This window comes from Mus caroli, chromosome X, assembly GCF_900094665.2.
Source record: "Mus caroli chromosome X, CAROLI_EIJ_v1.1, whole genome shotgun sequence".
NCBI lineage: Eukaryota > Metazoa > Chordata > Mammalia > Rodentia > Muridae > Mus > Mus caroli.
Window position 1 is genome coordinate 84,265,248 of NC_034589.1, and position 72,089 is coordinate 84,337,336.

The following is a 72,089-nucleotide window of genomic DNA, read 5'->3' on the forward strand; positions in this document are numbered from 1 at the left end:
AAATGTGCTTAATCTTTGAGAAACTTGAGACCCCAGGGAAGGGGGAAACCTGCTTGCAGTGAGAGGCAAGGGAGAGGAGGAATGGGATAAGGAATTATGGGGGAAACAGAGAGGGGGGAACAATGACAGGTATGTAATTAAATAAATAATAAAAATTGGAAAATGAGTATAAAATAAAACGATGTATTCAAATATGTAAAATAAATAAAAATACAGGAACCATTTTAAAAATATATCCACTATGAGGGGAAACATTTAATTTTCAAAATGTGTTTTCCCTCTCTTTCCTGTTATCAATAGTTCAGAGTGCTAAATATATTCCCATACAGTCAAGAGATACTTAAATATATGATTGTGAATTGAAAAATAGAGGATAAAAATCAAGTACTGGTAATATTTCCATTTTCATTTGTGTGTGAACTGTTATATAAATACAAGATGTACAGAGGTAATGGAAGCAAAATGTTTCATTGAAAACAATTCACTAATTAAACCTTATAACTATTATGAATAAATCTGTTGAAATTTTCTGATTAATGCATTTTTATCATACTGTAGACTCCATACATCCATTATACATCTAACTGAGTTGTCCTACAGGAAAGTGCATGTTTTTATTCCGCAAGTATACTGTTAAGATACACTAAACTATATATATATATATATATATATATATATATATATATATATATATATATGTGTGTGTGTGTGTGTGTGTGTGTGTGTGTGTGTGTATATATATATATATATATATATATATATATATATACACACACATATACTGGTCTTCTTGTGAACTTGCCCTGTCCATCTTTAAATTTTCGTGATCCAGAAAACATATATTCATATTTACTGAATGTTCTATCAAGATAAAAAAATGAGTCTGAATTTACTCTCATTCACTTTGGAAACAAATTTAGATAATTTAGGATAGTTGGTGTGCAAGGAAGTTAACACAGGACTATGATTTCTCTGTATTATCCTTTTGGCTCATAGTATGCTAGAATAAACATTGTTGTCAATTTGGACTAACAAAACTCTGGAAACATTGACCTGCTCTTTGCAAATATTCTTTATTATATATATTTTTTCAATCTCTATTGAGATTGAAATATGCATTTTTATTATTATATATAATATATATATTTTTTATTTTTATTATATATATATTTATATATATAATAATATTATATATATAATATTATATATATTATATTTCTTTATTATATATATATTATATATCTCTTTATTATATATATTTTTTCACACCTGTTCTTTTAAGGAAATGCTGTCTGCAGATGTCTTTTTTTAAATGTACAGATTGGCATCTGTTACAACTTTATGCAACTAAATTCTGTAAGTAATTAGGAGACTACTGCATGAAAGTCATGGGAATCTCTAAAGAACTCTCCTCTAGATATTTCAAATTGGAATTAAAATAATGTTCCAAAAAATTATAGCAAGAGTTTCATTTGATCATTAAATTGAAGTCATTTTCCCCACTGTCTTACAAGACACAACTTTAGTCTCTATGTCTTTGCTATACACTAACAGGACCAATGTATGCAAAAATAAAACCCGTGTTTGATTTCTAACTACTATACTACCTTTATAATTTATTAAATAATCTATTATCTTGTCATATGTATGATATATACATACATGCACATGTCAGGGAATACCAGGTGTCTTCCTCTACTGCTCTCCACTGTATTTTTTTGATAGCAGTTCTCTCACTGAACCTGAAGCTTACTGCAGCAACCTAATAGGATCCAGGGTCTCTGACTCCCAAGGCTGTGTCCACCTCCTAATCATGTGGTTGCAGTCATGTGTACCCTTACCCAGCTCGATGCTACAGATATGAATTCCAGTTATACTGCTTGCAAATCCAAGAGCTCTTACCAACTGAGCCCTCTCCATAGCCCCATTTTTCTCTCTATAATACCTTTGTAATTTTGTTCTGTTTTGAAACAGGGTCTTGCAATATAACCAGCCATCCCATGATCTCAGTATATAGTCCATACAAGAGAGCACTCAACTGAGGGGTTAAATAACAGGTTTTTGCTTATATTTTTTCTCAGTTTAACTATTACTTTTCCTTCTATAGATGAGAAATGAGAAATATTTCAATAGATAGATAATACACATTATATCTATCATATATATATATATATATATATATATATATATATAATTTTGGGGTATTAGTTGGTGATAAGGGAAGAAATTTAAATATATATATACATTTATTCCTTTATCACCAACTAATACCCCAAAATGGTAAATATTAGAAATCCCACCAACTTAGAAATTTATCTTACTTGCTTGTAGGACAGGGGAGGGTGCACAGCTCAAGTTCTATCATAATAATAGAAACATTGTGGGTGAGACATGTTTAACAAGTATTTAAAATAATATTTAAACATTACTTGGCTGTATGAATTAAATGTTTTAATTAATTAATTAACTAATTAATTGCATATGCATTGTTTTACCTGCGTGTATGTATATGATGTGTGTATACATGTGCCTGGTGCCCACAGAGGCTAGAATAAAGCATCAGATTCTCTGGAACTAGAATTTTGGATAGGTGTGAACTACCATGTGGGTAGTCGAATTGAACTCAGGTACTCTGTAAGGGCAAGGGCTCTTAAGCTCCAAGCAATCCCTCCAAGCCCTAGCAAAAATGCCCTAATACATTTGTCTCCTTGTTTGTTTGCTTGCTCCAGATATTAGAAAATGAAGTAAAAAACAACATTATGTAAAAAGCAATGGGTGTGAAAATTTGAGAGCAAATGTATGTGGGGATATCTCTGAACACTAGGGAAGGACTGGAACAGGTGCTGATTTCTCATCTCCTCCACAACCCAGATCCATATGGTACGGTCTGAGTGTCCTACAGAAGAAGGCACATCTTTTCACAAAGCTAAAGAATATAAGAGAAAATGTGCAGAAGATCTGAAATATTTGTGGACTGAGAAAATACCCAACTCAAACAAGGGTAAGCCCATATGTGAGGGTTGCAAATCTCTTTACAGTGTGCATGAACATACCCTGGCATACCTACCCTTACTGCCCAAAAAGCAATGTAATCTACTACTTTATCTTTCAAATCTTTTTGCTAAATACCTATCATGACAAAATAATCTGAGATCAATTCAGGAAACCCTGAAATATCTATATGGAGGGTCAAATTAGTCAGTTTTTATTGTTTTGGCAGTCACTAGAAATCACCAATGTTGTGTTAATATTGGTAGCATACATACTACCCATTTTTTAAAATATTTTTTTATTACGTATTTTCCTCAATTACATTTCCAATGCTATCCCAAAAGTCCCCCATACCCTCCCTCCCCACTCCCCTCCCCACCCATTCCCACTTTTTGGCCCTGGCGTTCCCCTGTACTGGGGTATATAAAGTTTGAGTGTCCAATGGGCCTCTCTTTCCAGTGATGGCCTACTAGGCCATCTTTTGATACATATGCAGTAGAGTCAAGAGCTCCGGGTTACTGGTTAGTTCATAATGTTGTTGCACCTACAGGGTTGCAAATCTCTTTAGCTCCTTGGATACTTTCTCTAGCTCCTCATACTACCCATTTTTAAAGGATGCTACAAACTCAGGATCTTAGTTATTAACTCTTATCTCTTTATGTTCTCTCATTTTTACATATAAATTGTACATGGCATAAATACATCTGCAGGCTTTTGTATGTGAAGAACCAGAGTTTGTATCAGGCAACTTCAATAGCTCTCTACTTTCTATGGAGACACAGGGTCTCTTGCTGAACTCAGGAATCAGTGTTTGCACTAGTTTGGCTAGCTAGCTTGCTTCAGAGATTTTGTACCACTTCTCTTCTCAGGATTACACAGGCAACCTGTCAAATCCACCCATCTTTTATATAGGTTCTAGGTATGTGAACTCCAGTACTTTTGCTTGCATAACCAGTCCTTTACCCACTGAGCCACTGCCTGAGACTCTAAGCCTTATTTTAAACCACAGTGCAGACTTAAGTTCAGACTTACTGGTTTCTGCAAGCAAGTTTCTTTCGGATCCCTTGCTGACCCTTTCTTAAAAACCAGCATGCAGGGGCATCTTCAGGCTTTGAGGTTCCCAGGAATTTATCCCTAACTCTGAATCTCAGTGAACAGTGAGAAAGATAATTCCCACTCCAAAGTTCGTCTTATTATGAAAATGTCTCTACATGTTTCCATGGGAGGAAACATAATACCGATTTCAGGAAGAATTCTTGAAGTACAGCCACTGTTGGGATGTTCAATTACATCCTTCATTTGAACAATAATCTGGAAATAAGGCTATGTTATAATTCATGGAAGTTTAGGGGAAGCTGATTTTTTTTTTCATTTCCTTACCATAAGCAAATATCTATCAAATAGAATTTGGTCACTCACTACCCAAAATTTACATTAAATAAGACAAAACATAAAACAACTTAAACTCTTCTAAACTATATTATAGTTTTAAACACTGTTTAGATTGCAAAAATCATTTTTGATTTCTTTTAAAATTATTATATTTTGCCAACAGATGTGTCTGTGCACTAAGTGCATGCCTAATATCCTTGGGGGCCAGAAGAGAGTTTTGGATGGATATGGAGTTACAGCCAGTTGTAAACTGTCATGTTCATGGTGGGACTGAGCCTGCATTCTTTGCAAGAGCCACCCAGCTCATATCTGAAGAACCACTAACTCATATCTCCAGCCATCAAAAGCATTTTGGTATAATAGTTTCATATCAAATGGTTTTATAAAAAATACAAACCATCTGTTATTGTAGTTATTATTGTTTCAACATAAAGAAATTATTCAAATTTAGTGAGAAACTCATAGAAAACCCTTAACCAAGTAGGATTTTTTTGAAAGGTAAAAAATGCTACTTCTGAACCATGACATTTCAAAAAACTTGCATTGACAAGCTAAACAACAAAGTGATTGAATCTAATTTATTTCTAGCTTTAATGTGCTTACATAATTCCATATTATTAATGTAGATTTAGAAAATGTGAATAAACAAAAGGAATTATAAAATTCCTTATCTGATGAGGAACAAAACTACTTTATCCTTTTGTCTTTTTCTGTGACAAAAGCCAAAGAAGAAAGTGTGTGGTATGTGTGTGTAGGGAACCATGAAAAGTAGCATGGTCTCTGGTTGAGGTAAGGCTAAAAGCCCCAGAGACCCTGAAGGGAAGATAGTCCTGTTCCCAGACATCAGGCCCCTGTCATTAGCCACAGCCCTACTCTCCATAGATTTGTGGCCTCAGTCACATAAGGGTAACACCCCAAGCCCTTCCACATGTAGAGGACATGACCTATAGTCACATAGGCTCAATACAGATCTCCATTTTAGTGAGCCTTCCTCTTAAAGGCCTGGAAGACTTAGCCAATAAGCTTTCCTTCCCAAATATTCCTCCCTGGAAAAGGTATTTAATCTCAGATCCAACTTGAGAATTGGAGTATGGTTTTACACACCCACTTTCTGCCATTACAGTAAATGCTTTAAAACCATGGACTACCTCTTTTCATCTGGATCCGCCGTGGGGAGCCATGGAGAAGTCCTTCACCTAGAGAGCCACTATCTAATCTCCCATAGAAGACTTCTCTGAGTTTCCAGCCACAACCACTACCAAGCTCAAGCCTACTGCTATCAATCCCTGGACTAGCCAGAGCTCCCCTCCCCTTCCTACCCACCCCAACACACCTCAACCCTGGGCCAGATCTAACCCACCAGCCCAGATTCCATTCTTAGCTCTTCTGAGACTTCCAGAGGTGCCTGAGTGCCCAAAAGCCTGGGAACCCCATGATCCTGGCCTCTTCACAGGCCCAGGTTTCAGAAACCAGCTCCAAATGTTCTGTACCTCAGACTGCTTTCCCACCCCTGTAGGGGTGTTCTGGGCTTCCCTATGGCCCAAAACCTGCCCAGTAACAGTGTGGGGTAAGCACAGTCAACTTCCCATGTCCTGCCTCCCCATGTGGCTGAGCCCTGTGGTGGAATAGATACAGGGCCCATAACCACATGTGTATAGCCAAGGGTGGCATTAAAAGAAAACACCATGGTTTGTTTTATTTTATTTTACTTTAGAACATAAACATTTCTTAAAATTTTTTAACAACCTCAATATTCAGAATCAAGTTACTGAATATTTTTTAATCCAACAATTTTTGAAGAACAGAAATAAGATCTTATAATATTAATTTTTTCACCAAAATCAGGCAATTCTACAGGCTATCTGTAAGAACACAAAGTATGCCTATTATAGTTCTATAATCATGTAGTATACAAGGTAACAAGATATAACAAAAGCAAGTAATACACAGGTGGGAGAGAAAAGATGGAGAGGAAATAGAAATACTTTAATTACAAATCGCTACAAAAAGAAGGGGAAAAATCCTATTACTCAATCTGATTTTAAAGTACTATGAAGTGGAATTCAGCTTCAGGTGGTATCTCAGGACATCTTTAAGCAGTCTGGCACTATGATTCTTAGTTTGTTTCCTCAGAGCTGCTGGAAGAGTCACTGAAATCTCCACCTCCAGCATGAATTCTAATACCTCTCCAACTGCGTCCATAATTTGACTGTGTCACATGACTCATGAGAAAACAAAGCATGTGGTTGTCAAACAGGGAAGTATGGCGCAAGGTAAAATTATCTCGTTTCAGCTTATTAATTTTAATCACATTCTTTAAGCCAGCAAGCTTCTTGGAAGGTTCAGCTATGGGTGACCAGATCTTGACTTCATGGTCTAGCCCACTGGATGCCAATACAGGTAGGTAAGGATGGGAATCAATACAGTTTATTGTTCCTCCTTTATCTGCCTCTAAAAACTGAACGATCTGGCAGGATGATTTTTCCCAGATGAAGATATGCCCACAATCGCTACCACTCATCACGAATTCACTTCTTGGGCCATAAAAATGTACACCTTTCACTGTAGAATTATTTCTGTGCCCTTTATATCTCTTAGCATATTGAGCTCCATCATTATCAGAAGAGTTGAAGATATAAATATCTTCATCATTGTAGCTAGCCAGGATCTCTGTGCCATCATAACTGTACATCAGAGATGTGATGTGTGCTGGGTAATCAGAGCTAAGAAGGTGATGAGGGCAGAATTTTTTGAGAACTCCATTGTTGACATTCTCATCAATTTTCCTTTGGTCATAAATCCTCATAAACTGATCTTGCCCACCTACAGCAAACTGGTAGACATTGGCAGGATTCACAAAGACTGTATACAGTCCCACTTTCTTATCACCATCTTTGATTACCAGCAACTTTGAAGCTGGGTGGGCTTGTCTGAGGTCAATATTGAAGACAACTGCATCTTCACCTGAAGTTAAGAACCTAAAGGGGGAATCTGGTTCCAAACCCAGTCTATGAGATGCTCCCCCATGCTTCACCAAACGCTTAGTCATGTGGGTGCCTGACACAGCAGATAGCTGTGCGACTCGTACCTGCCCATCACGGCCACACATAGCCAAGAGGGCATCATTACAGTTAGGAAGGAATTTAGCCTGCAAGATATTATTTTTGTGGCCACTGTCAAAGTTCAGTACTGGCCGTTTTTTAAGCCAGTCCCACACAATCACTTTTAAATCATCACTGCCACTAGCCAGCAGGGTGCCACGTTGGTTAAAATGAACAGTGTTGACACATCCAGCATGGCCTTCAAAAACATGCTCTAGTGAGAAACGCTGCACAAATAATCTTGCACCACAGGCTTCATACACAAAGCGACCACTTGAACCCAGCTGCCTATCCCGAAGGGCACTAAGGACATTCCATCGAGGTCTTGGGAGAGGAGATGTCTCTAAAGCTATCCATTCATCTATCAAACTATCATCTTCATCTATTAAACTATCATCTTCAATGTCATATTGATCACTGCTGTCCTCACTGGTCTGTTCATGTGTCTCAGAGCTCTCTTCCTGATCATCCACATCCTCACCTTCCTCCAACTCATGGTGCTGAACACGTCTGCTCACTGCTGGTGCTTCCACAACCTCACCTCCCTCCAATCCATAATGGTGGGAAAGACCTTGTCCTCCCTGTGCTCCCCTAACCTCTCTAGCCTCCAATTCATAACGTTGGAAAAAACCTTGCACTTCCTCTGCTTCCACAACTTCTCCTGCCTCCAACTCATAGTAGGGAAACATGCTTTGTACTGCCTGTGCTTCCAGGACCTCACCTTCTTCCAACTCATAACGATGGAACAGGTTTTGAACATTCTGTGCTTCCACAACTTCTCCAGCCTCCAGCTCATATGGATAGAACAGGCTTCCCCCTCCCTGCCCTTCCACAACCTCACCAGCCTCCAACTCGTATCGATGAAAACGCCTTCTCAGATTCTGCTCTTCTACAACCTCACGTTCCTCTAAATCTTGAGGGCTAGATGAGTTTTCCAAACAGCTGATAAAATTGTCAGAGTCCTCAAAGCTGGGAAGATTGGAATCACCATTGTCGTCATCATCATCATCGTCATCGTCATCATTGTCACCCTCATAACCCCGGTAACCATCACCAGAATTTACATCAGTACTTTGAGAGCTTAAAACACTGCTGTCTTCAGTGCCAGTAACATCACTTCTTGGTGTCAGAATCACTTCTGGATCCATAGTTTTAGTGTCAGAAATTGTCTCTGTGTCCACCAGGGCACCAGAAGTCTCACCCAAGCAGCTGAGTATGCTTATATTCTCAAAGGTCTCTGCAGCATTCGTGTAGTTCTCATGAGATGACATTTTGAAGGAACTTGCTCTAGTGGATATGAACTGCGGAAATCACTAACCACTCCGACTTAAAGCCAGCAGGTTCACCAAACTGGCAGACAACAGATTGAAGAAGTGAGAGTCCAGGAGCTACAAACACTCTGCACTGTTGTCCCACTTAAAAATGAGAGACCTGTAAAATAGGAGACCATTAAATACAAAAGTAAAATTGCTGAAATGAAACAGCATTCTGATGTGATGAGGTTCAGAAAACTTCTTACCCTTACCTCTCCAGGGCAACTTATTGGGGTTTTTTGTTTGTTTGTTTGTTTCTCTTTTTCTTCTCTTCTAGATGGCTGAGTGGAGAATCACAAGGCAAGGGGCAGCAATCACTCTGCACGGTCGTCACATGCAAAATGAAAGACCTGTAAAATGGGAGACCATTAAATACAAAAGCAAAATGGTATCCCTGAAACTGCGTGCTGGGGTGACAAACATAACACTAGCAGTTTCTCACCTCTCCAGGTAACTTACGGCAATGTACTGCCTTTATGTTTTGCTTTTTATGTTCTTTTCCTTTCTCCTTTTCTTGATCTCCTCTCTTCTAAAAGACACACATGAAGAAGCACTAGGCAAGGGGCAGCAAGCACTCCGCTCGGCTGTCACATGCAAAACGACCAAAGAAACAACAAAACCAAACCAAACAAAACAATAACAAAACAGGAAACCGTTAAATACAATGGCAAAATGGTGACCTTGAAACTGTGTGCTGGTGTGACACATAACACTAGCCATTTCTCACCTCTCTGTGTAACTTACAGCAAAGTACTGCCTTTGTTTTGCTTTTTATTTTATTTTTCCTTTCTCTTCTCGATCTCTTCTCTTCTAGAAGACACACGAGAAGAAGCACGCGGCAAGGGGCAGCAAGCACTCGGCCCGGCCGTCACAGGAAAAATGAGAGACCTGAAAAAACGGGAGACCATTAAATACAAAGCAAAATGATATCCCTGAAACTGCGTGCTGGTGTGACAAACATAACACTGGCCGTTTCTCACCTCTCCGGGTAACTTATGGCAATGTACTGCCTTTATGTTTTGCTTTTTATGTTCTTTTCCTTTCTCTTCTTTTCTCGACCCCCTCTCTTCTAGAAGACACATGTGAAGAAGCACTAGGCAAGGGGCAGCAAGCACTCTGCATGGTTGTCACATGCAAAACAAACAAACAAACAAACCCAAAAACAACAAAACAAAACAACAACAACAGCAAAACAACAACAACAACAAAACAGGAAACCTTTAAATACAATGGCAAAATGGTGGCCTTGAAACTGTGTGCTGGTGTGACACATAACACTAGCCATTTCTCACCTCTCTGGGTAACTTACGGCAATATACTACCTTTATGTTTTGCTTTTTATGTTCTTTTCCTTTCTCTTCTTTTCTCGATCTCCTCTCTTCTAGAAGACACAGGAGAAGAAACACGCGGCAAGGGGCAGCAAGCACTTGGCAAGTCCGTCACAGGAAAAATGAGAGACCTGTAAAACGGGAGACCGTTAAATACGAAAGCAAAATGGTATCCCTAAAACTCTGTGCTGGAGCAACAAACATAACACTAGTCGTTTCTCACCTCTCCAGGTAACTTACGGCAATGTACTGCCTTTCTGTTTTGCTTTTTATGTTCTTTTCCTTTCTCTTCTTTTCGCTATCTCGTCTCTTCTAGAAGACACACATGAAGAAGCACGAGGCAAGGGGCAACAAGCACTCAGCACGGCCATCACAAGCAAAACGACCAAAAAAACAAAAAACAAAAAAAAAAACAAAAAAAACAAAACAACAACAGGAAACTATTAAATACAAAGGCAAAATGGTGGCCCTGAAACTGTGTGCTGGTGTGACACACATAACACTAGCCATTTCTCACCTCTCCGGGTAACTTACAGCAATGTACTGCCTTTATGTTTTGCTTTTTATTTTCTTTTCCTTTCTTTTCTTTTCACTATCTCGTCTCTTCTAGAAGACACACATGAAGAAGCAGGAGGCAAGGGGCAGCAAGCACTCAGCACGGCCGTCACAGGAAAAATGAGAGACCTGTAAAATGGGGGACCATTAAATATGAAAGCAAAATGGCACTCGGCAGAAACAGCACACTGACGTAATGTACATCACAGAAGCCGATGAGGTTCAGAAAGCTTCCTTTCTCACCTCTCTGGGTAACTTAGCATGACTTACTGTTTTTGTTTCTCTTTTTCTCCTCTCTAGACAGCTGACTGGAGAAGCACAAGGCAAGGGGCAGCAAGCTTTTGGCAAGGCTGTCACTGGAAAAATGAGAGACCTGTAAAACGGGAGACCATTAAATGCGAAAGCAAAATGGCGGACCAGAAACTGCGTGCTGGGGCAACACATATAACACTAGACATTTCTCACCTCTCCGGGTAACTTACAGCAAAGTACTGCCTTTATGTTTTGCTTTTTATTTTATTTTTCTTTCCTTTCTTTTCTCTATCCCGTCTCTTCTAGAAGACACTAGAGAAGAAGCACCAGGCAAGGGGCAGCAAGCTTTTGGCAAGTCCGTCACAGGAAAAATGAGAGACCTGTAAAATGGGAGACCGTTAAATGCGAAAGCAAAATGGCGGACCAGAAACTGCGTGCTGGGGCAACACATATAACACTAGCCATTTCTCACCTCTCCCGCTAACTTACAGCAAAGTACTGCCTTTATGTTTTGCTTTTTATTTTATTTTCCTTTCCTTTCTTTTCTCTATCCCGTCTCTTCTAGAAGACACTAGAGAAGAAGCACCAGGCAAGCGGCAGCAAGCACTCGGCACGGCCGTCACAGGAAAAATGAGAGACCTGTAAAACGGGAGACCGTTAAATACGAAAGCAAAATGGCAGACAGGAAACAGCACACTGACGTAATATACATCACAGAAGCCGATGAGGTTCAGAAAGCTTCCTTTCTCACATCTCAGGGTAACTTAGTGTGACTTACTGTTTTTGTTTCTCTTTTTCCTTTCTTTTCTTTTCTCTTCTCTTCTCTTCTCTTCTCTTCTCTTCTCTTCTCTTCTCTTCTCTTCTCTTCTCTTCTCTTCTCTTCTCCTCTCTTCATTTATTCTTTTTTATTCTCTTTCCTTCTCCTTTCTTTAATTTCTTTAATTTGTTTCTTTTCCCTTCCCCAACCTCTCTCTCAGCACTTTAAGAATTCTGCTACAACAGAGATAAGGCTGCTATATATACTACTTATTCTCATTTTCTTACATTCTTCTCCTGTTTTCTTTCCTTTTTTTTTTTTAAAGAAATATTTGTTGGGTGTATGAAGGAGTCCAGTCCTTGTGTGAGTTTTGGGGATTGGTCTGGTATTGTCAGGATTGGAAACAAGCACTTTTACAATCTGTACTATCTTTTCAGCCACACAAAGTTTTTGGAATATTGTTAACTTGGTACACTTTTGGAAATGGACTTAGTGGAGACCTATTAGAAAATAAGTGGTTCTCTATTTAATATTATTTCATAACCCTCTTAGAGCTTTGTCTGAAGTAAATGGTTAGTGTGAAATGAAAATAAAAGCAGGTTCCATTGGAAGTCAACTAAGAACTCTGTATCTGATGATTTTGTAATATATAATAAATTAAAACAATTCAAATATATTCATAAGGCTTTGAAAATGAAAACATTTATCTGGCAAAAATTATATAGGGGTGAACCACAAATGACAGTATAGCTAATTGATTTTCTAACAAACAATTTTTGTATGAACAGATGTCAGATTCTATATTAAACTCACTTTTCCACAGAAATATTCATTGTTATCTAAAATTTGAGATTAACTTAAGTCTCCTGTACTTCCTACAGGATCCTATACTGAGCAGAATTTAGTCCCCTCCTTATAATCAAGGTTAATATAAACTCATGAATTCAAAAAGTACATGGACATGAATAACTGATCTACCAATTTAAGACAGAAGTATGTTTGCTGTCTCTTTCCATATACATGTTTTTTGAGTCCATTCAATTTAAGGTGCTTGTGGAGAACCAACCAAATTATATGAAGAAAAAAATGATATTATAGAACTACAAAAATATTTTCTAAAGCCTTCAGAATGTAAAGCAGTCTTTGTGGAGAAGCAGTCTTTGTGGAGTATTTTAGCAAAGTAGAAGAGCTGCACAAAGAATGATCATTGATGTCACTATGTTAGTTACCTCCAGATTTGAATAATTTATATTAGGATGATAAGACTATATTTTCTTTTGTGTGTGGAGGAGTGATTGATGTATATGCATGTGAATATGTCTGTACATGCACACAAACTTGCATGCATATGCATAATAGTGTGCTTACATGTGAGTGCATGCTTTTGGAAACTAGAGAGTGATACTAGGTATCTTACATGATTGTCTTGTTACCCTTATTTCAAGAAGTGAACTGTCAGTGAACCTGAACCTCGCCTTTATGACTATATTGGATGGCCAGTGAGCCCCTAGATTCAACCTGGCTTTGCTCTTCAGCAGTGGGCTTACAAGTGCCTCTACCATTTCCAACTTTTTATCAGTGTTCTAGAGATCTACACTTAGGTCTTCATGCTTCAAAGCAAACACTTTCCTCAATCAACCATCTCTCCAGGTGCTATTTCTAAGTATTATAGTAGCTGCTGGCAGAAATAATGCCTTAATAAGAAAAATAAGGGTCTCTGAAAGTAATTCTAACAATGAAATTTTATACAAGCTGCAATATAAAGTCTTCAAAGTAGAAAAGTTCTAAGGTTAATGATAGTGGAAGAAATACATAAAAGAATACTTATCACAACTTTTTAATAATAGCACAGTTACCTGAACTCCAACAGAAGTACTTCATGATTAATATGATGAATAGGTTAGCATATATTCCTACAATATATAATATGTAAAAATGAGAACAAATGAACTAAAATTGACAGCATCAAGTTTAAATGGTGGCTCATACCTGTTATCTTTGCACTTAGGAATTAGAGGTAGGAATATCAGTATTCCAAGGACAGTGTTGACTACATAGAAAATGCAAGGCCAGCCTGAAATACATCAGACATTTTCTCAAATTTTTTTTCAAATGTATAACCATGGATGAAACTTAAATCACAGTATTGAGTGAAAATAACAGTGGGAGAATGGTAGCTAATAACTTGACTTTTATGCATGTCTATGTAGTTTTTATCCCTAATATAACTGATTTGAAAGACAAGGAAACAGGTATCTCACAAGTCAGAACAAAAGATTATTTTATAGATTTTTGGAAGTTGGATGTCTTAGTCACTGTTCTATTGCTGTGAAATGACACCATGACCAAGGCAATTATTAACAAAGAAAGCATTTAATGAGGAGCTTGCTCACAGAAGCAGAAGTTTAGTACATTATCATCATGGTAGAAAGCATGGTGGCATGCACAGTAGTGCTGGGGCAGTAGATATGAACTACTTATTTATGTTTTTGTCTAAGCTGAATGAATCTGAGCTTGGCATGGACTTTTGAGACATCAAAGCTTACTTTTAGTGACACACTTCCTCCAACAATGCCACATCTCCTGAAATACCTTTAATGCTTTCAAATAATGCCACTCCCTCATAAAAAAAGCATTCAAATATATGAACATATGGAGGCATATTGGAGATGTCAGTACCATAGGATCATCACCAAGAGCAGCAGCAGCAGTGGAGTGAATCATCCTGAGCTTCGAGTGCTACAGAGGGTAGAGCTAGAGAAGTAACACCAGCCCTTTGGTAGAGCCCAGACCATCATGTGTGAATTCCAGACATTGAAACAAGAAACTACAACACTGAAGTTGCCTTGGAGACCCCAAGATGTTCAAGATGCCAGAGCCATGAGATATATGCTAAGGAATGCTTCTAACAGGGAGTTGAATCAGCCCAGGAAAAGATGTTTGTTGTAGTCAACATGGATGGAAAATTAGTTGGAGATCTGAAGACCACTTGGATATCAGTTATGGAGATGCAGAGTTTGGAGTTTGTCCAACTGATTTCCTGTCTTGCTTTGGGGATTACAGTTAAGTGATTGGATGGCTGTCAGAAGAAACCTTGAACTTTGGACTTTTATCATTGTTGAGTCTGCTATAGACTATGGGGACTTTGGAAGTTGAACTAAATGTACTTTTTTTATTATGCTATGGCCGTATCTGACCTTGATAGACTTGTGTTTTTGAACAGGCCTATGGGTGCCAGGGAGTGGAATGTGATGGTTTAAATATGCTTGGCCCAGGGAGTGGCACTTTTTGGAGGTATACCCTTGTTGGAGTAGGTGTGCCTTTGTGGCCATGGGTTTAAGGCCCTCACTCTAGCTGCCTGAAATTTAGTCTTCCTCTAGCAACCTTCTAATGAAGATTTAAAACTCTCAGCTATTCCTGCATCATGCCTGCTTAGATTCTGCCATGTTCTGGCTTCGATCATACTAGACTGATCCTCTGAACCTGTAAGCCAGCCTCAATTTTTATCCTTTATAAGACTTGCCTTGGTCATGGTTTCTGTTCACAACAGTAAATCCCTAACTAAGACAAGGACCAAGGCCAATCTTAACAAAGAAAGCATTTTACTGGGGACTGCTCACTGTTTCAGAGGTCTAGTCTATTATCATCACTTCAGAGAGCATGGCAATATGCAGCCAGGTCCTGGAGTAGTACCTGAGAGCTATATCCTAATTCATAGACTGAGAATGATACTCTGAGCTTGGCATGGGCAATTGAAACCTCAAAGCGCACCACTAGTGACACACTTCCTCCAACAAGGACATATTTCCTAATCCTTTTAATCTCTTACAATAGCACCACTCCTAGGTGACTAGTCATTCAAATATATAGTCTATACATTTTCACAAAAAATGAAGAATGTGTAACAGTGCAGTGGAAAGCTACCTAATCTGGATTTTCTTTTGGGCTGTTTTGTATATTCCTATACTTTCGGATGATCTTCATTTTGTTTGACTTCCTTTTCTGGATAAGATCCAAAAATTGAAAATAGTTAAAGATGAACAGGAGAGCATCAGACAGATTATATAAAAAATAATGTTTTGGATTGAGTGGAGCAAACAGTAAGTAGACACAGCATAGGACAAATCAAATCCATAACTGAATAAAATTTATGTTACAAGTTCTCAAACTTTTACACCTCAAGACTTGTATTCTATATAAGGTTTATCTATTGACATTTGGCATATTGGAAATAAAATCTAAACAGTGATTAGCTATTTATTACTGTATTTACAGAAACGGTTAAACCACTGCATATTACCATAATCTATATATTTTATGAATGATGTTTAATGTTTCCAAAACAAAATACATTTAATGAGATTGGCATTATTTTTTTAACATTTTGTGTGTTATTATCTAGTTTATGAGAAACCATCTGGATTCTCATAATTCTTGATGCAATTTGTTTCTATATAATAAGTGAAGTATTAGCTAGAAAATTTGACTAATATTGTTAGAGGGTAGAAATTTAAAACAAAATAACATTTTAGGGTTATCAGAAAAATAATTTTGGCCCTGAGATCTACAAAACATGTTTTACAGACTTCTACCATAGTGTTCTCAAGCATACTTTGACAATTAAAAAATCAAATAACCCCATTAAAAAATGGGGCTCATAGCTGAACAAAGAATTCTCACCTGAGGAATACCAAATGGCTGAGAAGCACCTGAAAAAATGTTCAACATCCTTAATCATCAGGGAAATGCAAATTAAAACAACCCTGAGATTCCACCTCACACCAGTCAGAATGGCTAAGACCAAAAATTCATGTGACAGCAGATGCTGGCAAGGATGTGGAGAAAGAGGAACACTCCTCCATTGTTGGTGGGATTGCAAGCTTGTACAACCACTCTGGAAATCAGTCTGGTGGTTCCTCAGAAAATTGGATATAGTACTACCAGAGGATCCTGCAATTCCTCTCCTGGGCATATATCCAGAAGATGTTCCAACCGGTAAGAAGGACACATGCTCTACTATGTTCATAGCGGCCTTATTTATAATAGCCAGGAGCTGGAAAGGACCCAGATGCCCCACAACAGAGGAATGGATACAGAAAATGTGGTACATTTACACAATGGAGTTATGAAAGTCCCAGGTAAATGGATGGACCTGGAGGGCATCATCCTGAGTGAGGTAACCCAATCACAAAGGAACTCACAAAATATGTACTCACTGATAAGTGGATATTAGCCCAGAAACTTAGGATACCCAAGATATAAGGTACAATTTGCTAAACGCATGAAACTCAAGAAGAACGAAGACCAAAGTGTGGACACTTTGCCCCTTCGTAGAATTGGGAACAAAACACCCATGGAAGGAGTTACAGAGACAAAATTTGTATCTGTGACAAAAGGATGGACCATCTAGAGACTGCCATATCCAGGGATCCATCCCATAATCAGCTTCCAAATGCTGACACCATTGCATACACTAGCAAGATAGAGCTGTCTCTTGTGAGACTATACTGGGGCCTAGCAAACACAGAAGTGGATGCTCACAGTCAGGTATTGGATGGATCACAGGGTCTCCAATGGAGGAGCTAGAGAAAGTACCCAAGGAGCTAAAGGGATCTGCAATCCTATAGGTGGAACAACAATATTAACTAACCAGTACCCCCCCCCGGAGCTCGTGTCTCTAGCTGCATATGAATCAGAAGATGGCCTAGTTGGCCATCAGTGGAAAGAGAGGCCCATTGGTCCTGCAAACTTTATATGCCTCAGTACAGGGGAATGACAGGGCCAAGAAGTGGGAGTGGTTGGGTGGGGGAGTGCATGGGGGAGTGAGTGGGGGACTTTTGGCATAGCATTGGAAATGTAAATGAAATAAATACCCCCCAATAAATAAATAAATATAGAAGCAGTGGATGCTGCATAAATAATTCACGTAAGGAATTAACTGGTCACATTTGTATTTTAAAAATTGTGCTCCTGAGGTAGGAAATACATTGAAAAAATGCAAGGATAAATGTATGGAAACTAGTTAAATATGAACAAGTTATTATGTGGGAAGACTGCCATATAGATGCATTTACAATCCTGGTGAGGGTTTTTGTTGTGGTTTGTTTATTTGTGGTATGTGTGCATGTACATGTGTATGTTTGTGTGTGTGTGTGTGTGTGTGTGTGTGTGCCTTTCTCCACTCCATTCAAGAGTAAGTTGTTTTAAAGCAAGTACTAATGGGATTTTTCAATGTAGCACTTGAACTCAGGGCCTTATTTTTGTTATGCAAGTATGCTATCATTGGGCTAATATACGTATTTGAGTGTCAATTTTAAAGTGTATATGTGTGTGTTTGTGGTTTTGTGTTATATGTGTATGGCATATATGCCTATAGATGTGTGGGCATGCTCATATGCACACCAAGATCAGAAGAGCACTTACAGTGTCCCTATCACTTTCTCCCTTACCTGGAGCATGGATGGGGATCAGTAAGCTTCTCCTGTCTCTGCCTTCTACTACCCAGGTTTTAAGGAATATGTAGATGTATCTTTTACATAGGTCCTGTAGTCCAAATTCAGGTCAAAATGCTTTCTCAAAAGGAACTCTTACACCCTAAGATATTTCCCTAGTCCTCTCAGGTATCCATTTGATTCATTTCCTTTAACTATATAGCTTTTGGCACCAAGTAAAGATTTTATTAAGAAATGAAAGAAAGAAATAGATAAATACCTATTAGTGTGGTGCATATAAATGATATATTTGAGGCAGTGATAACACAGAGAATTAAATAAAAATTGTAGTCTTGAAATATTTTGGATGAACTGAAAGTAGCATTATCTGCATATTAGAAAAGGATCTTTGAGGAAAGGGGGGACAACACCCTGTTTATTATATATCTGCAGTGTGTGATCTGAATTCATGGAAAGGAGAAAATGTGAATGTTGAAGGAGGAGTTTTCTGTGCTCATTTAGATTATGATGAATTTCTGTTGTTTGTGGAAATTGAAATTTCCTTGGCACTTTAGCTTTAAAGTTATTAAAACTGTCTTATCTAATTAAGCAAAGATCACACTATATTCTAATATTTGTTTTCAATGTTTAATATTTTAGTGTTTGTTTTTAGTACGTTTGATGTCTTGGTGTTTATTTTTAATGTCTTAGTGTTTTAAATATTTAATAAGAATTCTTAGATTGTTCCTGGCCTATATTTCTGGTTCTATTAGTAAGTGCAGCTTTACCCCAACCAATTGGGATTAATTTGGCTGCAGCTTGGTGGATGATATTTTGTATTCACATTTACTTTAATATACTCATAGATTCCACCCAAAATGTAGAAACTGCATTACCTTTAAAGTTGTGTGAAGGAATCTTTTGATCTAATTATTCATATGCACACATAATAGAAAATATAGAGGGTGGGAGGCAGAGTACTGTGAAGCATTGTCTTCTGTTACTTTTGCACTCAAAAATTCATAGAAAATGTGGTTACCTTAATAAGACCTACATATCCAGTGATCCATCCCATAATCAGCCTCTAAACTCTGACACCATTGCGTACACTAGCAAGATTTTGCTGAAAGGACCCAAATATAGCTGTCTCTTGTGAGACTATGCCGGGGCCTAGCAAACACAGAAGTGGATGCTCACAGTCAGCTATTGGATGGATCACAGGGCTCCCAATGGAGGAGCTAGAGAAAGCACCCAAGGAACTAAAGGGATCTGCAACCCTATAGGTGGAACAACATTATGAACTAACCAGTATCCCGGAGCTCTTGACTCTAGCTGCATATGTATCAAAAGTACCCGGGAGCTCTTGTCTCTAGCTGTATATGTATCAAAAGATGGCCTAGTCGGCCATCACTGGAAAAAGAGGCCCATTGGACTTGCAAACTTTTTATGCCCCAGTACAGGGGAACGCCAGGAGCAAAAAGTGGGAATGGGTGGATAGAGGAGTGGGGGGTGGGAGGGTATGAGGGACATTTGGGATAGCATTGGAAATGTAAATGAGGAAAATACCTAATTAAAAAAAAAGACCTGCGTACATTCAAGCCAGCTGGAATTTCAGCAAAGTCGGTATATGTTCTCATTACCCTTCCACATAATAAGAAGCTATTAGCAGCTGATAGTTGTTGAGGGATAGAGAATCATTCTTTATTGAGAATATGGTCACCTATAAGATTCCCATGCTCTAGTTAGTTCCCCCTCACAATGCATATGTAGAAAACACTAACTAGATTTGCCAGATTATTTAAAAGAAAAAGACATGAGCTTTGAGTTATAGAATGTCTTAACACCATCCTCTGACAAGCTGTTGTTAGAGTTAATGAATATCAGCAAACAGGAATCATAATAATTTACAATTCATTACATAGATATCATGTGACTAGAAATGAGGAACCATTATGTGAACTATGTTGTGAACATCTTTAAATGAGTTCAAAAGGTAACAAAACAATCTGCCTTCCTGTTTTCAAGAGAGTTCTCCCAACAGACAGGAAAGAATACTTTAAGCACTAAATATAAATCAGTTTTCATGTCCTTTATTGCTGTAGATTTTTCCATCTGGTTAGAGTTGTTATTTTATCAAGTACTTGTCTATTTAGCATAATGCCTTTATATTTTGTTTTCACAGTACTCAACAGGCTTAATTACTGTCCCCTCCCAAAGGAATGGGAATCATTTTAAAGTTAAAAAGAGAACCATCTGCATAGATAGAAAATAGCAGTCATTTCATTAGGTTTACTCTATTGGTTTTGGTTTTAATTATGCCAAATTTATCAATATATACAAAAAAAAGACTTCCACCTGACATAAAGGATAAAGAGAACCCCTTGATTCTATTTCTTTTTTACTTTAAATTAAAAAGAAAGTTTACTTAAATTTCAGCTTTTGATGCATACTGCATATTTTTCTTTGCTGCACAATTTATTGAGTTATAGATTGTGACACAAATAAAAAGAAAAACGTTTGAAAACTATATTTTTAATAATCGATTATTAATTATTCATTCAATTAATCTTTCAATGAACAGAGATTTTGCATTTTCATGCATTCACTAGAATTTTTATAAATTAAATGAACAATGATATTACTTCTCAGCATGTATATAGTAATAGGCAAAATATGGCTTGCTGGACATCTAGCCTAGTCTAGTCAATGAATTCCAAGAAATTGAGAAAAGCTGCCTTAAAAATAAGATGGACAGCACCAGAAAAACTGTGTGTCCTCTGTGCACACATGTACACACGCACACACACACACACACACACACACACACACACACACACACACACATTAAATCAAAAGAGGTTTAGGGGAAAATGGGGTCATAAATTATGGAAAATTGAGGAAACTATTGAGAAATCCTAAAAGAGATTAAGTAGCTAGTAAACTGAAGAGAAAACATTTACCTGGAAACATCTGAAAATCCAGATAATTTTGTAAGTGCAAATTAGATTCTTTTGGAATAGTCAGAGACACTTTGATTAGACTGTTCATTCAAGTGAAAGAACATATTTAGAAATCATATGAAACTGAAAATACCTGTTAATCACACTTAAAATTTCCATGTACTACTATCCAACATAGAAGTTGAAATGTATAACAATAAAACTCATTTTCACACAGACTTTAAATATTATATACTAAAGAAGCAACACCTCAAACCCTAACATGTCCCTGTTCTAATCTCTGGAAAATAAGAATAGAGAGCTTAATAGAAGAATAGATGTGATAAATGCCATTAAAGTTCTTGACAGAAGAATATCCATAGGTTATTAAGATAGGCCTCGATTTGATCATTACAAGCCAGCAGCAAAGAAAGTAGGAAAGGCAGAGTAAGAGAAATGTGACCATAGAAGGAATAAAAGAAAGATGGAATCTAGAAAAGAAAGGTTGTTTCTTTTTTGTTTTTCTTTCTTTTCACTGAAAATAGATTTTTGTTTGTTTGTTTGTTTGTAAGGCATGCACTTAAACTGGTTTCAAGAGAGAGTGTGCAGGCAAGCCCTTACCATCTCAATACCTCAGCCCACTCACAAAAAGTCCAAAGCCTTCTTACATCAAATTGATAGGGTATGCATACAATCCTGCAACCATTATAAAACAGGCAAGGCTTATAGCAGCTTAGCACCTTCCACACTTTCCACTGTGCTAGAGAAATTGGAGGGTCCAAGCTAAAGATTCCTTGCTTTACATTCGAGTTGGATTCTTTGTGGTCCCTGGTGGTCGGTGAGGACCTTGAGATCTGGGCATAATATGCATCATTTACAAAAAAGCAATCTCCTCCAAGCATGAACTTAGGTTCTGAGGGTGTAGACTACATATCTGGATTCTGGAGAGCTTTGGAGAGGGGTAAGGACTTCCTGCAGCCAAGTATCTCTTAGACACTTGGAATGACTTTTAAAAAATTACAATCAAACTCCCCAATCACATTGTCAAACTTTGGGGGATGTTTGCTCTAAGCAACTGCAGTCACCTTAATCTTTCCATTTTTTAGATCCTGAGTCAGAAGCAACAAAACAAAAAACAAAATCAAAGCAAACAAACAAACAAACAAAAACACATAAAGCCATATCGAGGTTGTCTTAGGTTTTTTATTCTTTATTTTTGATTTTCTTCACAAGTTAGACTTTGTCAATAAAAGGGTGTAAAAACACAGTTCAGTAACTGTCTGTCTAGAAGCATTTGCAATGCACAATGGAGGGGTTAGACTCATACTCCTGATCCACATCTTCTAGAAGGTAGACAGTGACACCAAAATGGAGGCACCAGCCCACACAGAGTACTTACAGTCAGAAAGAGTGATCTCTGTGGTGCTGGGAGCCAGAGTAGTGATGTCCTTCTGCATCCAGTCAGCAATGCCTGGATACATTATGGTGCCAAGAACAGCACTGTGTTTGCATAGTCTTTGCAAATGTCACTGTTCCATTTAGTGATGGTATTCAAAGTAAATTCATGGATGCACAGGATTCTATACATAGAACATAGGGCTGGAAAAGAGTCTTGGGGACAGTGAAACTGCTAATTGCCAATAGGGATGACCTGACCATCAAGCAGCCCATAGCTTTTCTCCAGGGAGGAAGAGAAAGCAGCAGTAGTCATCTCTTTCTCAAAGTCCAGTGTAATATAGGACAGATTCTCTTTGAAGTCACACATGATTTTCTTTTCTGTTGTGATGGTAAAGCTGAAGCCATTTTAATTGTATGCAAGTATTAAGGGTTAGCAGTACAATGAGGAACAAACAAGGCAACAAGCAAAGTCCTGTGATTACTCCCTTGAAAGTTGTTTCCATGGGCTTGTCAGAATGGCCAAAATATCTGAGCCCAATTCCTGTCCAAGCCCAAAATCCAATTCTTGCTGGAAGCCTACTTCTTTTGTTCTACCCTAAGATTAAGATTTCCCCTGAATTTACTTCCCTGTTCTAGCATAAAATTAGATTCCTGCCTGAGATTACATCCTTGTCATGCCCTAATGTCAGATTCCTGCCTGGAGCCCATTCCCTTGTCCTTGGCCAATGTCAGATTTCAGCCAAGTGCCCTCCACAGCCTTTGCTCTGTTTCATCAGAAAACAACAACAACAAAAATTATCTAAAAGAACAAAAATAAACAAATACAAATAAAAACATGACTAAATAGGACAAAACAAATAAATGAACATAAAGGAGAAAGAGAAAGGACAAGAAACATATAAATGCAGAAGCATACATATATGAACACACAGAAATTCCATAAAGAAACAAAATTAGAAACCATAATATATAAGCAAAAACCTGTAGCAGGGAAAAGAAAGGAAGGAATGGAGGCAGGAAGGAAGGAAAGAAAGAAGGAATGAAGAAAAGAAAGAAGGAAGGCAGGTCAAGAAAAAGCATTAGGAGACAATAATTAATAATAATAATAATAATAAAGGAGGAGGAGGAGGAAGAAGAAGAAATGTTGTTTTTTATCTTATGTTGGCCATTTCCTGCTGGACATGCCCTTAAGTATGTTTTGCATATTCACTGAGCCTCCTTTGGGAAAAAAACTGATCCTTTCTCAGAAACAGGTTGGAGATAGCTTCTTGAATAGCCATGAAGGCTTGTGTCCACTTCCTTTCTCAGTGCTGGTACACTGCCTGTCTTATACCTGTTTAGACAGGATGCCTGTTACTATAATCTCTGTGTGTTCATTTATGTGTCATCCCTGTTGTGTCAAGAAAGCATTTTACTTAGGTGTCTTTCATTGCCACCAGCTCTTATACTCTTTTTGCTTCCTCTTTGACAGAGCCCTACAGGGAGGGATTTGATGAAGACATTTCATTTAGTTCTGAGTGTTCCAAGGACTCTCACGCTCTTCACTTTGTCCATTTGTTGGTCTGAACAAGACAATATAGCAAAAATGACATTAAGAGCTATTTTATTGCTATGTTCCTTTAGTGCAGTTGTCCTTAATTTCCCTAATCCTTTAATACTGTTGATGCTCATGTTGTGGTGACAACCCCCGCTCCAGCCATAAAATTATTTTGTAATTACTTCATACTTCAATTTTTCTGCTATTGTGAATTGTAATGTAAACCTTATATGCAAATCTTGGCCCACAGATTGAAAACCACTTCCCTTCCTGAACTAAAGTTTAACAGAACAATAGTATTTGGTTTCCCCTCGGGCCACCGCCTATCTAGACTTTGGTTTTGTAGAACCAGGTAGTGGTGGGCATGAGTTACATCTCAGAGAGTTGACATTAAATCCAATCAGATAGTGGTTGGTTACTTCTACTTTTGTTCCTCTATTGTACCTGCATATCTTGAAGTCAGGTCACCATTGAAGGTCAAAACATTTGTAGCTGGGTTGGTGTTTAGCTTTCTTTTCTTGTATCCTTCAGAATAACTTCCACTACTGTGGATATTAGTCAGTAGGAGTAAAGGCTACAGGTAGGCACTAGCTGAATGGGAGTTATGTCGGTGCTCTTTCAGCAACAGGGTCTTACCATCAGTTTGTGAAGAATAACCTATAGCAGCTACAATAGATTGGGTTGTTTGGGAGTTTCCACATGGCCACTTCAGCCAAAAGCTATGAAATGTATGTAACCTATTCCTGACACAGGAGATTTCATTTCAGAGAGAGAGAGAGAGAGAGAGAGAGAGAGAGAGAGAGAGAGAGAGAGAGAGAGAGAGAGAGAGAGAGATCTTGTTGTCGCTTTATCTCCACAATTATTAGCTGATTCCATTCAAGTTTTTTTCATATATGTATATGTTTTAAAATGTACCTACTGTACTAGATTTCCATATGATCGTTCAAATAGCCCTTAGTTTTAGTTATCTCTCCTCATATTTCTTCTTTCATCCCCTTCTTCCTTCCTCTTTTATACTTAATCCTCCCATTCTAGTTTCTGCCCTCTCATCCCTCCATAATTATCTATATAACTTTAAATTTCCCCTTCCTAAAGGGATCCTTCAGTCTATTACTCTATATCTAACCTCTGTGGTTATATGGATTGTAGCTTGCTTATTAAAGAAATAACAGCTAACATGGAAATATAACCAGATGCATACCATATTTGGGATCTGGGTTACTGTAGCTCAACTTAGTTAGATTGTAAGTTTTCCTTTTTCCACTCTCTATCATCACCCCAGTTTCACTCCTATAATTAGATATGAGAGAAAGGTTATAATGGAGAGAAACAGAGATCCTTGAATCTAATTTCTTTCTTCTTGTTTATTCTTTAAGCATGACTACTAACAAACTTCAACCTCAACAAATGAAGACCAACTACCACCAAATTCTTATTGGTTCCCAGAATTATAAATGCCATACAATTGCAGAAACTATGTGCAGCTGGCAAACCACACCTCTGCTAGAGCACAAGGCAAACCATAGCTGCCCCATATCCACATACCTGAAATTAAAATGAAAACATATTCTTATCTTTCTCTCTTTTTAAAAGAAACCAAAATTCCAGAATTATCACTATAGTTATTTGAGGTTATACAGTTATATAGTTATGAGGTTATCCTATTCACAATAAATCTTACTAGATAACTCCATACTTTAGCTGTGAATGTCATGATGTCTTTTTTTTTTTTTCACCATCTAAGTAATCGTCCATAGTATAAATGTGCATTTTCTTTATAATTTAATCTGTGGATGGGTATTTTGGATGCTTCCAATTTATGGCTACTATGGATAGAACAGCTATAAATATGGGTGAGCACGCATGTGTCTATGTCCCAGTAAGTAGGGTCCCCTGGATATATGCTCAAGAATAATGCAGATTGATCTTCAGGTAGATTTATTCCCAGCTTCCAAATTCTTACCATATTGATTTCTATAGTGGTTGTATAAGTTCCCAGTTCCCTCATCAATGGAAAAATATTCCCTATTCCACATCCTCCCCAGTATGAGCTGTTATTTGCTTTATTTATCTTAGGTCTTCTGACTAGTATACGATGAAATATCAAAGTAATTTTGGATTGCATTTCTTTAATGACTAAGGATATTGAACATTTATTTAAGTTCTTATCAGCCATTTGTTTTTAGCCCTGTAAGTTTAATTGTGAGGTATATTTTTTGTTCAAAGTCACTAAATCCTTTAATAGAGCAGAAATAAGCAAAAACAGGGCTCTTCCTGTATATTAATCTCAGGCATACACTTCATAGCATTTATAAAATATTATGCTAACTCAAGATAATGATCAAAACTTTGTACCACAAGTACAATAATATATGACATTGCCATAGTACAGTACATATACTAAATACTAAGCACCTTACTCTTTGGTTACTGTGGCTTTGCAATATAACTTGAACTCAACCTTATTCAAATTTTGGTTTGGTTTTAGTGTTAAAATTCTTTGTCTATTTGAGTGTCTGTGCTCCCATACATATTTAAGAACAACATTTTTTTCCTTTTTTATTAGATATTTTCTTCATTTACATTTCAAATGCTATCCCAAAAGTCCCCTATACTCTCCCTCCGTCCTGCTCCCCTACCCACTCACTCACACTTCTTGGCCCTGGCATACCCCTGTACTGAAGCATATAAAGTTTGCTAGACCAAGGGGCCTCTCTTCCCAATGACGGCTGACTAGGCCATCTTCTGCTACATAGGCAGCTAGAGACACGAGCTCTGGGGGTACTGATTACTTCATATTGTTGTTCCACCTATAGGGTTGCAGACCCTTCAGTTCTTGGATACTTTCTCTAGCTCCTCCATTGGAGGCCCTGTGTTCCATCTTATAGATGACTGTGAGCAACCACTTCTGTATTTGCCAGACACTGACAAAGCCTCACAGGAGACAGCTATATCAGTGTCCCTTCAGCAAAATCTTGATGGCCTATGCAATAGTGTCTGCGTTTGGTGGCTGATTATGGGATGGACCCCCACATGGGGTAGTCTCAGGTTGTCCATCCTTACGTCTTAGCTCCAAACTTTGTCTCTGCAACTCCTTCCGTGGATATTTTATTCCGTATTCTAGGGAGGAATGAAGTCCAAATGCGTTGCTCTGCCTTCTTGATTTTCTTGTGTTTTGAAAGTTGTATCTTGGATATTCTAGGTTTCTGGGCTAATACCCACTTATCAGTGAGTGCATATCAAGTGACTTCTTTTGTGATTGGTTTACCTCACTCAGGATGATATCCTCCAGATATATCCATTTGCCCAAGAATTTCATATATTGATTGTTTTTAATAGCTGAGTAGTACTCCATTGTGCAAATGTACCACAATTCTGTATCCGTTCCTCTGTTGAGGGACATCTGGGTTCTTTCCAGCTTCTGGCTATTATAAATAGGGCTGCTATGAACATAGTGGAGCATGTGTCCTTTTTACCGGTTGGGACACCTTCTGGATATATGCCCAGGAGAGGTATTGCTAGATCTAGCAGTATTACTATGTCCAGTTTTCTGAGGAACCACCAGACTGATTTCCAGAGTGGTTGTACAAGCTTGCAATCCCACCAACAATGGAGGAGTGTTCCTCTTTCCCCACATCCTCGCCAGCATCTGTTGTCACCTGAATTTTTTATCCTAGCCATTCTGACTGGTGTGAGGGGGAATCTCAGGGTTGTTTGATTTGCATTTCCCTGATGATTAAGGATGCTGAACATTTTTTCAGGTGCTTCTCAGCTATTAGGTATTCCTCCGGTGAGAATTCTTTGTTTAGCTCTGATCCCCATTTTTTAAAAGGGTTATTTGATATTCTGGAGTCCACCTTCTTCAGTTCTTTATATATATTGGATATTAGTCCCCTATCAGATTTAGGATTGGTAAAAATCCTTTCTCAATCTGTTGGTGGCCGTTTTTCTCTTATTGGCAGTATCTTTTGCCTTACAGAAGCTTTGCAATTTTATGAGGTCCCATTTGTCGATTATTGATCTTACAGCACAGGCCATTGCTGTTCTGTTTAGGAATTTTTCCCCTATGCCCATATCTTCCAGGGTTTTCCTCACTTTCTCCTCTATAAATTTCAGTGTCTCTGGTTTTATGTGGAGTTCTTTGATCCACTTAGACTTGAACATTTTCTTTTTGTATACAAAATTCTACAAATATGACAAGTATTTGAAAATGAACTCTGCTGAATGCACACATTGCCATGGATATTTAAATAATATTAATTATTCCAGTCTCTGAACATAAGGATTCTCTCAGTGATTCATGTCCTGTTTGTTTTTATGAAGCTCTTATTGTTTACAGTGTGAAACTCGTTACTGCCCCTGTCATGAACAACATCCCGATGGTTAGTAGTTATATCTAAAATAACCCAATATCACTAACAATTATTATCCACTAAAATAAAAATCTAAACCACCATGAATCATATTGTAAAATCTTTATGCAGCTCCCTTAAAAAGAGCCAGAGGATCAGGAAACCTGATGTGAAATAGTATCTATTTATATGACAAGGAAGTTTTACCATGAAATTTCAACAATATATTCACCTAAACAAGACCTATACATGAGTTCACATTTGTAAATATCCTCCTATGTGCAGAAAACACTGTTTTCTTATAGTCACATGCTACATTTTACATTCTTTCTCTTTACTCTTCAGCAATGATTCCAGAGACTTGAAAGAAGGGTGTGTGACATACATGTCTCATTTAGGGTTAAGAATTCCACAATCTCTTTTTCTATACATCTTGACCAGTTGCAGGTCTTTGTTAACTAACATCTAATACAAATAGTTTTTTAAATGAAGGTTGAGAGATATGTTAATCTATGGGTTAATTATAAATTATTAATAGTCAGTTTAACACTATGTGCATTTAGCAGAATAATAGTGGGTTGTCCCCCAGAATATGTTTATAATATTATTTATATTTTGTTATTAACCAACTTATAATTATAATACAGGAGTTATATGAAATTTTCTTTGAAAAAGCAGTCATTAGTTTTCCTAGTTGTGGAATCATTGAAGAGGATTAAATATAAATGTATTTAAGGGAAGTCTTCTGGAGATTATAAAACTATTCTCTTTCATGATTCAACATAGTTAAATGGCTTAATATGCTTGTTAATAGTAATCAAACTCTGTAAGTGGTTGAATTGCTTTGAATATAAATTATAACCTATAAAGGTACATCATCCATGTCTCTAGTACAAAGTCTTAAAAATCTGTACATTCTTCATTTTCATACTGCTAAAACTGAAGTATATTATAGTTCTCTATCATCACACAGCTTTATATTGTACCTATTTTCTTCTGCCATAGAGTTATGTGTGCTGAGGGATTTTGTGCAGATATCTCATTTAGGACTGAGATATGTTCCAAGGTCTCTCACTCTTTGCACATTGCCCAGTTGTGAAACTCTGTATTTGTTGCGATCTACTGCATGTAGAAAGTTTCTCTGGTGATGGCAGAGCAGAACACTGATTTGTGAATATAGCAGAATGACATTTGGAATATTTAACTAAAATGTGAGTGTGTGTGTATATTTATATGTATGCTTGTTTATATACATATATATATACATATATATGTATATGTATGCATATATATACATATACATGTATACATTGAATACATACATACAAATGAGAGTAGGTCAGAAAGGAGCATTAGATTCCTTGGAATTTGTACATGTGTGTTTGTGTGTGATGTTTGAGGACATAGAAAATAAGAAGAAATTAAAAACCAGCTAATTTTTAATTGTTCAGCATGAGGTATTGATACCTGTTGTCTAAAGGAAAAAATCTAAGTATGCAATATGAATACATGAACTTAATTGTAAGCCACAGAATGAAAATGTTTTAACTCTTAAGTGTAGAAATAAATGAAAATCTAAGCATTTGCTATATACAGATATGTATAACCAGCATACTTTTTAAGTATAATAATTCAAATAAAACTGAAATCTAATTTATTTACAGAAAAACACACACACACATACACATACACACACACACTCACATACACACACACACACTCACATACACACACACACACACACACACACACACACACACACNCACACACACACAAAGTATAAACCTGTGTTTAAGACAAGAAATTTACAGACAAAATGAATTCAACAAAATGAATTCAACTAGGCACTTAAGGTCCTGGAGTAGATAGCCAAAACAATGAATACAGATGTATTTTGGGGGATTTATTGTCAGCTTTGTTTGGGCATTTTTAACCTTACTGATATTGTGCTTGATGTTTTCTGGATTTATGTTTCTATAGTGTGTGTGTGTGTGTGTGTGTGTGTGTGTGTGGGTGTGTGTGTGTGGGTGTGTGTATGTGTGTGTGTACATGTGTGTTTGTGTGTATGTGTATGTGTCTCTGTGTGTGTGTGTCTTTGAGTTTTCTGGGTTATGTATTTCTGAAACTTTTGATCATCATTTTTTATTTTTAATTTTTGTCTGGTTTGTTTGTGTGGTTGCTTATTTTCTATGGAAAGACAGAGAGAAAACATGGAGTTGATTGAGTTAGGAGATAGAAATGATCCTGGAGAAGATGAAGGAGATTAAAATATATTGTATTTAAAAATAATCATTTTCAATTGGAAATTCAATGAGGATAATTGGATTCTATGGGAGAGGAAAAAAGAACTGGACACAAAATAATGATCAATCAATGAGATAATTTGAAAAAAAATGAAAGACAAATTTTATGCAGATCTACAAAAATGAAAATAAATTGATAATTTTCATGAAAAATAAAATATATGGAAATAATTTCAAGAAGGAATATTTGAAGTAACTCTTTTTTTCTACATAATTGGAAGGATTTGCAGATAAATAGTATCTTTCCCCTTGTTAATAACACAATTTTCTTTGTTTGGCATATTTTTCTTTTATTGGGATTTCCTATGTTGTTTATTCTTAAATACAGTACTGATTAGGCACTTATTACTCGGAATTCCTACTCTTAACCATCTACCTAAATGGTTTTTAAGTCCATTGACTTTGCATTAATGAGATTTCTCCATATAGACAAAAGCAATGCATGCACCTATTATGCATGTGAATTGTGTTTGTATTTATATGCACATATAAACTAAACATTAGCTCATGAGATTACTGAGACCAAAAAGTATCAAGATCTGTAAATGGTAAACTGGAGGTATAGAGGAACTATAGTAGTTTCAAATTGAATTTAATGTCTTGAAAATTAGGAAGTCTAATAGTGTAATATTTTTCCTTAGAAAGCCAGAAGTTTGAAAGGCAAGCAGATACTTCAGTACTAGAGTGAATTCCAGAGAAGGCCTGTTTCAAATAGCAAAACAACAGAGTACCCCCACATTCTCAAGAGGCTTTTTGTTCTATGTGGGTCTTTAAATAATTGAATGATAACTGCCTACATTATTCAGAGCAGTATTTCTATTTACCATACCTGTTCAGTTGATAATTTGAACATCATCAGCCATATTGAAGGTAAAGTGGTTGTCCATTATATGGGTACATAATCCATTATTGGAACTTTTTTTTGAATTAACAACAAATATCACATTTATTTAGTTGTTTACAGGTGATACAGAATGTTTATACATAATTTATCTCAATCAAGGTTAGAATTATAATCAGAGGCACTGCTAAGTCCTGCATAATACTTATTTTTTTTTAAAGTTGGAGTTTAAACTTGGATCTCAATATGCTATGTTTGCATGCTACTAACTCAGAAAACACAATACTTTCAGAAAAACATAAGGCAAGATAAAAAATACTATTATAACCAGTTTAAACTTTTTTTAAAGTGGCATTATTTATTTTAAAATAAAAGAAAAAATCCAGCATGTGGTGAGTACAGGAAGAGATTGTCTGACCATATAATTGACCACTGCTCAGTAGTAATTAAAAAGGAATGAACCATTAATAACATACAATAGCATCTGTGAATCTGAAAAAAATATATATGAAGCTAAGGTTAGAGTTGAAGCACAAAATACTGTGATTTCATTCACATAATATTCTGGAGATTATTAATGCCTCATGACAGAAAATGGTTGCCTGTCGTGAAAAATAGGACAACAATACCTAGAGAACATTGGGTTTTATTTAAGACACTTATGCTGATGTGGATTTATACAAATACACATAATTGTTCAAACATACTGCATCATATACTTAATGTTTTTAGAATATGTTAGTATTTCTCAGAAGGTGGAAAACATGATGGTACCACATTAGTTATGATAGTAAATAGATGTTTTCTATCATAGAAGAGAGATAAAATGTGACATTTCAATTGAAAGTCGTTAAATTGAAAATGTGCTTATACACCTGAAAAAATGTTCAACATCCTTAATCATCAGGGAAATGAAAATCAAACAACCCTGAGATTCCCCCTCACACCAGTCAGAATGGCTANGATCAAAAATTCAGGTGACAGCAGATGCTGGCGAGGATGTGATGAAAGAGGAACACTCCTCCATTGTTGGTGGGATTGCAAATTTGTTCAACCACTCTGGAAGTCAGTCTAGCAGTTTCTCAGAAAATTGGACATAGTAATACTGCTAGGTCCAGCAATACCTCTCCTGGGCATATACCCAGAAGATGTTCCAACTGGTAATAAGGACATAAGCTCTACTATGTTCATAGTAGCCTTATTTATAATAGCCAGAAGCTGGAAGGAACCTAGTTGTCCCTCAACAGAGGAATGGATACAGAAAATGTGGTACATTTACACAATGGAGTACTACTCAGCTATTAAAAAGAATGAATTTATAAAATTCTTGGGCAAATGGATTTATCTGGAGGATATCATCCTGAGTGAGGTAACCCAGTCTCAAAAGAAGTCACTTGATATGCACTCACTGATAAGTGGATATTGGCCCAGAAATTTAGATTACCCAAGATACAATTTGCAAAACACAAGAAAATCAAGAAGAAGGAATACCAAAGTGTGGATACTTCATTCCTCCTTACAATAGGGAACAAAATACCCATGGAAGGAGTTACAGAGACAAAGTTTTGGAGCTAAGACAAAAGGATGAACCATCCAGAGACTACTCCATCCCTGGATCTATCCCATAACCAGCTACCAAATGCAGACACTATTGCACATGCCAGCAAGATTTTGCTGAAAGGACCCTGATATAGCTGTGCCAGTGCCTAGCAAATAAAGAAGTGGATGCTCACAGTCATCTATTGGATCGAACACAGGGCCCCCAATGGAGGAGCTAGAGAAAGTACCCAAGGAACTGAAGGGGTCTACAGCCCTATAGGAGGATCAACAATATGAACTAACCAATACCCCCAAGAGCTCTAGTCTCTAGCTGCATATGTAGCAGAGGATGACCTAGTTGGCTATCAATGGGAGGAGAGTCCCTTAGTCTTGTTAAGATCATATGCCCCAGTACAGGGAAATGCCAGGGCAAGGAGGCAGGAGTGGGTGGGTTGGGGATCAGGGCAGGGGGAGGGTATAGGGGGGTTTGAGGATACCATTTGAAATGTAAATGAAGAAAATATCTAATAAAAAATTGAAAAAATTGAAAACAGACACACCCCAAAAAATTTGCTTATAAATCAAATGTGGTCATTAAATTATACTTAAAATTATTTAACAATATATACATTTATTTTATTTTGTATAAGCATGTGTGTGTGTGTGTGTGTGTGTGTGTATGTGAGTGTTTGTGTCTGTGCATTTACACACCTATATTCCAAGGCAGTGATGGAGAGATCAATGTACAACTTCTATCAAGTCTGTTCCTGTCTTTGTTATGTTTTGTGACAGGGTATTTCCTGTTAATTCTGTGATGCTAGTTACTTCAGGCTAAGTATTCCGGAAGCTTTGGGGTGGTTCTTCTGTTTCCAAACTTCCATCTAATAGCAGGAGTGATAAAACTGCTAATATATGCCATCACAACAGCTTTTTACATGGATTCCAGGGATGAAACTCAGGCTGCCAGCATTGAGTGGCAGACACTTTTTCCTGCTAAACCCCTAAATCAACGAAGAAAATAAATATTTTTTTAAAGTTGCTTTAAGACAGTGAACTACTTTTAAAATTTCATTTAAATTGTTTGATTAATGAATACATTCTTAATCAGAGTAGAATAGTTCACTGTCATCACTTCCATAGCCTGTTAAACTACATCTCCTCTTTTTCTATTTTGAAAACTGAATAACACTGACAAAAGATTATGATAAGACTTCAAAAATAAATAGTATAGCATCTAGGTATGCTACATTCTTTAAACTGTGAACATTTAATTAAATATGAGGATAATGGAAATATAAGGAAATGTTTGGTTGGCTTTTTTTCTTTTTCAAGTCGTTGCTGTCTCTTTTTCCAACACGATTTTTGTGTGTGTGTGTGTATGTGTTTGAAAACAAATTTCAAGAACCTTTATTAGCTACATTATTATTTCATAGTTAGCTATTTTGTTAGATTATCCCTGTGTCTAAATCATTCTATGTTAAGGACTTAGTCACCGAAATCATGTTAAAGCTTTTACCCACTAAGAAATCATATTTCATTTAGGAAATTTCTGGTGCCATGCATAATTTGGCACTAATGCCACTCACCTGTGCCAATAGAAATTAGAGATTTCCCCACCAATTTCTACAGTAACATTACAGACTTAGTGGACCTCTCTAATAGTGTACCTACCATCATTTTAGAGCAAGTTTAATCATAATTTCTTTCAAATTTCTTATTCAATTAATATTGGAACTATAGAAATTTATGGAGTACATCATGACAATTCTTTTTTTAATTTTTATTCGGTATTTTCTTCATTTACATTTCAAATGGTATCCCAAAAGTTCCCCATACCACCCCCCCACCCTACACTGTCCTACCCACCCACTCTCACTTCTTGGCCCTGGTGTTACCCTGTACTGGGGCATATAAAGTTTGCAATACCAAGGGGCCTCTCTTCCCAATGATGGCCGACTAGGCCATCTTCTGCTACATATGCAGCTAGAGACATGAGCTCTGGGGGTACTAGTTAGTTCATTTTGTTGTTCCTCCTATAGAGTTGCAGACCCCTTTAGCTCTGTGAGTACTTTCTCTAGCTCCTCCATTGGGGACCCCATCCAATAGCTGATTGTGAGCATTCACTTCTGTATTTGCCAGGCACCGGCATCTCCTCACAAGAGACAGCTATACCAGGGTCCTTTCAGCAAAATCTTGCTGGCATATGCGATGGTGTCAGCGTTTGGAGGCTGATTATGGGATGGATCCCTGGATATGGCAATCTCTAGATGGTTCATCCTTTTGTCTCAGCTCCAAACTTTGTCTCTGTAACTCCTTCCATGGGTGTTTTGATAATGTAGCTTAGTCACTGGCCTTTCAATGTATTGCTCAAAGGTGTTCAATAATTTGCTATAATCTCTGAGATAGAAAAGTAAAGATATTTTTATTCATTGCATAGAATTACAGGTCAGTAATTAACATTAGACAGCATAAACTATCTTATTTTGTCAGTTTATTCTTTATTAATAAGTTTTTCTTATATTTTGTTTTGTTTTGTTTTTTGTTTTGTTTGTTTGTTTGTTTATCGAGACAGGATTTCTCTGTGTAGCCTTGGCTGTCCTGGAACTCACTTTGTAGACCAGGCTGGCCTGGAACTCAGAAATCTGCCTGCCTCTGCCACCCAAGTGCTGGGATTAAAGGCATGCCCCACCACACCTGGCTCTTACATGTTATTTTTATGTAATTGGCAGAAGTATCACTTTGTCAATTACATACTACACGAAAACTCTAAGCTTTCTACAAAAAAAACCACACAACTCTTTTCAACTTTTGAAGTGATATTTTTATTTTATGAATAAATAAATAAGCAAAATCTTAGATACTTCATGCCTAAATTTGTTGGTCTGCATTGTGAAACTCTGTTTTGCCTGTAACTTAAAATGCCCTGATGTTTTAGTATAGCACAAATTATGTCCCCTTTATCAAGAATAAATCTAACATCAGTCAAGGTTTACTCTCATTTCTCCTCAACTGTGCTATTTTATTTCTTACCAAGAATTATGGAGCATCATGCTATATAGAGAAAAACATTAATGCTATCATAAATGCACTTTAAGTTCTCAGCATGAATGTAAGATACTATTTTCAGAATATTCTCTCTGAACTCTGATACACTTGCTTTTAAAATTTTAAAATTCATCTATGCTGTTTCTACTTTAAACTCATTTTATAATGTGGCTTCAGGCTTCTTATTCACAAGACAGAAATAATATGGTCTCAAACCCAGTAGAGCCTAGGACTCTGACATTTGCAATTACTTCAAAATTCAGAAAAGCAGAGAAGATGAGCAGGCTGGAAAGCACTTGTCAATATATTCAATTGCTCAGAAAACAGGAGTTTCTCAAATATCTGTATCCTCCCTGCTATTTCTTTTGCAATCTCTGTAGTTTACAGCACTTTCTGTTAATGTGATGTTGGCTGCCAGAAAAGTACACCTTCACAAAATAAAATGCTTTCTAAATTGCAGATGTCAAAATTTAGTTGTTTTATACAATGGGAACAAACATCTCTCTACTAAGCTAAGTATATTTAGAAAAACCTTCTTCGAAGTTGAAAACAAATGGCTTGGAAAGAAATTATCAAGATGATTTATTTGCTTTCTTACTATGACTCAAAGGAAAAAAAAAAGGAATGGATTAGCATATAGTTAGATCCCAGTTTGGTATGATAAAAGAGTTAAACAATTCTGGCCATTTGACTTCTTATCCCAATCCAGTTATTATTTTTTAACACATTTAAAGAATAGAAGGTAGAATTAGGATTATGCAAGAACCCATTAAAAGACACCTGTATTTTCATGATTTTCCTTTACAATAAAATGATATATTAGTGCTAACAGGACAATGGACAGGCAAAGATGTTTTCAAGAACTGAGCTAGATAATTTATGACAAGTATATGATTTAATATTTCCTAATTTGGAAAAAAGGAATAAAATATTTTATAGTCTTGGCATACTTGTACTAGACCCATATTTTTTTCTTTAACGTGTTACTAAAGTGAATGATACTGTTTTAGCTTTCAGCAAGTTATGATCTATATCTATACATATTAGATCTGACAAAGGCTTCCCTATTCAAAAATTTGATTTCTTGTTTTATTCTCTCTCTCTCTCTCTGTGTGTGTGTGTTTATGTAAGAGGGGTTTTATTTATTTATTTAAAAGATCATTCACAAAATACCATAGCCATAGTATCACTTTTGGTCATAGAACTGAATATATTAAGTGTTTGGAATTCCATTCTTACAGAGTCAGCTGTGAGTCCAGCAACGTGGATGGATGTGCCTATTCTGTCTTTTCTGCATTGGAAATGGATTAGATCATCTGAAAGTATCAGACTTGATTACCACCACAGAATGTGTATCTGTCTTGTTAGGTATTGGTGTTACCAAATGGTTCTTATGCCAGAAGCAGAGAAGATAGCAGACAAGGGAAGAAGTGAAAGTTCTGTAAATTGCCTTTGAGACAAAGACAATCGTTAGCCAAGGGGTAGGCTGGCAGCAAACTGCTAGCTAATAAGGAAGCTGTGCACCACTCAGCCCTCTTTAAGGCTCTAGTGGCTGGCAGATCACTCCCTGATAAAACTGGTACAGATGGAGACTTGGTGCCAAATCATTTTCCATTTGTTGACACATAGATGTTCAAGCTAAAAGCAAAGCCTGATACCCTTGCTCTTAAGTGAGTGCTCAACACTGTCTGGGGTAGCAGGGGTCTGCCCCACAAAGGAAGCAGCAAACATAGTGGTTTCTAAACATCCAAGTACTAAGCATTTCAACAGCTGTGCAACTGATCAGAGAAAGTGCCAGGTCTAGGCCTTGAGCTACAGTCAGGGAGCAGCCTCTTGGGAAAAGCACCCTGGAACAGACAGATACAAAGGAAAGAGCACAGACTCAGTGTAAGCACAGCTGCCTGGTACAGCTCCAGCACCACCCTTGCTTTTTATTGGCCTCAGCTGCAGGAAGCAATTAGTTTCAGGGGTTGTGCCCCCAAGGGGTCTCCATGGTCCAGGAAATTCAGGGAATTTCCAAGCTTCTACTTGGTCTTAGAGTGAGCAAGAGTAAAGACATGTGGCCACTGGCACACCAGTGCAGAATGTCCAGACTCCCCTATACCCTTCTGGCCTTGCTGTTTGATAGGAGCCTGCTATGACTGAACAGGATGTTGTGGTAGGTGATAGGCCAGCAAACACAGCAACCTGTCAGGACCAGCAAGCATGTTTCTGTCTTTTAAAGCAATATGTCTCCAATTCTTCATGCTCATCCCAGCTGGATACCAACAAGTTACCAGCAGCCACCTAGCTAGTAGCTCCAGCTCTTTCCCAGAAGCCACCGCAACACAGAACTCGACATGCAGGTTGGAGAGATGCTCTGAGAAAAAGCAGAGAACAGCACATCTGGAGCATAGCCAGGGCACATAAAGGAAATAAAGAAAGAGAAAGAAAGAAAGAAAGAAAGAAAGAAAGAAAGAAAGAAAGAAAGAAAGAAAGAAAGAAAGAAAGAAGAAAGGAAGGAAGGAAGGAAGCAAAGAAGGATGAAGCACCTCAGCCCACTTTCCACACTTGATCCAAATCCACACCTTGTGGGAAGGAGCAGGAAGAGGCCAGGAGTGAGAGGGGAGAGAAAGAAAAGAGAAAGAAAGCACAAAACAGGCATTAGTTAGGTATAGCAAAGCCAAGAATTTCCTAGAAACCATTCGTTAATTGCGACCGGAACTCACAAGCTCTGTTTCCTCCTTAAGGAGGACAGTGCCAGGCCGGAATGGGGCCTTCAGGGCCACAGGCTGTGGTCTTGCTGTGGTTTTGTTCCAGCTCTTCATGCCCCATTTCTACCCAACCTAAGCTCATTTTTGCTCCTCTCTGGGCCTGCCTCCCCCAAAGTGGCTAAGTTGGGACTGGCTACTTGTTTGAGGGGTGTTGCCACTGTCTGAGGTTTAAGCTGCAGCTGTGCTCTCTTGTGCTCTTCTGTGAGTTCTATGAAGTCCATGTTGGAACCATGCAGAGGAGGACCATCTTGAAAGTGACTCTCCATTGGAGGTCTGCTCGCCGATCCCCAGGGTGACTGCACTGCCCGCCACCCACTAAAAGTCATCCATCGATGGAGTCAGAGTTGAAGTCATCCCGGGAATCTGGTCCACCACTAGATTCTTGAGAGCCACCCATTCCTCTGTTATCCGGTCTGTTCCTGAATCCAAAGCTAACTTTATGTTGTTTTCTGCCTTTTGCCAAACAAAGTGACCTATCACAAGAGTGCTCCATCATAAGTCATAGATTCCTTTAGGGAATCCACCTCATCAAATTTTATATAGCAGAATCCTTTAAATTTGCCTGTGTCTTTGTCTCTAACTAGCCGCACCCACTGTATGCTGAGATCCTTAAAGATAGCATCTATGTCACCTGGAACTAGTTTTAAAGGGAGATTTCCTATGTAAGCTGTGTATGGGGGTTCTGTGGATACTTCCTTTAGGCTTCCAGACCCATAGCCACCAGCACTGCCATGGGACACTTCTACAGTCACTCAAGCTGCTGTAGGACTGGTCATCATATGTATCAAGATCCGAAATTTGCCATCTCTACTTCTTGAAGAACCCTTGTGTTATTCTCTTTTACCCTGTATTACAGGTCAGAAAAACATGATGCATAAACTAAATCCTTCCATCTGATAGAAAACAAGCTTTTACTGGTCACAACCATAATAATATATCACAGAGAATATAAACTATTTATCTGGACCTGTACAGGAAAAGGTTGAAGACTTATGCTCTGAACTGTCAGTTTTTCCAGTGAGATTATTCCTGTGGACAAGTATTACATTATTTCTCATGACATAATACCTTATTGGATTCACATTGATTCATTCAATTACTCTTTTTATTCATTTTATTAGATATTTTCTTCAATTACATTTCAAATGCTATCCCAAAAGTCCCCTATACCCTCCCCCACCCGGATACCCAACCCACCCACTCCTGCTTCCTGGCCATGGCATTCTCCTGTATTGGGGCATATGATCTTCCCAAGACCAAGGGCCTCTCCCATTGATGGCTGACTAGGCCATCCTCTGCTACATATGCAAATAGAGACACAGTTCTGTGTGGTACTGGTTAGTTCATATTGTTTTTCCACCTATAGGGTTGCAGACCCCTTCAGCTCCTTGGGTACTTTCTCTAGCTCCTTCTTTAGGAGCCCTGTGTTCCATCCAATAGATACTATGAGCATCCACTTCTGTATTTGCCAGGCACTGGCATAGCCTCACAAGAGATAGCTATATGAGGGTCTTGTCAGCAAAATCTTGCTGGCATATGCAATAGTGTCTGGGTGTGGTGGTTGTATATGGGATAGATCCAACAGTGAATTTATGAAATTATTAGGCAAATGGATGGATCTGGAGAATATCATCCTGAGTGAGGTAACCCAATCATAAAAGAACACACATGATATGCACTCACTGACAAGTGGATATTAACCCAGAAACTTAGACTAACCAAGATACAATTTGCTAAACACATGAAACTCAAGAAGAAGGAAGATCAAAATGTGGATACTTTGTTCCTTCTTAGATTGGGGAACAAAATACTCATGGTAGGAGTTACAGAAACAAAGTTTGGAGCTGGGTTGGAAGAAAGGACCATTCAATTACTTTTATATATGATTCTCCCAACTATTTTATATAAATTGTTCTGTTATGGTCATTTATAATTTACACGTTTGCTATTTAACTGGTCAATTTTTCAACCCTTATGCTTTTTTCATTCATTACTAACACTTCACATTATTCAAATTCAATTTAAAAAATATTTGATAGTACACATATCTAATGAGATAATTACTATTTTTCCTTCAGTCTTCTTTCTTGCTTCATCCTTTATTTTTCTGGCTCCTGAACTCTGAAGTGTATCAAATTACAATTGGAAACTATTTCTTCTCCATATACAATTACTTTCCTCATGATTTTATTCAAAATTGTAGATTTAGTACATGCTATTATATATTCCATGCACCAGTAATTCTCAATTTTCTATTGACAACTCAAACGTCTTTAAATTATGGGCATTAAGGTTTGGTTTATGAAAAGGAAGTACATTTGTCAAAGACAAATTCCTTAAAATATTCTGATGAGTCCATATTGATAAGCCCTGTGCCTTTGTTTAACCCATAGTGAATACAGACAGTCTTTATAGAAACAAATAATAGTATATGTAAAACCTTTTTTATGATTGTGCTATGGAGGAGTAATAGCCAAATATAGATTTACTAGTGGAAAATTTATGTGTTGGCAAATAAATCAACCAAAATATATGGGCATCTGTAGGAAGAATTTAAACCACAGACTTACTTGTCAATGACAAGTCCCTATTTCTAGCAGCTTCATTTAAGGGTGCTCTTACTTAGAGCAGAGGGAGCCCTTAAGACTAACTATAAACCAGAAAGTGTTCTTGTTAAAGAATGAGCAAAGAACATGGAAAAATGAGATTTTAACTTATTTTTATGTATGGCATTTTGATTTTATTGTAAATGTAATTGTTTTATCAATCACATGTCTTGATTGCTCACTGAAAACATATAAGTGTCCCCTCCCTAAAATTTATTATATTGTATTAAAATAATAATGGTGACTATTTTTACTTCATTTCTGATTTTAGAAGTAGTAATATACATTGGACTCAATGGAAAACTTGTTCTGGAAGCACAGCTGTCTTGTTGTCTCACCCCAACTTCATACCTAATCATTGCTATCACCTCCAGAGCCACTTTATCAGGGTATGGGCTGCCCACTGTAACTGTGAATGGGAGAGTAAACACCACAATAGAGAAAACATTCTGTCCTGAGAAAAGTGAGAAAGTAAAACATTTCCTACATCTCTTATCCCATGTTATAGTAGAGAGTACAATCAGAAGGAGAATTTGGAAGGTAAGCCATTGAGAGAAAGCTCAACTGGTTAAGCAAACTGACTGTCTCAACTTCCCTAATTCTTTTCTGCTGAATATTCTGAGCATTCCATTTGATGATGGAATGCTTACCTGATGTTGTTTGTTCTTTGACATGGAATCCTCACCCACAGGGATACTTTGCTATGCCTGGGATTCTGTTTTCAACTTCACAAACTATTTAATTACAGGGCTTGTTTAAATAGGAAGTTCTGATAGTCACTTTAAAAATTATTCAGTTTTTGTAAATTAAATTTAATGTTTTCGAGGATATTTGTGGTACTATATGTTGTTTGCATTAACTCTGAAAATTCTACAGGCAATTGAATATTTAATACTTGAATTCTCTTTACAAAAATGATGATTCACCTCTGAATTTACAAAGAAATGCCTTCTAAGGAAATAAAGCAGTTTATAGTTCTCTCATGTACTGAGTGGCAGGTTACTAGTCAGTAAGCCATACACAAGGACCCCATGAAAATGGGTAAGCTTTAGTGTCCCTCTTTTCTTTGAGATTTCTTTTCGTCCCATTCCTTTATCAATAGAAGTGGCTGTTCACCTTTTTATTTTAATATAATTCACACAATACATTTGATTACAGATTTTCTTCTCATATCTTCCTCACCCATCCAACTCCACATCTTATTTTTCTCTCTTATTTGAATACACATGCTAGGCGTGGTGGCACACACCTTTAATCACAGCACTCGGGAGGCAGAGGCAGGCAGATTTCTGAATTTGAGCCTAGCCTGGTCTACAAAGTGAGTTCCAGGACAGTCAGAGCTATACAGAGAAACCCTGTCTTGAAAAACCAAGGGGGGGAAAATAGAAGAAAAAAAAAAGAAGAAGAAGGAAAAACAAAAAAAGAAAAAAGAAAGACACACAGACAAATAAAAAAACCAACCAACCAACCAAATGGAAAAACAAAACAAAACAAAAAACAAACAAACAAAAACAAAAAACATTTAGCACACATAGACACACACACACACACACACACACACACACACACACACACACACCACGTAAAACCAAACACTTGGAAAACAAAGACTAATACATTTAATGTTGAGGCTTATGATTATGAGGGAGAGTATTCTATTGGAAAACAGCACAATATTAAAAGTTGTTGGAGGGCAATTTGTTTAACCTAGCCATTGCATATTTTTTCACTTCTATAAAGTTACTTCTAGGCAATCTTACTGTCAATCAGATGAGTACAAAACTGTGACCTCAGTCTATTTGCTGGAAACCTTTACCTTAGAAGAACTGCCATTCAGCTTTTACTTAAGTCTCAGGGGTTAGGTCAGGTGAGGAGATATTGTGTATATTTTTTTAAAGAAAATAATTTCAAACTCTTCACAGTACATGCAGTATTGCCCTCCTCAACCTCATCTGACCTGGTAAAATGGTAATGCCAGATTTAGTTGTAGACAGCTCCTTTTGGGGATATTATTAATTCTATACTAAAAAAAGTTATTGCTTTTAAAAGACTCAATGCTTTCCAACTGACTCGAAATGTCTTCTCTGCCATTGTATCCTTTATCAAGGCTTCCCTATGGAGTCTATTTAAAGAGAGATTCAAGAGTCAAACCCACACTGATAGTTTCTTAGAAGGATTTGCTATTGCACATGACAAAGTGTGCTTTAATAATCTGGAGGCCTTTTGTTTAAAAGACTTAGCATTTAAGGGGGAAAAGTAAATTAATCTTCATAACCTTTTGATCATAATTGTTTCATGTCTATATGCTTAAATTATTTTCTTCACAGAATGCACTTATATAAGTGACTTTTTATTTAAATTGTTGCAATATCTGTGTATCTGTGAATTCACTTAGTTATTTGGGGTTTTTTAAGATAATTGTCTTACTCTGTAGTTTAAACTGTTCCAGAATTCACAGTGTCACCCATACTGGCCTCAAACTTATGGCAATATCTTATCTCAGACTCAATAGTGCTAGCATTACAGGTATGACATATGAAGTTGTTGCTATTTTAAATTAACAAATACAGTGAATATATATCACAAGAAAATATGGCTTCTGGAAGTACCTAATGCAAACTGTGATTGTGTTAGGAATACAGCTGAAGAATGGACAACATTTTGCTCACGGCTCAACAGACAGATTCTGTCTTTCCTGTGGGCTATCATGGTACTTAATGCCTTACACTTTAATTTTTATATATTAGCATTAAGTGTCTTGTTTTAAATTTCAAAACATTGCAAAAACTTGCAAAATACTTATATATAGGTTAAAATGTCAATTTGAAAATGTAGTATTTGAAACCTAAATAGTAGTAGTTTACCACTTAAAGTAAGATGAAGAATTCTCTTTGAGTTCCTATTCACAAGAATGTGTAGTCTGCGTGAATTATTTTGAGATAGGTGAATTGTGTCTTTGTGAGTCCTCTTTAGAACTTTACTTACCATCTTTGACATACATGTTTAGTTAATCTTCCCATAGCAGAAATATGAATGTAACAATTATAGTAACAAACAATTTTAGAGTAAACCTTCCCATGTTCATACAAATAAAGCAAAGAGGACAGTGATGCTATTTGGAATGTCTTTGAAACATAACAGTCACTTTTTAAACAATACCTGTATGCCTATTCCTGACTGAAATTCTAAATCAATACTCTTGCAATTTTCTAGCTGCTTACAAAACATTTTCAGTTAAATCAAATATATTGGCTGTATGCTGAGTATATTAGCACATGCCTGTAATCCTACTATCTGGAAAGTAGGAATTGGAGAATCAGGAGTTCAGAATTGTCCTTAGTTAAATAATGAGTTTTAAGCCTACCTAGACTACATGGAACTCTGTCTTAAGTAAAGAAGCAAAGTAATCTTCCACAGAAACACAAGATTTACATAAACTACTTCATAACAGAATTAACTTCCCCAATCTGAAACCGAAATTACTTTATTCTGATAGCATTATTTCTGCTAATATTCTTTCTATATCTTTAATCCAATGTTCCAAATATCTTTTTTTTTTCATTAGGATCCACTTGCCCATAATTTACCAATCCACGTTAATTCAATCTCTGCTACTTGTTGTAATATAATTTAGGGCAAATAAAATGAAGAATTACTAAATTTTAAAATAAAAATGATAGCATATACAATAATAAAAATACTGTTATACAAAAAATTCTTGGATATTTCCTTGGTCAGTATGTTAGTAATAACAATGGCATTCTTATTTTTTATTGTTTTCTTTTTTTATTAGGTATTTATTTCATTTACATTTGCAGTGCTATCCCAAAAGTCCCCTACACCCTCCCCCACCCACTACCTCATCCATCCACTCCCACTTCTTGGCCCTGCCATTCCCCTGTACTGAGGCATATAAAGTTTGCAAGACCAATGGGCCTCTCTTTTCACTGATGGCTGACTAGGCCATCTTATGATTCATATGCAGCTAGAGACAGGAGCTCAGGGGGGTACTGGTTATTTCATCATGTTGTTCAACCTATAGGGTTGCAGACCCCTTTAGCTCCTTGGGTACTTTCTCTAGCTCCTCCATTGGGGGCCCTGTGATCCATCCAATAGCTGACTGTCAGTATCCACTTATTTTTAATATAGAACAAACACAGTAAAAGATACTTCAATGAAGATTAATTTTATTACTTTTTGAATGTTCCCATTATATGTAACTCCATCCTTCAATTTCAACAGTCAATTTTCAAGACTTTTGGCATACATTAAGTAATTAGGTAGAATTTAAAATTAATTTTATTCTTAAAGATTTTTTAATATATTTGTTCTGTCATCCTGATAAGAATTTAAATTTGCACAATACAGATTTAAAAATCACATATACATTTCTCTTAAGACAAATCTTTCAGAAATAAGTGAAGGAAAGATAAGGTAACAAATCTATTTCATGTAAAAATAATTTATGATATAAAATTAGATACTTTATGAAGAGCTATAACCTTGTTAGATTCGTGTAGTTAGTGAATGAATTGGTACCATTTGATCTGGATATTAAATTTGATATTTTGTTAGCTTTTTTTCTTAATATATTAAATGTCATTGTGATACAATGATAAATGTGCACATATCTAAAGAACTTTTAGGTGAATGTGCAGAGAAATACAGAAAATTTGCTTGGCACAGGAAAATGCATTTTTGTATTTCATTTCAAAAATGCTTATTTCAGTAGTATTTGATGACACATGTGAATATTAATAGGTATGCTTTCAATTTGTCATTTCCCTCTGAGTTGAGAAAAACTTCAAACTATTACTAACTTCAGGATATTATTTAAATAGAATGGGGTTTTGTATTAATTCAAATGAGCTAGAAGTTGTTTATACCAAAGAGGATGCCTATGTGTGGAGTCAAGAGTGATAGGAATATGTCAGTGGTGGAATGGAAACAATGAACAAGCAGAGTTAGGGAAGAAAAATTCAAATGGAATTTAAAAGCCAATGTACCAGTCTGACTTTTATTATGTTAATTGCAGTAAGACCTTTTTTAAAATGAGCAATTAACAATAAGTCTTGTGTGAATAGCACCAGTTTACAAAGATCTGTAAGCATTAATGCTAAATACTATTGACAAATTGTATAATATTTATTCAATATTTTATGTCACAATTTATTTTCTCAGTATCTCTCACTGAAGCCTTAATGATCTTTTGCAAATATTTCTCAACTATAATTAAATATGTGGTTATTTGGGTTATTTGTGTATATTGTTAAAGAAGGTAGGACTAGAGTGGCCAAACATTCTAATGATTTTGAATGAGAAATATATATTTTGAGTGTATTTTTCTTCATAATATCTGTCACTACAATGCATTATGCATCATAAAATGTAAATTTGTTTTCCCGTTTACTGTATGCTTCTTTCAGTACATTTTAAAAGCCAGGATGTTTTCTTGCTCACAGCTACATCACTGATGACAAGCACTTGGTGTGCAGTACAATCTTTGTTGAATATGTGAATGAATGAGTCATTTTCACTGTTTCATATCAGCCCATGTCCCATTGTTCCTATTGGCTGAACATGGGTTCTATTGTATAAATAACAGTGACATTTCTCTCTCTCTCTCTCTCTCTCTCTCTCTCTCTCTCTCTCTCTCTCTCTCTCTCTCTCTCTCAGATCTTTATTCTAAAGTTTATAATGTGACGGCATGTTATTGTGTACCTCCTAGTGTTCATGTTCATATTTTAGTATACTTATGACATACCTATTATGAGAATATTTATTTAATGGGTTCCTGAGGTAAAATTACTGAATCAAAGTATGTGAAGATTTGGTATATACTTCTAAATTATAGTCCTAAAATGGGGTTCTTATTATATATATATATATATATATATATATATATATACTTATGACTGTAGAAAACAAAACCAAAATAAAACCATGCATACCAATGGCATAATATAATTTTTAACACTATACATTTTTTAGATATTCAGATAGTTCTGAATCTGTACACAATGAATGCACCTGAAACTTCCACCTGCCTACTCCCCTTGTCAGCATCTTTTTCCCTGAAATTCTCTCCCCCTCATCTCTACTCATTTTGTTTTGTGGTCCAATGAGATTAACTAGGAATTTCTGTGTGTCTGTTGGTTTGAAGCTACCTGTTCATGTTGGATTTTATCAATAGACCCATAACTAAAGACAGTGATTCCACCCTCTCCCAGAGTCTATAAATAGCCAATAGTTTAGAGGAAGAGTAGGGACCAGAGAGCTCCTCCTATTTCCTTTACTTATGTTGCTAGGACTGGTCATCTCTAGCCCCAGTTCAAGTTAAAAAAATTGTGAGTTAATCACTATAATAGTTCTGGTGAAATTGAAGAATAACATTTCATAGTATCCTACCCTACATTTTGTCATTCACAAACTTCCTGCTCCCTCTTTTCTAATATTCCCTGAGACTTAGCAGGGACTGTATAAATATCTTGTTTATGGTGGAGTCCACAACCATTATATATTGTCTTCATCTTGAGCTTTAACAAGTTTCTCACATTCGATACAGTATGGGAGAGTGTGTTTGGATTGGAATATACATTTTGCCTATGGTTCTAAGCATAATACACAACATTATGTAGTTTTAGGTAAGGGAAAATATATTTAAACTATTTCCTACATCATTTATAATTTCTATGATGAAAATGATTAATATATTTTATGGTAACTGAAAAAAAAATCTCTAGTTATGGACTGAGCCCATCAAAGAAAATAAAAATATTTAACCATCTTAGAGGACTGTGTAATTAAACAAGTTTAATAGATGATGAAAAGTATAGATGATAGTTAATAATATGTTTGTCTTACTGGCAGTTGTTATGCACAGAAGTCAATGTCCAACACAAAATAATGGCAATTTTGTAGATATACTGCTTCATTTGGGCTTTAAATTTTTTTACTGGTCTTCTGATGTATATTATGGTTTCAAATTTTGGTGTTTTGTCTTGTTTTGTTTTGTTTGTTTTGTTTTTCGGTTTTTCGAGACAGGGTTTCTCTGTGTAGCCCTGACTATCCTCTGTAGACCAGGTTAGCCTTGAACTAAGAAATCTGTCTGCCTCTGCCTCCAAAGTGCTGGGATTAAAGGTGTGCGTGCATCACTACTGCACGGCTAGATTTTGTGTTTATGGGTTTTGTTGTATGTGTGTTTCTTGTGAATTTTTGTTTATTAATCTTATCTTAAATTCTAGTTGTTTGTTTTATTTGTTTGTTTTTTTAAGAAAGAGAAAAAGGAAGCATGGAGTTGGGTTGGTAGGGCACTAGAGAGGATCGGGGTGGAGGTTGAAGGAAAAACCATGATGACAATATAGTGTATGAAAAAAAATATTTTCAATTAAAAATATAAAAAAACTACAAATTAAAAATAAAAACATGATTTGGGGAAAATATTTTCTTGTTGCCTCTGGAAGAAGAATTTGCCTTTGGATTTCAAAATGAATATAAGAAAAAATGGCCACCATATGACTATGAATAAAACATACATAGAGTATATTTTAGTGTCAATATTTTCATTGAGAACATTTAAGAGTACATTTTCTTATGCAGGAAATATAAATTCCTTGCTATTAATACTTCAATATTTCCTGTCTTATATTTTGACCTAAATGATAATACACCAAAATTATTCTAATTTTTGTTTTGTTTTTTATTGTTTTGTGTTTTGTTTCGATACTATGTAGATCTGGTTGTCCTAGAACTCACTATGTAAACTAGGCTGGTCTCAGAATGATAGCAATCCCCCTGCCATTGCCATCCAAATGATAGGATTAAAAGAGTACACCACTATTTTGAGCTCTCTAGATTACTTTTTTTTATAGTTATTATGAAACGGTATGCTTTAGATGAAAAGTATGCAGGCAGTGATCTCAACACAATAAAAATGGTAACTGATAGATGACTAAAATAGATGGTAGTCAGGCTACTTACTTTCTATCTACTTGAAACTCATAGTTGTCCTTTCAGATTATGTAAACTTATGTTACATAAATATTTAGAAAGCAATTCTAAATAAATCACTGAAGAGAATTTTGAATTAATTTATCAAAGGCATAGATCTGAAACATAAATTAATATGAGGAAGCTCCCTTCATAGATTTGTTTCTGACTTGCAGATTTTGGCTAAACATTTCAGTTTTTTTTTAATTAGGTATTTTCTTCATTTACACTTCCAATGCTAACCCAAAAGTGCCCCATACCTCCCCCCACTCCCCTACCCACCTACTCCCATTTCTTGGCCCTGGCTTTCCTCTGTACTGAGGCATATAAAGTTTGCAAGACCAAGGGGTCTCTCTCTTCTCAATAATGGCCGACTAGGCTATCTTCTGCTACATATGCAGCTAGAGACATGAACTCTGGGGGTACTGGTTAGTTCATATTGTTGTTCCACCTATAGGGTTGCAGATCCCTTTAGCTCCTTGGATACTTTCTCTAGCTCCTCCATTGGGGGCCCTGTGATCCATTCAAAAGATGACTGTGAGCATCCACTTCTGTGTTTGCTAGGACCTGGCATAGCCTCACAAGTGACAGTTATATCAGGATCCTTTCAGCAAAATCTTGCTAGTGTATGCAATGGTGTCATCATTTGGAGGCTGATTATGGGATGGATCCCCAGGTATGGCAGTCTCTAGATGGTCCATCCTATTGTATCAGCTCCAAATTTTGTCTCTGCAACTCCTCCTATGAGTGTTTTGTTTCCAGTTCTAAGAAGGGGCAAAGTCTTTGATCTTTGGTCTTTTTGAGTTTCATGTGTTTTGAAAATTGAATCTTGTATCTTGGGTATTCTAAGTTTCTGGGCTAATATCCACTTATCAGTGAGTACATAACTTTGACAAGGGAGCTAAAACCATCCATTGGAAAAAAAGCATTTTCAACAAATGGTGCTGGCACAACAGGCAGTTATTATGCAGAAGAATGCGAATTAATTAATTCCTATTTCCTTGTACTAAGTTCAAATCTAAGTGGATTAAGGAACTCCACATAAAACCAGAGACAGTGAAACTTATAGAGGAGAAAGTGGGGAAAAGTCTCGAAGATATGGGCACAGGGGAACAATTCCTGAATAGAACAACAATGGCTTGTGCTGTAAGATCAAGAATCAACAAATGGGACATCATAAAGTTGCAAAGCTTCTGTGAGGCAAAGGACATCGTCAATAAGACAAAAAAGGCCACCACCAGATTGGGAAAGGATCTTTACATATCCTAAATCAGATAGGGGACTATTATCCAATATATATAAAGAACTCAAGAAGGTGGACTCCAGAAAATCAAATAACCCCATTAAAAAATGGGGCTCAGAGATAAAGAAAGAATTCTCACCTGAGGAATACCGAATAGCTGAGAAGCACCTGAAAAAATGTTCAACATCCTTAATCATCAGGGAAATGCAAATCAAAACAACCCTGAGATTCCCCCTCACACCAGTCAGAATGGCTGGGATCAAAAATTCAGGTGACAGCAGATGCTGGTGAGGATGTGGAGAAAGAGGAAAACTCTTCCATTGCTGGTGGGATTACAAGCTTGTATAACCACTCTGGAAATCAGTCTGGCGGTTCCTCAGAAAATTGGACATAGCACTACTGGAGGATCCCGCAACACCTGTCCTGGGCATATATCCAGAAGATGTTCCAACTGGTAAGAAGGAACCATGCTCCACTATGTTCATAGCAGCCTTATTTATAATAGTCAGAAGCTGGAAAGAACCCAGATGCCCCTCAACAGAGGAATGGATACAGAAAATGTGGTACATTTACACATTGGAATACTACTCAACATTTCAGTTTTGTTGTCAGTATTTCTTTATTGAAAATATGAAGAAGGGAATAAGGCCACATGTTCCTGTATAGTTTTAAAACTTTATCAATTTGTAAATGTCAATGCCAAAAGACTATGTCATTGCCAAAATATAAATGTAATATTCTAAACTTCATCGTGGTGAATCCATTCTAATTATTTGGATAAACCATTGTTCATATGTGACTAAAGGCTTTTACAATACATTTAAGAATATCTTATTTACTCCTCTGCATCATAGTTAGAAGCCACAAATAACTTATGCTGTTTTTTTCTATTTTAGAATTATTAAAAACTATATTCAGATTTTAATATTAGTAGATTTTTCCCTTCAGTAAGTTTTTAAAAAAATCTTTAATGTAGTCTTCAATTTCTTCATTTCTTTTATTGGAATAGAGACTCAAATAAACCTTATAAGTCTTAAGATTTTTAAGTAAAGAACTAAACCTCTATAACATAAAACAAGAATTATTTTTTTTTAATTTTTAAATATAATTATAGTTTTCGAGCAATACATAATCATTCACAATTGATTCTTATTATATTGGTATTCTGATTAAATGTTGATTCTTTTTTTCTTATTTAAGAATAACTTCAGTTCAGTAATTATTATTTCTCATTGTCTTATTTTGGTGTTACTAATATATCTTTGTATTTTTCATCTATTTTGCTTTCTTGACCAGATTTACTCTCTAATGATTTAAGTATATTTTGTTTCAAAATAATAATAAGGTGATCAATACATATAATAAATTATACCAAATAATATATATTAATTTTACATACACAATAGTTACTTAATGCATATATATGGTGATTAATAGAGTAACTACATATAATTTTCTTATGAGACAATGTCTTTTGACCCCAAACCTATTAATTTCTTACCCTAAGTTATTACTAACCTCTTTTTTTATTATTATTATTACTAAACTCTTGACCCACTCTTTCTGTGACAAGCACCTAGTATATTGCTTTCTTTAGAAAAAGATGATGTGATGGAAATTTAACTTCTTCACTTTAGTTATTTAGGTATTATCACTAAGACTATTTTCATGTCCTTTACAGTTTTATTTGGAAAAGCCAAAAATCTTCCTCATTTACTTAAATACTTAATATTTTTACATAGTACCCTAACTTTCTCTAAAAATGCTAAAAATATAGCATCAATGAACAATGCTGATGAAATGATATTGGGGTCCTGTTTTAACATTGATCAATTATAGTGATTCTAGAGAACAGTGATTTTAAAAATCACATAAAACTAAACCACCAACCAAAGAGTAAACATGGAAGGACCCATGGCTCCAGCCGCATATGTAGCAGAGGATGGCCTTTATGGGCATCAATGGGAAGAGGGGCCCTTGGTCCTGTGAAGGCTCGATGCTCCAGTGTAGGTGAATGCCAGGGTGGGGAGGTGGGAATTGGTGGGTGGGTGGGGAAACACCTCATAGAAGCAGAGAGAGATGGTATAAGGGGTGTCAGGAGGGGTACCAGGAAAGGGGAAAACATTTGAAATATAAATAAAAAAAATATCCAATAAAAGCCCATAAACTGTTTTATGATTCTATAAAATAATAAATAGGTATTTTATACATACATATAATTTACAATTCATGGAAAATATGAAATAAACAAGTCATAATTTTAAATGAGTGTGTTGAAAAACCAGTATATTACACATGAATCAGTGTTTGAAACAGATGAAAGAAGAATCCAATTGTTACCATTCAATATTGCAAACAAGATTAATAGATGCACATTGTAATATTTGTAGTTAAATAGCAGATCTATAGGTAATCAGCAATTTTTAAAAGTTTTTACTAGATATTTTCTTTATTTACATTTCAAATATTATCCCTTTTCCTGCCCCCCCCCGAAGACCCTCTATCCCCTTCCCCCACTCACCAACCTACCCACTCCTGTTTCCTGGCCCTGCCATTCCCTACACTGAGGCATAGAGCCTTTACAGGACCAAGGGCCCTCTCCTCCCATTGATGACTGACTAGGTCATCCTCTGCTACATATGCAGCTTGAGTCATGAGTCTCACCATGTGTACTCTTTAGTTGGTGGTTTAGTCACTGAGAGCTCTGGGACATTGGTTAGATCATATTGTTGTTCCTCCTTTGGGGTTGCAAACCCCTTCAGATCCTTGGGTACTTTCTGTAGTTACTTCATTGGGGACCCTATGCTCAGTTCAATGGATGTCTGTGAGCATCTACTTCTGTATTTGTCAGGCACTGGCAGAGCCTCTCAGGAGACAGCTATATCAGGCTCCTGTCAGAGCACTTGTTGGCATCCACAGTAGTGTCTGGGTTTGGTGATTGTATATGGGATGCTATTTTTTTAAATGTCTTTACCTTCTTATCTGTATATATATTTATATATATATATGTGTGTGTGTGTGTGTGTGTGTGTGTGTGTGTGTGTTGCCTGTAGAAGACAGAGAGTCCATGGCAGGCCCTGGAACTTAAGTTACCAGTGGCTGTGAGCCTCTGAACTGGTGCTGAGAATAGAAGCCTGGGACCAATGGAAGGGCAGTCAGTACTTTAAATCACTGAGCCCTCTCTCCAGCCCTAATCAATAATTCCTTGCATGAGAGACCTTTACAACACTAAAATGTTGCAATAATGTTAGTAATACAAATGTCATAACTCATGTCTATAATATATAGTAACTATGTCTGGGTGGATGCATAGCTTGAATTGGATGTCATATATATTTGTCTAGATAAGATTTAAATTTTTCTACTTTGTAAAATACTGCATTAAGTGAAACCATATGAAATGTAGTTTTAAGTTAAGTCTATTAAATATAATATATTTCTGCCTCTGAACTCCATTAAGGACTTTTTTCCCCATCATACAGTCTCTGGTCCAATCTTAATCTGCCTTGTTACGGTCCACCTGCATATTCCACCTCTTTTTCTCATTCTGCATATTGTTTTTACTGAGAATAAATAATACAAGACTATAACCATGTATTAAGTATATTTATACAGTGTTATGAGATACTGAGGTGAGTAAGATCTGACTTGTATCAGAAAATATGAGTCTATAGCTTTGATGCTAAAGTTTTGAACCAGTGCTGCCTTCCTCGTGCTGCTTTCATTTTATTTTCCAATGGCCGAGATATGCTGATCTTTCTTATCTTCATACTTGTTGTCATTTGCTTGGTTTAAGACATCATTTGCTCTTCTCAGGCAGATATACTGTATTTTTTCATTGTGTGTATGTCTCTCAGTACCTATTACAAAGCACATAGTGAATAAAAGGTCACTTAATAAATGCAAAGAATTATATTGTGTTGTCTTAAGGGAGCAATATTCCACACAATAGTGACTTCTCTACTATAGATATTTCTTAACGTAGACATAAAGTGTGAGATAAGAATATGTGTTCAAATAATTTTTGGAAAAGCTCCTGGGAGAATTCTGAAGGAAAAACATTAAACATAGGAATCCATAGAAGAAATAAATCTCAGGTGAAAATCCCTCGGTGGATTGCTTCAACTTGAACCCCTGGGAATTCATGAGAAAACATTTTTTCTAGTTATCTCTTTAGCATACAAAGCAACTGGGTTTTCATATTCCTTCTCTCTTTACACATTGATTCATACTCTCCCTGGATATAACCACATTATTTGCCAGATGGTGCATAATCTTTTCCATTTGTGGACAAATCTGCTTCAGTAGTTTGAGGATAAATGATCTTTTCACTAGTAGTGGTATTTAGAAGGTAAAGGGATATGGACCTTGAATTGTGGTGCAAATAGTTTGAATGGATTTGATAATACCTATATGTCAAGATCACAGGGTACCTGCAGGAGTGGCTTAATTGTTTACTGTGGATGATGATAAAAGTACAAAATAATAGAGTCTTAAGAAATGTACAGATACAATTCTGATAGTCGAATTAAAAATACTCATCAGTGGACACTAATATTCTGTTTCAGTAACTTGTTGAATATGTTTGAAATTTCAATTTTCATGTCATTCCTCTTGTCCCTTGAATTACTACTCTGAAGTACCATGATGGAAAACAGGCTTGAAGATATTTGTAATATTTGTAATGCTCAACAACCTTCAGGGGTGAATCAGGACAGATAAAGCCTATTATTTTCCATGTTGTTGCATGTAATTAAAATAATGTTTACAAGGGCAAAAATTTAAGTTGGATTAGGAATAAGACATTTTATATATGATTTTATGCTTAGTCATTAGTTCTTTTTGAAGATGTTAATTTCAACATCTCATGTGTTTATAATGGTCTTTATGCAAACTCTTACATATCACAAGTTAATTATGGCTGTATTTCATTGTAATAGCTGCTAGATTCTGCAATTTCTAAAACACTAAATTTGTAAAGATTTTTTCAAATAGAGTAGTTACCTAACTGCACCTCCAGTTCACTATCTCATGGCTCTAATAATTCTAATGGTTCTAACAGGAGCTATTAAATATGTCAGAAAGACAAAGAGTCAATATAAAGTCCATAAAACTGTAAAGGATTTTTATCTAGAGAAGTATAATATTTTCTCTTTAAATAAAAGATTATGGAAAGGTATTTGAATGAACATTAATTTGAATCACAGTGATCAGTTATCTTTTGTGATATGGAAATGTATCCTCAATATCTGTAACTACAAACAAACTTTAGGCATTTGGTGCTGAAGAGTCTCCAATAAAACCCATTCTGGGAATTTCAGATAAAAATGTGTGTAGTATTTGAGTAGTTATATTGTATAGAAAACTACAGTCCAGAATGTTTCAGAGAATAAAGATTAAATTGTATATTAAGTTGCAAAAGCCACTTCTATAACAAATAGTTTGTGGCATTGCTATATTGTTTCAGATATGACCAATAATATTTTGTATTTTTAATTTATATTTTAATGCATATAGAGTGAATATTGTATTTTTATTGAGTATATTACATCTTCATTCCTCTCTACCCTCCCTTTCCTTCCCTTTCATTTACTCTTTGTTCCCTATACAGTTCTACATCCATTTCATTTATGTATACATGATTTAATATAGTTATATGAAATATAGAAAGTGAAAAATGATAAACTTTTTTGACATTTGGTTGGTTGTAGACTTCAGTTATTTTGAATGTTGTTGCAATTAATATTGATGTGCAATTATTTTGTGATGTGTTGACTTGGAAGTAAATACTCACATGTGGTATGGTTAGGTCGTATCATAGATCTATTAGTGACTTCTTTAAATTGATGAGAAAAGCCCCTGCCTTCCTTTCAGTATTATCTATTGTGTTCAGCAAATCACAGTTATAATGATCTCATATCCCCAGGTCATGTTTTTAAGTGAAATGAGAATGAAGATTTAACCACCTGGTTTCACCTATTTAGCTAATTAAAAGAGACTAAATCAAGGTTTTGTTTTGTTTAATATTTTAGAGTTACAAAATACACTTTCACTTCTTTGGCAATGTCTGACATTCCTCTGTTACATTATTCAAATTTGTACTTAAACTGAAAGCACGTAAACTGTCCCATGGAGGTATTGCCTCAACTGAGATTACATCCTCTCTGATGACTATAGCTTGTGTCAAGTTGACACACAAAATCAACCAGTGAAGTGGGGAAGACCACTAGCCTGTTGTTCCAATATTATATATGTTTGAATTTTAATTTATTTCCATTTCAGAAAGGAACTGGACACTGTGCATTTGATTTGATGGATTGAAAAAATGTAGTACATGATACATTGTGTAAATATAGAGAAAGCTTTGAAAGTAAATAACAAACCTGGTGAGTGGGGTGACCACCAAGTAAGGATATTTCTCATATTGATTACTACACTGTTGAAAAAAGGATACATTTTTTTTAGATAGAGTTCTATTGATATTAGTCATACACATTCATGCTCATGCTAATTCTAATGCTATAGTTATATCATTTAGGACTCTAACTGTAGCTTACAGGTTTTAAGTATATTTTTATTGACAACTCAGTTTCTCACTTTAAATATCATTACTTTATAATTTCCCCAGAAATATTTCTGAACTCTATTAATTTATTTTTAAACCTTCAAAAAAAGTAAAACAACAACAACAAAAACAAATGAAAAACCTCGAATGTTTATTATAATAACATTGGAAAGAAGTAAAGAGGTAAAGTTTGAGGTGGGAAGAAACCTAATCTCAGACATGAAGAGGCCTCTGTGGGAATGAACGTCATTCACCACAGTCCTATTTCAAAGTAGAGATCATTAGGTACGAAATCAAGAGAGCTAAATATGCTGAGTAATAGATATTGAATATGATACTGTGCAGAATGGGGATTTAAGAGTGGATGCTAGATGATACAGACCCTTACAAAACCACATTGAGGATTGTTACTTTTATCCTAACACTGTTAAGCTTAAATAATTTTCAGAAGATAGTTGACAAAGTGTAGCTGAACTTTCCAAACAATCCATAAAGCAGGATTTTTTTGGGCAAGTACAAACAGATTGCAAACCAATTAGGAGGTACAATGATCAGACAAATAGTAGATGGACTTTTTCAAACATTTATACTTTTAACCGATATCACAGTTCCTAATACTAAATAGTCATTCATTGTTTGTAGAAAATGGCTTTTCTCTCTCTTTTATACCAGAATCAAGTTCTTTTCTCAGATATGGTTAAGACATTGGTTTATTAATTTTGGCATTCTCAGAATCTAGAATAAATTGAGTATATTCATGTGTGTTGACCCGAACACTATAATTCTACATTCAGCAAATTAGATAAAGCTAACTAGAATCATACACTTTTCTATAATCATGTTTCTGCAATCTCATTAAAAATACACTGTTCACTATAGCCACTTACCTTTGTAAACTGTTGAACTAGTCATATATTTTTCACAGAGGAATCCAACAATAGTTTGTTTAGGTAGGATTGCAAGAAAAGCAGAAATCTGTTATAGGATCTGGAAAAAGACAAATTAAGCAATCTTACCTAAGGTCATTACAAGCTACTTCTGTTTGGTTGACTCAATGTATTGAAATAGAGAAAAATGTGTTCACAAAATGAAAAAAAAAATGAATACTGAATGAAATGTGCTAATAGTCTCTGCTGAAGTAAAGACATCTATATTGGCAGCAACAGTGGGAGTAATTGCTTCATTGATGATAGGGCAATCTACTCTTCATCTATAAGCCTCATAAACTTTTCCTGTTAATAAAATTGAAAAATCAATTAGTGATGTGACGCCAATTACAAGTCCTGCTTACTTTGACTCATTCATAGTGCCTCAAGTCTCTGTTGTCCCTATAGGGATCTTTGATTCACTATTTTTCCCCCTTTCTCTTCTCCCTCTTGCTCCAGCCTGCTTGTTCTGGTCCCCTCTTGCTCTGGCCCTAGCTTGCTCAGGGCCCACTCACTCTGGCTCATAGGTTTTTGTTTTGTTTTTTTGTTTTGTTTTGTTTGTCATTACAGATGGTTGTTAGCCACCATGTGGTTGCTTGGATTTGAACTCATGACCTCCAGAAGAGCCGTCAGTGTTCTTAATTGCTGAGCCATCTTACCAGCTCTGATTCATTATTTTGGAAGGAAAACTTCTTTGAATTTTTGGACCTAACACAATACCAGTGTTAAGGTCCTCTTATTGTATGGATGTGTATTTATTTCTTGACACATATACATACGTATAAATACTTCTCTATATTTTCGGGCTTGCTCATACAGAATTTCATGGAAACTTCTTTAGGCATTTCAATACAGTATATTCCTATTCCAGAATTGTAGTGACTTCTGTGTCTTCAAAAATTAATTTTAATCATCACCTTTTATGTTTGCATCTGAAATATTTGGGTTCCATGTCTCATTATCCAGTGACTCAGGTTAATCATTAGATGTCATTCTGATATGTCTACAAAGATGAAAGAGTACTCATTTGCAGTGTTACAAGAAAGATATCACTGGCACTGAGGACTGATTACACTGAGCCCCAGCAACTGACTTGGGATTGAATTCGAGTGATAAACTTTGACTGTCTTGTGATGTGGCTTAAGACAGGTCTTATATTTTGTATTATTTTCCTCTTCAGTTGATTAAGCAAAAACATGGCTTAATATATTCTGATTAATTAAAGATATCCAGAGATCTTCTTAAGTCTAGGTAATTTTTGACAGCTAACTAACATGCATTCTCTGCTACCTATTATGATAAATGTGTACATTCTAGTGTGCTTTCTGTTTCTGATGGTTAGCTTGGTCTTGAAGCTCAAAAAAGACAGTTAAATATTATATGGTAGTACCAGTTTTACTGACTTACATCCATTAAATTAGTCTTCAGTTCCTAGTGTCCTTTTCATTCCCTCTATCTTCCTCAAGGAATTGTTAAAGACTGGGGCTTTGATATGAATCCATGGATTGTGGGACATTTGTGGTCTCTCTCTCTCTCTCTCTCTCTCTCTCTCTCTCTCTCTCTCTCTCTCTCTCTCTCTCTTTTTCTTTCATTCTTTTTTAATTGATCATTCCATTCATTTACATCTCAAATAATATCTTACTTACAGGTAACCCCTCCACAAATACCCTATTCCATATCCACCCTCTCCCCCCTCGCCTTTGCCTCCATGAGGGTGTTTCCCCAACTATCCTCCCTTTCCCACCCCACTGCTCCAGAATCCTCCTATGCTGGGGCATCACACCTCCAAAGGACCCAGGGCCTCCCCTTCCATTGATGTCAGGCAAGGCCTTCCTCTGCTACATGTGTATCTGGAGCCATTGATCCCTCCCCATACACTCATTGGTTAGTGGTCTAGTTGTTGGGAGCACTTGGTGGCCCTACTCATTGACATTGTCCTTTCTATGGGGTTGCAATGCTCCTCTGTTCCTCCAGTTCTTGCACCAGCTCCCCGACCAGGGTCCCCAGGCTCAGTCTGCTGGATGGCTCCAAGCATCTACATTTGCATTGGTCAGCTGCTGGCAGAACCTTCCAAGGAACAGCCCCACCAGGTTCCTGTCAGCGAGTGCCTCTTGAAAACAGCAACAGCGTTGGGGTTCGGTGTCTGTAGACAGGATGGATCACCATGTGGTCTGGACATTGGATGGCCCTTCTTTCAGTCTCTGCTCCATTTTTGGTCCCTGTCTTCCTTTTAGATAGGAACATTTCTGGGTTAAAACTTTGAGATGGGTAGATGGCCACATGCCTCGACTGGGGGCTGTGCCTATCTACTGGAGGTGTTCGCTACAGGTTCTATTTCACCTTCATTGTACATTTTGGATAAAGTCGTTCCTATTGGGTCCTGGAACCCTCTTGCTTCCAAGGCATCTGTGGCTCTCCAGTGGATATTCCCAGCTCCTCAGCCTCCACTGCTACATATTTTGATGTGATTTCCTGAACCTCTGTACCTCTCTCCAGTACCCTGCAGTACTTGATACTGCCCCGCCTTATCTCCCTCCTCTCTCACTTCCAGGTCCTTCACCTTCACCTTCACCTCCCTCGATCATCCTGTCCTCCCCTCAATGGAGGACAGAAGCATCTACTACCTGGTTATACTTCCTCCTTGTACAAAGCTCAAGTTCAAGTGGACCAAGGATCTCCTTATAAAACCAGATACACTGAATCTAATAGAAGAGAAAGTGGGGAAGATCCTTAAACACATGGGCACAGGGGAAATTTTCCGGAAATGATCACCAATGGCTTATGCTTGAAGATCAACAATCAACAAAAGGGACCTCATAAAATTGAAAAGCTTCTGTAAGGCAAAGGACACTGTCAATAGGACAAAACAGCACCCCACAGATTGAGAAAGATCTTTATCAATCAGATATCTGATAGAGGGCTAGTACCCAAAATATACAAAGAACACAAAAGTTAGACTCCAGAGACCAAATAACCCTACTTAAAAATGGGGTACAAAGCTAAACAGTGATTTCTCAACTGAGGAGTCTTGAATGACCATGAAGACCCTAAAGAACTGTTCAGCATCCTTAGTCATCAGGATAATGCAAATCAAAAAGATCCTGAAATTCACCACGCACCAATCAGAATGGCAAAGATCAAAAATTCAGGTGATATCAGATGCTGGAGAGGATGTGGAGAAAGATCAACACTCCTCCATTGTTGGTGGGATTGCAAGCTGGTACAACCACTCTGGAAATCAATCTGGAGGTTTCTGATAAAATTGGAAATAGTTCTATCTGAAAATCCAGCTATACACGAAATATGTTCACTATTGGGCATATACCCAAAAGATGCTCCAACATATAACAAGGACACACTCCACTATGTTTATAGTAGCATTACTTATAATAGCCAGAAGCTGGAAAGAAACCAGATGTCCCTCAACAGAGGAATGGATACATAAAATGTGGTACATTTACACAATGGAGTACTATTCAGCTACTAAAACAATGACTTAATCAAATTCACAGGCAAATGGATGGAACTAGAAAATATCATCCTGACTGAGGCATACCAGACACAAAAGAACACACATGGTTTATACTCACTGATAAGTGGATATTAGCCCAAAAGCTCACAATGCCCATGATACAACCCACAGACCATAGGATAGATATTCTTTTTGTGTAACTTTGTGAGAATACAAATATATTTTTGTGCATGTGGCTGGCAGCTGATGTTTTACAGTACAATATGGCACTTTGCATATTGCATTTATGCAGGTCTCTTTTTGAACCTGGAGATTGATGGTTAGCTATCCAGGATGGCCAATAAGCCATGAGGGTTATCCATCTGTTTCTCAGAGCTTTGATTTTAGGTGCTTGCCAACATACCCAATTGTTTTTCATCGATTTTGGGGATCTAAACTTTATTCTTTAGTCACACAAAAGGTACTTTACCCACAGATTCATCTCCCAAGTCCTACATAGAGGGCATTCCTATTCCTCCAAACACTTGACTACTTTGTTTGCTAAGTTTATATTGTTTATAGTGTTACACATAATCACATGCCAGTTTTCATTGGTCAACTAGAAATCAATGCTTCAGCCCCTTTCCTACAACAGAAAGAGAGGGCCAAGTGAGGGTGGAGGGCCATCCCACAGTCACATCTCTGACCCATAATTGTTCATGTCTGAAAGAATTATAGGGATGGAAATGTAGGAGGAAAAGAAGGTTGAGCAACAGGCCCAAAGTGGGATCCAACTCAAAGGGAGGTCCCAAGGCCTAACGCTATTACTGAGGCTATGGAGTGTTTATAAAAAGGGATCTATCATGCCTGCCCTTCAAAAGACCCAACAAGCANCTGAAAGAGTAAGATGCAGATATTGCACACAACCACAGATGCTGGGGACCCCTGTTGTTGAATTAGGGAAAGGCTGCAAGAAGCTGAGGAGAAGAATGATCTTATAGGAGGACCAGCAGTCTCAATTAATCTGGATCCCTGAGATCTCTCAAACACTGGACTACCAAACAGACAGCACAAACCAGCTGATATAAGGCGACAAACATATGTACAGTAGAGAACTTCCGGGTCTGTATTCATTAAGGGATGATGCACCTAACCTTCAAGATACGGGAGGCCCCAGGAAGTTCAGAGGTCAGGTGGCATGGGCGGTGGGGACATTCACATGGAGACAGGATAGGATGATGAGGAGATGTGGGATGTGGAGAATTTGGAGTGTGGATGTTTAGCAGGGAATGGAATATGGAGTGTAAAATATAAATTAAAAATAAAGCAAAATTTAAAAATATTTTAAAAATATTTCCTCAAATTCTTTAGCCTGAATGTTGCTTTTTTCTATTATAGCTTGGTATTCCAATACCTCTTCCTTCTAGACTATGTTGGATTGAGGTGTGGATGGCCAAACAAACAACTGTAGTGTTGGAAGGGAGAATGTTATCTTCCTCAGCCAAGATATTGGAAATTGCTGTGAAAGCATAGGTGATATTTTTTTTACTAGATATTTTCTTTATTTACGTTTCAAATGTTATCCCCTTTCCTGGTTTCCAAGGTGAATTTTTAGGGCCCTTTGAATAGTCTGCTTTTCTGTTTTCTAAATCTAAATATTACATTTACTAAAATGCATAATGTTTTCTGATCAGGGTTTTAAATTTCAAACTTGGAGCATTTGATTTAAATGAAAAACATTCATACTTAGAAAAAAACATGAAATATTCAGAAAAAGCAATCCCACTTCTGCCCCACTCAGTACCTATAAACGACATACATTTTGCAGGTTGATACAAATCTCCTAATTTCTTCACATGCTTTTAAAAAGAAAAGATCATTTCATTGTATTTTAAGGTGCATGCATGTACGTGCATGCATGTGTGTGTGTGTGTGTGTGTGTGTGTGTGTGTGTGTGTGTGTGTGTGNGNGNGNGAGAGAGAGAGAGAGAGAGAGAGAGAGAGAGAGAGAGAGGTGAGAGAGAGAGAGAGACAGACAGACAGACAGACAGACAAACAGACAGCATGTCAACATGTGTTCTCTGTTATGCACAGATGCCCAAATGCCAAAAGATGGTATCAGGCTCCTTGAACTAGGGTTATAAGCAATTGTGAGCTACCTGAAATGGGTATTGGAAAGAAAACTAAGATCCTTTGGAAAAGCAATCAGCTCTTTTAACCCCTAAAGTATCTTTCTAGCTTCCAGTTCTTCTCTCAGCAAACATAAATCAACAAGTGTTTTTCAAGTCACAAGTAATCCTTTAGTCTACAGTGTTGACCTGACATTTTATCTCAGTAATCCAACTCTATTTTACTCTTTCTGCATCCAGGCATGCTGAGATAAGAGCTTGTAGTTTGCAAACAAGCAAACAAACAACCAAACCAAAAAAAAAAAACAACAAAAAAAAACAAAAAAAAGTGACGTTATTTTCTACCCCATCTTAACAATTTTACTACTCAAATTCCCAAATCTCCCAAAATAATGCAACATTATGTTGGATAAATCAAAATAAGAAAGGTCTTTCTTGATTTGTGTTACCCTACCATATCTACTTATTTCAGAGTCCACGTTTCTGATTCTTGATTCTCAGGCTAGTTTTCTACTGGCATAAGTGATTGATTCTAAGTTTTTATTATTATTTGATACTCTACTTTGGTCCCTAACTTCCTAAGATATCACAATTTCTAATTTTGTCTAAGCATAATAAATCCATAAAATGCTTTTGAATCTTTGTTGTTAATAGTATTGGAACTCAGAGTTTTGGGTATGCTGGATTAGCATTCTATGGCTGAGCAACACCCTAGTCCTTTATAAAATATTTCCAACCTGTATAAATCACATTCTTCCTGGTTTTAGGAAAGACAGTAATACATAAAAAATACTACCAATTGATAGTAATAAATTCTTGGAAGCATATTGTTATCTATCTGTCTCTCTGCCTATCTTTCTATCTATTTGTTAATTTATCACTTGCATAGTGGCACACCTGGATCCAAGTTTCATGGATAATTAAATTGTTAAACTAAAGCCACCAAAATTTGCTAAATGTCATTCAGCATGAAGAATTGAAACATACCTCTGACAAAAAAAGATGATTCCATTGATTCTGTGCTGTCCTAATTCACTAAGCACATTATACATACTTGGAAAACTTTGGAAATTCATGTGTTAAGATGGCCAAGTAAATGGTATGAGAATCTGGTGTAGACTGCCAGGTTTACAATTTCAAATGTACTTGTAGTTTCATTAATATCATTGTTAACATTACTTCAAGCCTTCCACACAGCTCAAGTTGATCTTTTGATTCTTTAAGAAATTTAAGTCCGTGAAACTATAGTCTGTATATTCTGGATTCCTTCTTACTTGTTTTGTCTTAGGGAATGGTATACAAATCACTTTTTCTCTATGTCTCTCCTTTCTCTGTTTTTGTCTCTCTCTGTCTTATCTGTTTCTGTCTCTGTGTGCACATGTGTTGCTAGAGAAGTGAGCAAGTTTCACAAAAATCTTGCAGATGTTTGTAAAGATACTTAGAGACATCAATTATACATAGAAATTGGTATTCCAATGGGAAATTTCAGCTCTCTTCAATGTAAACTAGTTTAAAAGCATTTTTGTCTAATTGAAAATATTTTCCCTCATATAGTATGCTATGATTGCAGTTTGCCCTCCCTCTACTCCTCCTAATTTCTCCTACCTCCCCTCCCCTCCTGTTCTACACACTTTCTGTATTATTAGAAAAAAATAGGCTTCTAAGGGTAATAATAAAATAATATAAGTTAAAACAAAATCTAACACATTTGTATAGGACAAGCAAACAAACAGAAGGAATGCAGCCCAAGAAAAGGTATCTAAAAAGATATAGACACAGAGACTCATTTGTTCACACACTCATGAATCCCATAGGAAAACACAAAACTGGAAGCAGTAATATACAAAAAGAATCTGTAGGAGAGATAGAGAGATAGATATATATAGAGAGAGACAGAGACAGAGACAGAGACAGAGACAGGGAGACAGAGAGAGAGAAAGAGAGAAAGAGAGAATAAATGAATTTAACTAAAATAAATAAAACTTAAATTAAAAATTGAAGAACAAAAATTAAAATAAAACAAAAAGTGCCTAACATGACATAATGAGAATAGTACTTCCAAGGATATCAACAAGTTCATTTTCTGTTGGTAATGTATAGACACGTGTCATAAACACATAGAACAGTTTGCATTCCAAATGAGAAAGAAAACTAAATTTCCATTTGCAAGAAGATACATCAATTAAATATAACTTCTTTTTTTTTTTTTTTTTTAAATGGGGCATATGTCCATTTCTGTTTCAGCTCCAGGACTCTACTTGGTGAAGAAATGTGTAGAACCAATGCATGCTGCTTCAATCTCTCTTATTTTATATTGCATTATTTCTATCTTGTTTAGAAGGCCCTATATCCTCTTCCACAGGCTATCCTAAGCTCTGAGTGGTGGGATATGTTGAAGACATTCTATTTAAAGCAGAGTGTTCCAAGCACCCTCTGCTGGCTGTGGGTCTCTGTATTTGTTCCCATCTGCTGAAGGAGGAACCTTCTCTGACTATTTCTGAATAGAGTATTGCTCTTTGGCTATAGCAGAATACCATTAGAAGTTATTTTATCACTGTTTCTGTTTTTTTTTTTTTGTTTTTGTTTTTGTTTTTGTTTTTTAAACCAGCACTTGTTTTTACCTTAGATTCCTGAACTATCTAGTTCCTGGTTCTTGGTCACCAAAGCCATATCATAAGTGGTTTTCATGGAGTGGGCCTTAAATAAAATCAGATATTGGTTGGTTATTCTCACAAACTTTGAATCACTATTATACTAGTCAATCTTACAGGCAGGCCACCATTACAGATAGAATGGCTTGTAGCTAAGTTGTTTACATTTCTCCTTTGGCATTATGCAGAACACCTTCTTCTACAAAAGACACTAGAACTAGGGGTGAAGGCTCTATGTAAGTAGCACCTAGATAAAATATCTCCATGTTCAGTGAGTTGTATAGGTGTTGTTTTGAGCAATAGGGCCTTGATATCAATTGGGCAAAGTAACCCATTGTCTTGGCAATAACACGGGTTATTTGGGGGTTGCTATGGGACACCTTTTGATAACAATTACATGTTACCCATTTCTGGTACTGGAAGTTTATTTTAATGACAAGATAGATCCACTTAGGGCTATGTTTTCCCAATTATCTGGCAATAGTATTTAAATTGCCTCCATATATGTGTATATATTAGGAAGCTTCTACTTTATTGGGTTTTAATATACCATCAACTGGCCCATAGCTTTAGCTCTCTTAACTGATATCCTCTCCCACTTCCATGCTTCCCTGCAGCTACCTACTTGATACAATTCTCAGCCCTGTTCCCCTAATTCATCCATAATTATCTATTCTATTCCCCTTTCCTATGGAAATCTGTCTGTCCACATGAGTCTCTTACTCTATACCTCACTGACCTTTGTGGTTCTACAAATTGAAGCTCAGTCATCATTAACTTATGAACTAATATCTACATATAAGCAAACACATACCATATTTGTCTTTGTGAGGCTGGATTACTTCACTAAAGATGACATTTTCTAGTTATACCCATTTACCTATGAATTTTATTATTTCATTATTGCAATGGTTGAAAGATGTTCCATTGTGTAAGTATGCCACATTTCCTTTATCCATCATTTTTGAGGTAGGTATATCTAGGTTTTTCAAACTTCTGATTATTTTGAATAACGCATCAATGAACATGTTTGAACAAGTTTCTCAATGATAGAGTGAAACATCCTTTGGGTATATATACCAAAAAGTGGTATAGGGTGATCAATAGTTATCTATCTGTGTTCTTCTAAATGCAGACATCCAATTTAAACAGCATTTGTGAATTAAAGATTCTGTAGTTTTCCAGTATATTTTGTCTTCTTCATCGTATAAGTATGAATTTATGTCTGAATTGTCAGTTAAATTCTATTGATCAATGGGTCTGTATTATTGAATACCATACTGTTTTTATTATTAAGATCTGTAGTAAAATGTGAGATCAGAGATGATGATACTTCATTCTAGCAGTTCATTCAATATTGTGTTATTTTTGAGCTATGGTGTGGGGTTTTTTTGTTTGTTTATGTTTCTGGTTTTGGTTTGGTTTATTATTATTTTATTTCCATATGAGGTGGAAAATTCTCCACTCATGATCTATGAAGTGTTGTGTTGGAATTTTGATAAGGATTTCTCTAAATTTGGTGGTTTGCTTTTAGTAGGATGACCATTTTTACTCTCTTAATCCTATCAATCCAAGGGGCTGGTAGATCTTTCTGTCTTCTGACATCTGCAGATCCTTTCTTCAAAGTATTTAAATTTTTATCATACATATTTTTCACTTACTTGGTTATTTACCCCCAAAATATTTTTGAGGTTATTGGGTAAGGTATGTTCTCTGATACTATTCTCAGTCTTTTTCATTCTTTTATACTAAAGTGACATCTATACTTGATATTATGGTCTTTCTTTCTTTCTTTCTTTCTTTCTTTCTTTCTTTCTTTCTTTCTTTCTTTCTTTCTTTCTTTCTTTCTTTCTGCTTTACTGCAATAGAAGGATTGATTCTATTGCATTCATTTTGTTTGTCTATATCTTTTTATTATGGAATTGAGACTACTAATGTTGATAGTTACCAAAGAAAAGTGTTAATTCCTGTTATTTTGGTGTGTGTGTGTGTGTGTTTCCCCTCTTTTTATGTGCTTTTCTGAGATTATTTCTTGTGTTGTCTTGGGTGTGTTAATTTCTTTGCATTGAAGTTTTTCTTATACTGTCTTCTGTAAGGCTAAATTTATAGATAGAGTTATTGCTTAAGCTTGGCTTTATAATGGAATGTCTTGTTTTCTCCATCTATTATGATTGAAAGTTTTGCTGTGTATAATAGCCTAGGTATCTTAGAGTTTGCCCCACACCTATCTGTCTAGGCCCTTCTAGTTTTAGACTCTTCACTGAGAAGTCAGATGTTATTCTAATAGTTTTGCTTTTGTATGTTACTTGGTTATTTTTTCTTACAAATTTTCATATTTTTCTTCATTCTGTATGTTTAGCATTTTAATTTTTATGTGCCAAGTGGAATTCCTTCACTGGTCCAGTCTATTCGGTGATCTGTATATATCTTGTAATTTGATAGGCAGCTCTTTCTTTAAGTTAGGGTAAATTTCCTCTATGGTTATTTTGAAAATATTTTCTGTGCCTTTGAGTTGGCTTTATTCTCCTTCCTATATTCCTAATATTTTTATATTTGTTTTTTTTAAATAGAATGCCAGGTTTTCTGATTGATTTGTACCAGGATTTTTGTTAGATTTAACACTTTCTTTGACTAAGGTATTCACTTCTCTTATTGTATCTTCAGTGTCATAGATTCTCTCTTCCATCTCTTATATTGTTGGTAGGAGATGACTCTGAGCTACATTTTTGAGTTCCTAAACTTTTCATTTCCAGATTTCCTTCAGTTTGGGTTTTGGTTATTTATCCTGTTTGCAATTTCAGGTATTAAACTGTAAACTGTTTTATTCATTTTTTCCACATTTTTGTTTTTGCATTTTTTTCTCAGTCTTTCTTAAGGGATTAATTAAATATTATCTTAAGGACCTCTGTCATATTCATAAAGGGTATTTTACAGTCTTTGTGTTGCGCTTTAGCTATGTTATAAGTCTCAGTCTTACTGCAGTAAGGTTGCTGAGACATAGTGGAGACAGTCTTTGGGCAGTTATATTGATTGTGTTTTTGCATTGGCATCTAAGCATCTGTGTTTGAGATTATAGTACATCTTGGTGCTGACAACTGGTTTTATGTTTAGCATATTTTTCCTTGATTTCTACTGCCCTCTCTGTGTTCTTAGGAAGGTATAGTGGTTGTGAATGGCCTGGTAGGGAATTCTGAGATTTCACAAGTGTGGCCACTGGGAGTTCCTGGTAAAAATGTGTTTCTAAGTATTGAGAGTTGACACTTAGTAATTGAGCTGTGCTGGGTTAGGGCTGTGGGAGTCTTCAGGGGAATGGAAAGCATGGTGTTTGCCAGGATCTGTTTATTCTCCTGGAAATGGTGGAAAAAGAGTGCAGAAATGCCACACCAGGATATAGAACTGGGGCTTACACTGGGAGGTTGTATATGGAGAAAAAACTGAAGCTTGCCTATCTCCTTTGCTATACTACTTGCTTCCCTAGTAGCCTTGGCTGGTGGTTCCCAGGAATACCTACTGGAGTTAGGAGAATAGAATAAATAATATCTGAGTAATAAAATAGAGATGGAGACAGCAGAAGTGACCACAGCAAGTAGACTGCCACAGAATCGAGGGGGAGACTGGTGATTGGGTTTGTAGGAGAAAAGGGAGAAGTAAGATCTCCAGTTAACTTAACCTGTTTCTCTAGCCTGAGAGGCCTTCAGTTCCAAGGGAGTGCCCAGTGGAGTTTGGACTGTGATAAGGCCATGAATTCTTAGAAGAAATGTTGAAGGGGAACATCTTTGTTATCTGCTGGGGATGAGGGCAGGGGTGGATGGGAAGCTGAAGCAGGAAGTCTGCTAAAGAGCTAGGGGTGAGACTAAGGGATTGGATTTTGAGTAGTAAAGATATGCAGTTAGTCCACTTACTTTATGGCCTGCAATCCAATCTATACTATTATGAAAAAGTTTCTATCTTCATAACTAGTTCAGATATGTGTTTTTTATCACTCCAGTTGGAGAGAAAATTTGATGTGTAAAAAGACAACTTGGAAAATTTCTAGGAAAGAACCATGAAAACGTTATCTAAAATAGATGGATTTTATTCTTCAAATACAAAGGTTTATCCTGCCCTTGTCATAGCCTACAGTCTTTAGATTGCATTAGTCAGAAATAATTTTTGCCAAACTCATCTATTCCTGCTACAGTTGAAGGCCATTGTTTCAAAGTGATTAACTGGCAGTTGTACTCGATCTTTTTTTCTTCTTAGGGTTCTCTATTATAGTGCACTGTAACATTTTCATCTCTCTGCAAAGCTTCAACAAGTCAGTAGCTGTGGAAACTCCACATTAGAGTTTCTAAAACATCAAATTTTAAGGCCTAGTGAAAGTTTTCAACATTATGTTGGGTCTGTATGAAAAAAAAAAATAGTGTTCTTCGTATTCTTGATTGGTCTCCTTGGCAGATTTTGTATTCCCCTGATTGTAGGTCCCTTGAAATGATGTGACTGTCACTGCAAAATTAATTAGGATAGGCAGGGCAATGAAGGCCACTCAGGCCTAAGAAATAAATAGATTGACTGCAGATCTTCCTAAGAAATAAATAGATTGACTGCAGATCTTCACCTCTCCCTTTTCTCCTCCAACAAATTTCAGTTACTATCATTTGTATTAGTTCAGTCCTATGTCAAACTTTAGAAAAGGTTACCTGCATAACATGGATCTTTTAAAAACATTGTTACCCTAAGAATACTAAACAGAATATTACAACAACCCAACCAAAACAAACACTATACTCTCAGTATACATAGAAATTACTTCCCATGCTTCTTCTACTTAGATCTTTAGTTTCTAATGTTTTGTATATAATTTTGTTTTATAATGCACAGTTTTTGGGCTGCATGCACAGCAAGATGACTGTGGATACAACAGAGGAAAAAACTGTAAGTTTTCTTAAAACATCATGATATTTTTGCATTTTTGTACTCAATTTTACACTTATCAAGTATAAATTTTGTGGATGACAACATGTCACAATTTGAAAGACACACACCTTAAAGACAGCTGTTTTCATTCTGAGGTATTTTGTCCTGTATTATGATAGATTTTTTGTAAGCTGAATTAAAATGTTTGGTGAGCATTTAAATTTCTATATTTTGTATTCACTTTTTTACTATAAATTGACATCGTTTGATGTCTCACTGAATCCAGTACATGAATTATTTTGAAAATGATACCATCTAGAGGTATTAGGACTACCAACTTCATGTTTCAGTTCAGATTGTTGTAGTTGAAAACAAAGAAAGACAATGAGAAACTTAGCATTAGAAAATGGATCAACAAAGTATCAAGAGAGCCTAAAATACAGGTATGGTTATGTGCAGTATTCATCTCATTGTTGTGATAGAATACCATAACAAAGGCAGTCTAAGAAAGAAAGGATTTATTTGGCTCACAATTCCATACAAAGTCCAAAATATCAGGAAAAATCATAGCGTCAGGCTCTTAAAACAGCTGATCCTATTGTATACATAATTTGAAATTAGAGCAATGAATGCTGGTTCTGGGCTCTCTTTTGTCTTATTAAGTCTGAGACCCTCGCATATGCAATGGTGCTACCCACAGTTATGGCATATATTTCACCTTAAAGTAAGCCCTTATAGAAACTCCTACACAGGCATGACCAGAGGCTAAACTAAATTAGGCACTCTCCCACAAACAGTTCCAAAAGC

General features: G+C 36.3%; 2 pseudogenes; both read right to left on the bottom strand.

The window, feature by feature from the left end:
• Positions 1 to 6,499: 6,499 nt before the first annotated feature.
• LOC110286878 lies at positions 6,500 to 8,755 on the bottom strand (annotated as a pseudogene).
• Positions 8,756 to 38,905: 30,150 nt separating this feature from the next.
• Positions 38,906 to 44,434, bottom strand: LOC110286273 (annotated as a pseudogene).
• Positions 44,435 to 72,089: the final 27,655 nt, after the last annotated feature.